This window comes from Phragmites australis, chromosome 6 (genome assembly GCF_958298935.1).
Source record: "Phragmites australis chromosome 6, lpPhrAust1.1, whole genome shotgun sequence".
In the NCBI taxonomy this organism is placed as follows: Eukaryota; Viridiplantae; Streptophyta; class Magnoliopsida; order Poales; family Poaceae; genus Phragmites; species Phragmites australis.
In genome coordinates, this window is record NC_084926.1 from 36,559,678 (window position 1) to 36,630,999 (window position 71,322).

A 71,322-nucleotide genomic window follows, 5' to 3' on the forward strand; every position below is an offset into this window, starting at 1 on the left:
ACCTGTGACTGTGAGCGACAGCATCATCTTCTTCCAGCAGTTTGCCAGTTTCCATTTAGTCGCAGTTTAAGGTGAAAATTCAGAATAGTTGAAGCAGTGCGAGGAAAGGGAGCAACCGAGCAACACATTATGAAATTATGAAATGCAGACGCTGCATCGATGGACCAATACTGCAGGCGCACACACTTGAGTGGAGTTTGTAGAGCACACTATGAAACGCTGACGCTGTCACTGATCAGAGTTGCTCGCAGCAACCGGAAGACGAAGCGTGCTCGCCAGGCATGGCGTTCCGTCCATCAAACTGCTCGCATGCAGAAGGTCGTCACGATGTGCTGAGCTGACAAGGCTCAAGCACAGTCAAGAACTCAGCTCAATGTTTCCATCCAACCCAATCAATTTCCATTTCGAGAATTCATCTGCCCTAATCGAGAAATTTCAGTATTTGCCACCCAATTCGCGTGCCTCTCTGGAATTGCCATCCAATTCGCGTGCCTTTCAGAATATAACACCGGGCACGCGAATTTTTTCAGAATATGACATCCGCGCCAACACCTTTGGCGCGGAGGTGCTCTCTTCACCGGGCCAGACCATTATGCCCATGTGTACTGTGTAATACCCGCGCCAATGACGTTGGCGCGGACCCTCCCGCGCCAAACTGCTTGGCACGGAACATTCTCTGTAGGAACAAGTTCTTCACAGCATTCTCGAACACATAGAGGTTCCGCGCCAAGCAGTTTGGCGCGGGAGGGTCCGCGCCAACGCCATTGGCGCGGGTATTACACAGTACACAGGGGCATAATGGTCTGGCCCGGTGGAGAGAGCACCTCCGCGCCAAAGGTGTTGGCGCGGATGTCATATTCTGAAAAAATTCGTGTACCCGGTGTTATATTCTGAAAGGCACGCGAATTGGATGGCAATTTCAGAGAGGCACGCGAATTGGGTGGCAAATACTGAAATTTCTCGCCCTAATCCTAACTATCTGTGGCAACAATTCATTGCGCCGAATCAACTAAACCAACAGGCAATCGCTTAATCGCGCGTTGCAGGAGGAAACGAAAAGGATTTTTTTTTTTTTTTTGGAAAGAACAAAGAATGCCGTGCCACCGCCGTTTGCTGCCTCAATCTCCCGGCGAAGAGCTCCACCCACCGGCCGCCGCTGTCTGAACTCCTTCCTGAGCGAGCACCTCCCCTGCCTCACCGCGACCGCAGCTGGAGCTCCAGCTCGCACGCCCCCCGGCACTTCCTGCGGCGGCAGTGCTGCGGGGTCCCCTACGGCCGAACAGGTGGCGGCATGTTCTCCTTGTCGCCGCAGCGGACGCAGCCGGCGCCAAGAACGGCCATCTAGGAGGGGACGGATCCCTACGGGCTACGGAGTTCGGCTGGAAGCGAGGACAAGAGGTGATCTGGCGGCGGAGAATTTGAGATGGGATGGAGGAGCAGGAGGTAGCTCTGGTATTTGTAAATGGATCAGGGGGAGGTGGGAGAGGCCATGGCTCTGAAATTTGGGGGCTTCGGAGGGAGGGAGGGAGGGAATGTGGAATCCATGGGTTTCGTTCAAGTTTCCGGGGATTTAGGAAGCGGAGGGTATGGCATCTGTTTGAGATTTGGGTCTTTTAGATAGTTTTTTTTTTTAAGTCAGAAGCTATATTTAGGTCATGTTTAGTTAGACTGTGATTTTAGAGTTTCTGATTGGTTAGAAAGTAGTCGTGCCTGTTAAATTTTATTCATTATTTTTATAATAATTTTTAGCTTCTCAGCATATCAAAAGTCATAAAAACTATTTTTAATCTGTGATTTTAGAGTTTCTGACTATTTGAGAAATTAGTTTTGACTATTGAATTTTATTTGTTGATTTTTATAATGAATTTTTAGCTTCTTAACATATAAAAATCAAAAAAACATTTCTCTCCTACTTAAAATATTTGCTAATTTCCTATTATCGTGTGTGGTCTGCCGTCCACCTGTCCCGCACGCTCGCGTCTTCCACGTGGGCCCACGTTCCGTGCCTTCACACACGGTCCCGCCCTGCAGCGTCCTGTGTCCTGCCATGTTTCTCGCCACGTGCAAAGCATAGGCAAAAAACTAGTCTTAACTTGATTTTTAGCTTATAATTCATTTCAGTCTACATATACTTACTCGGTCAATTAAAAACCACAAGAAGCTGAAGCTAAAGATGGCCAAATGGGCCATTCGGGCTAGCCCGGTACATGCCTAGCTCGACACAGCCCGAACAGCCCATCTACTGTAACGGGCTGTGCCGTGCCGGCTCGCGTGCCTCCCGCTCGGCCCACGGCACGGCCCGTCAATGACCGTGCTGTGCCGGATCGGCCCGGGCACGATTTCGATCAGACGGGCACGATCGGTCCGGTGGGCACAGTGCCACGGACGGCCCGTTGACACAGTCAGCTCGAAAACATAAAAAAAATAGCCACAAAATTAAAAAAATATATAAAAATAGATAAAAATATAAAAAATAGATAAAATAGCTACAAAATTAAAAAAAATAAAAAATAACCGGGCATATGCGTGCCGGGCCGTATCGGCCTGAGTTGGGCCATGCCTGTGCCGGCCCGCCGTGCCGCGCGCTCGGCCCAAGCACGACCCGTGGCCTCGTGCCGTGCTGGCTCGACCTGTCTCGACTCGAACCGTACCGTACCTGGGCCGTGTCTACAATGTTGTGCCTTGGGCCGGCCCAGTAGACACGATTCATTTAGACATCTTTAGCTGAAGCTAAAAGTCAGCCATTTGAATAGTTTTTGGTTTTGTATGAAAAAAAACTATTCAAAAGGGTTGACTTTTGATCTTGGTTTTTGATGGCTTTTGGTTGATCGAAGAAATGACTGTGATTAAAATAAATTAGAAGTTGAAAAGTAGGATATGAGAGATTTTGTTTTTCTAAAAAACTAAAAATTTACTAGGAGACCACACGCGGGTGGGAAGCTTCGAAACTTTCTGCTCGGTGTTGGAGACTTCCGAGTATTTGCGCCACGTGAGATGCCGATGCTGGTGCCCATCGGTGACAAAGACATGTACGGCAATTGGCAAAGCTCAAATCCAATCAGGCATCTCCAATGGATTAGATAGTTACTATATCTCAGCTAAGAGAATATATTTCTCAAATTTATATAGATACTTTCGTTTACAATTTTATATACCTTACAGAGACGAGAATTGTTAAGGTAATTTGCAAGTACGGATTCTTCATCTTTCCTCTTAAAAATTAGTATTTGCTTCCCTCTCTTCTCTGTAAGATATGATAAAACGTGCTAAACACAACATTGAGAAGTGTGCTTTGTTAGCAAAAAGATAGTAGCTATCTCCAACTATTAGAGATGCCCTCATCAGCTCTCTTCTGCAAGACACAAGACAGGAGTACTTCAGTGAAGCAGAGAGGTATGAACTAGGGATTAAATAATTTCTGTGAAAGCTTATGAAATTTATAAATTTCGGAGGGAAACAAAATATCAAATTTCATAATTTTATTTCATTGACATGTGTAACCCACAGAGCAGAGGATGAAAATGGACAAAATTTTGGCAAAATTTCGTGAATTTCGCTCTTTTCGCCGGTGAAAAAAATTATAAAACGAAATTGAAATCCCTAGTATAAACTTACTTTGACTAAAAATTTCTATAAAAACATCTTACTTAACAAATGAAGATTAATTATACATTATGAAAGTATTTTGCATGATGATTTAGTAACATCAGTCATGTGTTCTAAATCTTTTGTAACTTTTATATATTAATGGTGAACTACAAGGAAGTTTGAACAGCTTACATTTTGGATAAGAGTAAGTACTAGGTTCTTCTATTAGAATTACTTTCATAATAATATCACTTTATTAACATATTAGTTAAAGCTAGAAAAGTAACAGTCATGTGTACGACGAAAAGTCAATAACATCTAATAAAAACAAACAGGTGGAGTTTTTTTTTTCTACTATCAGAGTGGGGAATCTCCTCTTAGTGCCACGGATTAAAGGCATGTGAGCACTACTCTACTCATCCAAGGTTTCATATCATGCTCCCTATTTTTTTCACATGCGTAAAAGTGTATTCAGTATGGTGCACTTGTGAGTGTGTGAACGTGGCGCGTTTGTGCTATACCATGTGGATGCACATGTGTGTGCCTTTATGTAATAAGAAATTAAAAGGCTTCTAATAGAGTCAAAATTATAAGAGTGTCAATTATGGATCTACTGGTCTATGGTTGGTTCTCACCTTTTTCAGGTGGGATCAAACTGGCGATTGTGATATTATTAATGGCCACTAGGTAAGTTAAACGAGCCTGGAAAAGTGGAAAGCCACGGCAGCGGTGTACAAACATCCATGAGCACAAAGTGGAGAGAGATAAGCACCTGATTGGGCATTAGTCGTCAAAACACTGTCCCCAACAAAGGAAAGGAGATACTACTGTATTAGAGGAGGGAAACCTTTCTTAGTAATTACTTAGAATTAAAAAGATGGGCATCTGAATTCTGCTTTCTTGGTGTGGTAGATGTTGACTCCAGGGGCGATGCCAAGTGTAGCTACAGTGGTGCACATGTACCCGATTAAAACAATACTTTAGTAGTAATTAGTTTATAATGATCACTATATTACTTTATAATTGTATATATTATTAGATGTACTATGATGCGGTGCATCACCGTCAATTTGGTTCTAACTTCACCCTTGGTTGACTCTGTTTTACCACAAGGAATATAGAAGCAGGCCTGTATTGATGTGTAGCTCGATGGCTAAGAGAAACGAAACATGATAGGGGTAAGTAAACGCTGGAGTTAAATCAACACCTGACAAGCAGATAAATTACGTATCCATCACGGTTCATCCTTGCCGTGTGGATAAAGGTATTGAGCCATTGGATGCAATAATATTGTTACAACAAATAGATTTGTATTGCTTTAAAAAAGAAATATCAGAATAGCACTCCAAAACATGTTTTTCTTTTTTATTGTCGCCACTTGGAGTTGAAATCCTAACCCGGCCTCATTCGAAATGTTAATATGAATTTCTCCCACCTTAAGAAAGTCTATTTAGGTATTATTTTTCCTACTGTCGAAGCTTAAGTTTTAATATGAAGATTCAAGTTTCAGTTCGAGTGTACGCAAGCGAATGACTACTTCATATTTGAAGCTATAATATATAAATTAAACTTCAGGTCCATTGCCACCCCTAGTCCTGTGTTAAAAACTTAAAATCTTTGATCGAATAGCCGTAAGAAAAGAGCTATTGTTTCAAATAAAAAAACACTCGTGGAATTTTCTTCTCCAAAAATAATGGACTCAGTGCAAAACGTAGTCCAGCCAAAAAGTTTGTGGCGAAAGTCTGATTTGTCGATAATGATCAAGTATTCTATGACGTACGCTTGTTAAAACTAACATTTGATGTCGCTGTGCTAGTGCCGACGCCTATTTATATTAAAAGCAGAATACAATAGCCTGCGAAAATAAAAGAAAATAAAACACAAAACTCCGGTGAGGCGAGCAGATCGCTCGACAGCCAATGGTGTCGCAATGTCCCCTTCACCCGGGCATTGCATCAACCATCCACCTGCTTGTCCAGGATGCAATTAGCTTGCTAACTGCTTGGTTGATTCATAGTGGAGTGGTAATTGGACATTGGTACTCTTCAGATAAGGAAAAAAGGAACAGGGTTCCAGTACAAACTGATTTCAGAGAAGCTTTCACTGGCCACCAATGCACAATAGCAAGTGAATGTTACAAGTAGAATTTATACATGCCATGGCAGTAGCACAAACATTGCCAATCCCAGTCGAAGGAGATTAACACCAAAATTATGTACTCGGATGCTATCTATCTAATCATCCATTCACTCTCCCCAAGAACTGAAGAAGAAGACAGCGGACTGAGGACAAAACGCAAGAGCTACCTACCTTTGCAGTTTGCACACAGCAAAATCAGCGCGAGCGCGCGTGCTATACCTGGCTCTCCAGGTCGAGCTGACGGCCGGCCGGCCCGGCCGCCTTGGCGCCGGCCTTGGGCGCCTGCTGCGGCGGCGGCAGCGCGGGGCGCGCGCGGCAGACGGGGCAGGTGGCGCGCGCGCAGAGCCAGACGTCGACGCAGGCGACGTGGAACGCGTGGCCGCACCCGGGCAGCGCGCGCACCGCGTCCCCGTCCTGCATGGCGCCCAGGCACACCGCGCAGTCCGCCGCCTCGCCACCGTGCGCGTCCGCCTTGAACCTGAGCACCGGCATGGCCGCCAGTGCTGCCTTGTCGATGCCCCCGCCGCCGGGCCTCTTCCCGACCGGGAGCCCCGCGCCGGAGCCCGTCCGGTGCACGCCGTCGCGGCCGCTCCACCGCACGTACAGGTAGTTCATGTACAGGATCACCCCGTACAGCACCAGGCACACCGCCGTGAACGCGCCCACCAGCTCCAGCGTCGAGCCGGAGCTGCAGCACCCGCCGTGTCCCGCCGGCGGCGGAGGATTCCCGGACGCGTCCGCCGTGGACATGCCGCTCGTCAGCTCGGATGCCACACTCCAAGCAAAGCAAAGCGAAGTTGCGAAGAGCAGCCTAGTGGCGCGCGTTTCTTGGCTGAGCTCGTCTCGTCGCTGTGCTGGTGCGAGGAGAGAATAATAATGGGATTTGGGGCGTAATGGTGGGGCTTGGATTGGTGGTCTGGAATGCCCAGATCTTGATTATGTAAGTGATTAGAACGATAATTAAGTGGTTAACTAATTGTGATTTGGTGTGCTCACTGCTCATGGATGGCAAAAGGAGAGGGCGGGCTTTTGTTGCCACAAATGGTGCCGTTGGGTAGCGATGGGCACACAGATCTGGGCATCTTCTTCTGAAATAAAAGCACACAGATTTGGAGCTAAAGATTTGACCTGATCATGGATAGCTCGACAAAGTGATTTTGCAACATATGCCCCAGTTTTCGGCTCCAAATGTTTCGTAGAAGTAAAACCTGGCTGAGTTGAGATTGATTAGGTCCGCTTAGTGGAGTATCAACTTAAAACCAGCGGTTCCGAATACACTAAATTTTTATCTAAATTATCATCTTTAATAATGCAATTTTAACTTATACTTCATACCGGTTATTTTTCATAATTTTCACGAAAAAGAGTAGAAACATATGAATTTTTTTTGTCGGCATATACCTGTTATCGGTCGGTGGACAGTTATACCTGTATCGATACTAATTCCTTTTAGTTGGTCGGCCAAATCTAGACAAAACGATTGACAAGGCAGTGCAACTTCAATCTTTTTTGTGAAGTAGGGTCACTAAGGGATGATTAGAGCCTCATCATTTTTTTGAAACACTGAAGCATTGTTTGTAGTCACAAAGCTTGTGTATCTTTGCTTGCTATCCCTGCGGCGCCGCCTCCGGATTCTTCTTCTTCTTGTTGAAGTTGGCCTGAGGAGTTGTACTGATTTACCAAGGATAAGAGAAGAAATGAAGCAAAATTCTTTGGGTGGTGATTGAGACAAGGGAATTAGGCAGAACTGGGCCAGAGGCATCCAAAGCAAGTGGGCAATAACTTGATGCCTATCCACAAGGAGCATCCCATGAGCAGCCGCAGGCCAGGGTCTCTCATTGTCTGGAACTAGTGTCCGGTGGTAAAAGGTGAAGCTGAAAACTACTCTCCGATGTGGAAATATAATTCCGTAGTTCTACTCAGCGAAAAAATCCGCACGTGGATATATCAAGTGTGCAGCAAATGGTCATGAAAAATTCCGACACTATTACAGAACTAGTTAAAAGTAGTGGCATATCAGTGCCGGTTGTATAAGAATCAGAACTGAAGATGTATCAGTGTCAGTTCTCAAGTTTCCACACGCGAACAATAATCGAGGTGTTAAGAGCCGACACTAAAACAGACTATCAATGCCGGTTCGTATTACCAACCGACACTGATACATCAATATGTGTTTTTTGCAGTAGTGCGAATAGCAAGAACTACGATGAATCAGATGTAGATCACACCAGGTCAGCATCCTGCTGTGGCTAAGTTGTGGATTCAACTAAAGAACCCGAGGTCTTACTCTCTAGCATCAGCTTACTATGTATTTTTGGACCAATCAGATAAGAGAAGGCAAAAAACAAAGATGTAAAGATATTCATTTATTTAAGAATATATTGGAACATGATACATGATATATTGCACTATCCGGTTGGTGACTATAATTCAAAATTTTCATGCATCATCTTGTTGACTATAATAGTATAACGCGCATATGTGCATTGGCTAATGATGAGATGTCGTTAGAGATGTTGGTGCGGATTGAAAAGAGATATAATTTGCGCTGGACATCTACAACATGAAATGTATTTTACAGTGGTGATTGCACGCGCACCAATGGTATATATATCTCTATTTCAGTGAATATATCGTCTAATTCTGTCCTTGTATGTTAAAATAAATATGCATTTTGTATCTACTCAAGATCCAAGGCAGTAGTTCCTAAGAAGATAAATGGATCTATCAATTTTGGCTTTCATTCTCTGCATGTAAGATGTCACGTCCCAAGAGTTACTGTATATGACGAATACAAAACTAGTGGAGTGCATGTATACGTGGCAGTCGAAACTTACATAACACTGAACAAATAGATCAGGTTTGGATGGTGACCAAAAGCGCATTGTGTTGAAAAGAGATAGCGTCCATAAAATGTATTTTGCAGTGGCGATTGCGCGCACACCAATGGTATATATCTTTCTGTGAATATATACATTATCATCTAATCCTGTTCTTGTATGTTAAAGTAGATATGCTTTTTGCACTTGTTCCACTCTGGTATACAACAAATATCATGTTTAGAAACTTGATTTTGATCCGCAGACATACTTGCATTTGGACCTTGTAGGTACTTTTTCCCTATCAAATGACCATTATTGGTTGTGTTAATATTAAATAGATAAACATACAAAGGGGCAACTACTTCAAAAAGCAAAGTTGAATTGCCTTCTTGTCCCGTGCGCACGGAGGCAAGCAACTCAAGACTGAAGGGAGCAGTTCCTAAGAAGAAGATAAAATGGATCCATCAATTTTGGCTTCCATTCTCTGCACGTAAGATGTCGTGTCTCAAGAGTTGTTGTATATGATAGAGACAAAACCAGTGGCGTACATTGTATACGTGGAAGTAGAAACTTGCATAACATTGAGCAGATGGATGAGGATTGGATGGTGACCGAAAGCTCAGGGTGTGGAAAGGCAGGAGGCTAGCCACCGGTAGCATTTTGTCTCAATTCTCGACTAGGTGAGTTTCGGAGAGAAATCCAGGTGGATTCGTGGGGTTTCAGGTAAGCGCAAGATAATTTCAATCACGATTTCAACAGCCTCGAACATCAACATACATAATTCGGAGAGTTTCAGTCTTGCTAGTTCCGATCATATTTTAAAAGAAGGCAGATTTTAGGGTACTCCATGTTAATGTGAACCGTACATTGTGGCTTGATCTAATGGTTAATATTTCTAATGGTTGCAATACTTCGAATTTGGTACTAAATTTCAAAATCGACAATGAAGCAATCACATGAGCTTTTACTTAAGTTTATGACTGAAATATTTGAATTAATTAGGGTATTTGAATCATAGGAATATCAAGAAATTTTTTTTTGAGACTTCATATTACAAACGCTTTTTCTTCATGTACAAAACCTGTCAAGATGCAAAATTTTGTGATTTGATTTTTTTACATTGTACGCCAATGTTAATGGGTTGGTCGTTGCCTTTTTTTTGGCAGGTGACCCTCTGATATTCAAGAATGCATGCATAGCTAAGTTTAGAAAGAATTAATCATGTAATTAGTGGTTTGGGTTGGGGATTTTGGATGATGGTGAATGCATGGACACTTGTACAGAGAGAGAATAGTTAGGGAGGATGGTAGCATTGCTTAAAAAAGGGTCATCCCTGTAGAGATGAAAACGGACAGAAACAATCGGAAAAAACCCCTTACCTGTTTTCACTTTCATATTTTCTCTCGAAAATAGAATCAAAAACGAAAAAATCGGAAATGGGAATGAACTCAGGAATGCAAAATATCCAAAACGAACCAATCCAAACAGAAACATGCCGATATCGATCGGGAACTGATAATTCAATGCAACCTGTGCATTGCTTCTTCAGAGTTCATGATAGTATCTACTCTGAATTCATCATGCATCTAGATGTAGTACAGAAGTACATCTAGATGTTCATTTGGAAAAACTACTTGTCATATCGTGTCTACTATAATTTGTCCTGCATAGTATGACTATGTCATTAGGATTGCCATTTATGATGATAGAATTGATCAATGTGAAAGAAAAAGAAGGGCGAGTTCATTCTTCCAGTCATGGCGAGCAAACCTTGCTGCGCAGGGAAGACGAGGACGACAGCATGCAAGTAAAAACTACTAAAAAGGGTTCGTAAATATTGGGAAAGACAAATTGATAAACAGCATAAATAGAGTTCAATCAAATAATTATGTACAACTAAAATAATCAGATTAAGAGGCATCATGTACAATCTTTGCTTTTTTAGAGCATGTGTACATTTTAACCATCTTATTACTCAGATTCGTCAAGAGATGATCGAGCATCAACACCTGATGACCCCATGAATTTTGTTGTTGGTGCACTAGCAAGTGAAGCTGTTCTTGGTCGAATACAAGGTTGGTTACTTGGTTACTAAATTGAACATCATCCTTCGTACTTGAATGTTGGCCAGTCCAAGTTTGCAATGAGAAGCATTTAGAGTATTGCTCAGATCACTTTTGAATTTTGGTTTAAAACCATTCATCATTATTTTGAAGTTCGTTAGGGGAGTGGCACAAACTTCACAGGCTACTTATGAGATCAGTGCCTAGATATTTGGAGCATTATTTACTTGTTGCATACAAAAAGTCTAGCAGATAAAAAACAATGTATATTCTTCTATAAATAGAGCCAACCATCTCCCTCGGCTGCAGTAATCTCACTTCGCTTCCAATCTCCTGAAGCCACTCCCGAGGGGTAGTATCAGTCGAAGTAGAGCGGTGGTCACCGTCTCCACTGTGGCCACCTCTACCCCTTGTGCCCGGCTTCAACGCGTCCTCTGAGCCATAGCCACCTCACGACCACTCGAGCCACCTCATGGCCATCATCCGTTGAGCCCATAGTGTGCTCTCAATCTCAAGAAGCCGCTCCCAAGGTGTAGTGACGGTCGAAGTGACCCACTACTACAAAAAAAAATCCTTCACTGCCGGTTTTAGAGCAAGCAGTGTGCAATGGACAGTGATAGTCCTGGACTATAACTGCCGGCCTAGGGATCAACAGTGAAAGAGTTATCACTAACGGCTGAAGACTTTAGCCGCCAGTGATAGTTGGACCCTGATTCGACTTTTTTAGGCCGAAAAAAGCAATAAAAAAATAACGATCAGAGGCACCCAGCCAGTCATTGCTCACCTGGCCGCACCCAACCATTCACAAGTCACGTAATTTTCACTCGCATACGGCAACCAAGACTCGAACTCACGACCTCACAGCAGGTGCGCGCATGTGACCCCTCTAACCATCTCAGCTATCGTTCGTTCGTGAGTATAATAGCAAAATCAATCCTTTTGATATCTTCTGATCGAATATTTAAATAACTATTTGGACATCTAAATGATCTTAAATGTAAAAGTTATCAACTACAAAGTTGTACATTTCGTTGAGTTCTACGATGTTCATGTAAAGTTTTTCTTCATCCAACTCCATATGAAAAAATTTGTGTCCAATCTGTGCATTGTTCCGTAAAATAGCCATAACTTTTGTATACGGAGTCTGATTTATATTCGACATCTACTTTCAAAGTTAACGAGGAGGTGCATAAAAAAACACATATTTAGACCTGTACCTTTCTTGACCCAAAAAAGACTTGAAAACCTCTCGATAGGACCTCTAAATTTTTTGGTCGAAAATTGACCTTCTCCGATTTATCTGAAATTTTTTGGAGATATAGTACTACGTCTGAATGTTAGTCCTGCGCAGACATTTTATCAATTTGAGTTACCAAAATCATGATAATTTTTTTTAATTTACAGTTTTTAACTTTGTGGCTCTATGTGTGTCTTTTTCAATAATTCCTACTAGTGTTTTAGTGTTTTACACTAGATCTAGGCTAAAAGTTTGTGGTAAGGTATGTGACTCCCTTTGTACTAGTTTATACATTTATTTGTGCATCTATATGATTTCAAATAAAAAATGATCAACTACAAAGTTGTAGATCTTATCGAGGGCTATAAATTTTTTTAAGATGAGCTATCATCAACAACAAATAAAACTTTGTTAAGATTATTTTGGTATTTAAATAACTTTAAATTAAAAAGTTTTCAACTTTAAAGTTGTAGATCTCGTCGAGGGCTACAATTTTCATACAAAGTTTTTCTCTATCCAACTTCATGTGAAAAAGTTATGATTTTTTAAGATATGCTATCATCCAATATCGATGTCGGCTCGTCACATGAACTGACAGTGATACCCATTATTACTGCCAGTTCATAACACGAACCAGTAGTGTACTTGATAAACTATCACTGTCGGGTCATGGCTAGAACTGGCAGTGATAGTTCAGATATCACTGTCGGCTGGTGCCCTCACCGTCTCTACTGCAGCTACCTCTACCCCTTATGCTCAGCCTCTCCCTAGCCAACGCACGGCTGCGCGCCCTCCTCATCTCCTCTCCCCTTTTCAATTGCGCTTAAGAATGTAATGTGAAGATAATTGTGATAATAGGTAGATCTAAACCAATGTGAAGATAATTGTGACAATACGAGAATGAAAGGGTGTACTTCCTAGAACCGTAAGGTGCAAGAGGGGGCTTTTAGGGTGGAGGATGTACTTCACTTATGTACGGCGGTAAAACCTCAGCGGATTATCATGTGCTGAGAGAGGCGTTGGAAAACCTCAAGAATAATTGTGACAATACGAGAATGAAAGGGTGTACTTTCTGGAACCGTAAGGCGCAAGAGGGGGCTTTTAGGGTGGATGGTGTACTTCACTTATGTATGGCGGTGAAACCTCAGCGGATTGTCATATGCTGAGAGAAGCGTTGGAAAGACTTTGGAGTGGAATCCTGGCCGCACACCTTGGAAGTGTGTAAGTGTTTGATCAACATGGGCAAGACGGAGGACACGTCTTGTGGGTAAAGTATACGACCTCTACAGAGTGAAAACTGATATATTAGCCGTGCTCATGGTCATGAGCGGTATGGACTCTTCACATGTTTAGTCGGGTGGTTCTGGGTTAGTTTTGGGTTGGATTTGGTGGGAACTGTGATTCAAGTTAGCTTTGTTTAAAGGTGGTTGAAACCTCGATTGTAGAGCAAGGTGGTCGGAACTTTGGCTCATGTCTTAAAGAATCATTCACATAGAAAATAGATTGCTTTTATAACTGTTTTACTACTAAAATAGCATTTATACAAATAAACCCTTAAGTTAAGCCTATCTTGACTTTTGGCCCATATATCATATTTTTTCCACACTTGCTGAGTATTCCATATACTCACGTTTGCTCTCTCTACCATAATCTTGTTGCTTCTCAGAAGGCGAAGACTACGAGGACTTTCCAGAAGATGGAGCTAAATTCTAGGCAATCGACTTTTTGATCGATTGCCTGTGGAGTTAGGTGTCGTGCTAAGTTTATTTCCATTGCTTTGTAATCTTCTTTTAGACTCTTGGGTCATTGATGTAATAAAGTAACGTTATAATAATGAATATTGTGTCTGCTACTCACTTATGACGTCACTACGTGTATATAACTTGATCTTGTCATACATGTAGTTTACATTCGGTTTGATCTTAAAACCGGGTGTGACATGTTTTGACCATGCATTTAGATGTATTGTTGTCACCTGGATGCCGCAAGATACAAAACAGATATTTTACCATATAAAATACTCTACCTCGAATATTTCGACATGCGGGTCTCCGTATAAGTTTGAGATTTAGTGGATCCCTATGATGAAGAGTTTATGATAGAGTATTTTTATATATGTGAATAGATTATCACTGCTGATTTTAGCCTTAAACTGACAATGATAGTTAGATTATCACTGTCAGGTTTATGGCTAGAATCGGCAGCGATAGTTGAATTTTCACTGTCGGTTCAAGGCTAGAATCGGTAATGATATATACCATCATCACTGCCGGTTCAAAACTCTAACAACGATACCAATTGTGAACTAGCAATGATGATATTTTTTTAGTAGTGTAGTGATGGTTGATTCAGATGAAGGTGTATTGTCCCGTTTAGCGCATCACTCGATAACATTAGTGAACTAGCAGGAAATTGTCCCATCGCGGACATCTGTAATAAGTTTAGTTGCACGTGTTTTAGAACATCATCTATTTTTATTGGACACATCTAAAATCTATACGTGCATGCTTTAGATAGCATGTACATCTATTTTTAATAAATAAAATCTAAACATGAGCAATTTATTCTATTTTTAGATTTTTTATATCTATACTTGCAATATTTATTTGCGACCCATTTCAATGCGTGATAAAAATAGAGAAATTATTTGATAAAAAATCTATTTATTTGTCTGCCCCTTAAATGCATTTATGTAAGTAACTTTATAAAAATTCATAACCAAATTAGAATAGATCCGTAAGCAACTTAAGAAATAGATTAAAGCAATTCAGATCATGTGTTCAACAAAATTTATGAACAAATTAGAACCATTCAAAGTCAATAATAGATTTAGATGCTACATATTTTTAATAAAAAATTAGAACAATTTGTGAATAATTTTGCTGCAAGCAAATTTTAGAAAAAGAAATTGGTTCAAGCTCGCAAACAATTTTGTATACTTTTAGAATCTATATAGATGTGCTTGTAATAAAACTAAAGCATGCATATGTAGTTTCTAGGTTTTGCCATTTTCATTTAGCAATTTTGCTATTTTTTAAAGTTCTTACAACCAATTCATTTTTCAATTACTATCCTAGCCTATCGGATCGACATGGTTAGATTTGATTAGGATGGTGATTGAAAATTATGATGGTTTCGAACCCTTGAAAAATAATCTCACCTAGTTACAGATAGAGTACGGCTCGATTCCATGTATCTGCAATGCAACATAGACAAAGTCCCTGTGTATGAAAAAAAGTTGAAGCTACCGCATCTACCAAACCAACGCCATAGGGCGGCACGGTGGCCCAGAGCGCGGCGCCTCACCAACCAACAAGGCAACCAGCCGTCCATGTGGTCCTCCCCCTTCCAGGGTCCCAGCAGCATCGCCGCCACCGTCGCCGCACCCGCGGACGCGTCAGACGCCACTGCCAGCACAGGAAGCTGCAGGGTGTGCGAGCGCCAGGGTCAAAGCCTTGATGACCGGTAAAGAAAGGGACACGGTGGTGCTCGTCTGCCTTGCCTGCGCGTCGTGCCTCATCGTGGCCACGCGAGCCTTCGCAAATGGCTACGCGGCCGCGAGCAGCGCCGGGGCTGTTGCCAACGGCAGCGGCCGGCGTGGGCTGGCACCGTCCGCGCTCGCGGCGATCCCAAAGCTCACGTACCGGAGGGGCTGCGTCGCCGCCGCCGTCGTCGGGTGGGCACAGTGCGCGATCTGCCTCGCTGTGGTGCGGGATGGGGAGGTGGTGCGGCTGCTGTCGGCGTGCGGGTACCTGTTCCACGTCGAATGCATCGACCTGTGGCTGCGCTCGCACGCCACGTGCCCGCAGTGCCGGCGGGACGACGGCGAGGCGGCCACCGAGAAAGTTTAATTTGAGCTCGCCGCCGCCCGGACCAGGAAGAAACGCCGTCGCCACTCGCTTGCTCAACATGTTTCCCTCCGCCATGATATGCACTTCTCAAGAACTGTACATATCAGATACAGTTTTTTTAAAAAAAAAAAAATCTTACGATAGTAGCTATTCTTTAGTCATCGGATGAACCTCATCTGTTCATCATACACTTGGTTTTGTGATTTTGTTATATGCAAGATGTACATTTAAGTATTGAAAAAAGTTCAAAAAAAGTATTAAACATGTCGAGATCAGGGGACCTTGCAGGAACTCTGATAAGGATTGGCTCCATCTCGATAATGAAATGCGTGGCAGATTAGTCAATTTTGCAAGGATATTGTAAGAAAACTATATCTATCTGAAAGACTATTGTAAGAAAAACTAATTTAGTTTAGTTGGTCATCCTGATTTGACGGTAGCCAATGCGAAACAATATGTGAAATGGATATTCAGAATTTTGTTCATATTTAGTGAATTAAGTTCAAGCGGCTAACATTTTACTATCATCTCAATCCAACAATGCCATTTTTACTCAGTCAATGACGCAAATAAAAATCTTGAGAAAAACCTTGTGCTCTTGCTCTGTTTTTTCAGTTAAAAAAAAACAGTGTTCTTAGGTTGCCTATGTCAATGTGCGTGCGGATAGAAAGATCACATTTTCGTGGAGAACTAAATGGGCCACTGTGTCTAGACAAATATCTTGTGTCACTGTTAATATAGTCGTTGTTGCCATGGTATATGCAAATATCTTGTGTAATATGTTCTTCGAGTTTGATAGAGATTGCGCAGAATCTCGAGCTAGATGTGGACGCAGCCAACACCAGATGCACGAACTGGTGAGAACCCCATCCATCGTCAGGATGCCCCAACTGCCAAGTATTCCCTAGACAGCAACAAAAATATCTTACGGATATTTTGAAACAGGACGAGGCAGAAGCACGAATCTCAAAGGTAATATATGAAATATTTATGCATTTTGGGCTGTGAAAAAGAAACTCTTTCTAAGTTCACTCGCACCGTGCTCGAGCTAACTCGAAGAAGCTTGAGTCCAACTAAGAATATGCCCTTCAAAGTCACAAACTTTTGTCACTAACCCACCTACAAGCCCTTCATCAACAGCCATTTTTAGTTTAGTTAAGTATTTTCAGTAGTCTGGTGACTTTGCGAGCATCTTTATCTTTACAATCTTGATGCCGTCGCGTTTGAGCTCTGGAGCTATCCACGTCAGCTCTTAATTCTGAACCGTCGGATCTGAACACCAGCTGATGATATCCGTTCGACCTGAAGCTCGCTGGCTCGTTGCTTGGCTCCTTCCAGAATACGCCCCGTCGGAGCCTTCCAGAGACCTCTGTCTTCCTTCTCACGTTTCAAAAACTCCGTCCTGCCCAGCCTCTGCGCAACCCACCCGCACCTGCTCCCCCAAACCCCACCTTGCGTGAGAGGAGACGCAGCGGCAACCATGGCGACAGATCGAGAGAAGGAGCAAGAGCAGGAGGCGGAGCTGGAGAGCGCCATGTACGCCAACTGCCTCCTCCTCGGCCTCGACCCTGCGTCCTCACCCCCCCCCCCTCCTCCTCTCCCTCACTGAGCAGAGGTAGAAGTACTGGTATTCGGTTGGCGCGGAGTATGAAGTTCATTCGGACTTGGATCGTTTTTTCTAGTCGGTAAGGCACCCTAACTTGTTCGGATGGATTTGTATCAATGGATTTAGGTCTGCGAGATCTCTCAACAGCTAGGAGGAATCAAATCGATACTTTTGTAGGCATATGTAGTCTGCATGAGGACCATATATAGTCAACAAAAACCGGGGTCGATCGGGTGAAGGGTCAAGGTCGCGGGACGTGGGTCAAATGTTGGCTAAAACTGTGGGTTGAAGTGTCGATTTCTCTCATTATGTTTTTTATCTTCTCCCTATATTATGTTGATTGTGTTTTTGTTTCTATTTGCATACACGAGAGACACAAAATAAAAAAATCATAAGTTTATAGAGTTCTATGATGTAAGATCAGCCCCTTGATTAAAAATGAGATAGGTGGAAAACGAATCAAGTTGGAACGAAGGCGTCCTGGTGGAACACGTAGAAAGTACGATTATGATCTCTCACCTATGTGTCTGAATAATAATTATTTGATACCACAGTTAGGTTGATTTCTGTCTGTGACTATGCTTCTCTCTATGATAAAATAACTATCTTAGTTTGCTGTGGTTCTGGAGACCACATGCTCCTGATGGTACTTTGGAAGTTTAAAGTTATTTCTGATAATTTTGCAAGTTAGGAGTACAACACCAGTGTTTGTTGACTTCAGTTTATTTGAATAATTCTCTTGCAGTTCAAAATATCTGGTTTCTGTACGCATCCTCTTGAGTCATTTTTATCGTGTGGTTCACCAGATCCTGAACAATACAATATTTAAAGTGTAGATATGCCTGTCTTAGGTCCTCTCAAGATGCCCATTGAGTTTTGGGCAGAACTCTTTTGTACTTATTTGTCATACATGCGAAATGGTTTATTACTTTATCAATGGAATGTTTCTGATGTACTTCACTGATGTGATGAAACTTTAACATAAACAGCAATATGTGCTAGAGTAATGTCTGGCGTACCATATATTAGCAGGAGACCAACAGTCTAAAATTATAATATAAGATTACCAAGCTCATATGCATGTATAGTTATTCTCTGATAGTTTCTCTATTGATAATTCAGAATACAAAATGCATGATTGCATTGCATTTTTGCTTGACGAGTTCAGAATTGATAGGAGAGGATCAGGCAAGACCACCTTGCTGCTCGCGTTGGCCGGAAGGCTTGACAAAGATCTCAAGGTTATAAAATGGAATGTTATACTATACTTCTTGCAGTAACTACGCCTTCAAAAAACCAAACCGTGTATTCCCTCATGTGCATTCATCAGCATCTTAGTTTACTCTCAACTTCTGTACAAAACGGGCAGCCAAGAAACAGGACACCTTTTGTGGGCACTTGCTGAGACGGATTACTAACATTGAAACAATATGCGGATTAAAGACAAAGTGACCTACAATGGACACGAGATGACAGAGTTTGTGCCTGAGAGGATGGCCGTGTACATCAGCCAGCATGACCTCCACATAGGAGAGATGACTGAGGGAGACACTCGCGTTCTCCGCGTGCTGCTTGGGTGTTGGCTCCTGCTTTGGTACGATTCTGAACAATTAGTTACACAAGCACACGCATTCATTTGGGCGGCTTGCAGATTTATACGGGGTTAGCATGGTTTGATTGACATGCTTATCAGGCTTTCCTTCTTTCCTTTTATGTTGTCAGATACATGATTTATTTAGTGCTTTTTTTTGAACAAGTGATTATAACTAATTTTTAGTTAAGCAATTTGTAGTAGTAGGAGGAACCATGACCCCCTTTGGCGGTCAAGAAGCTCCGCCCCTGTGTCCAGGCAAGAGAAGGCAGCAAATATCAAGCCTGATGCTGATATCGATGCATTCATGAAGGCAAGTATTTACAAAAACTGACCAAATCCAGAATATTTTGCTGTCTTTTGTAAAACTATTCATGAACGCTTAACTAAGCAGAAGTGAAGACTTACTATGATCTTCTTAACTTAATTAGCACTACTACAGAACCTGTCATAGATAGCGGTCCATCACTTTCGGTTCACCAAAAATCGACACTGGTACAGTTATAACTGCCAGTTTGTAAAAAAGTATTATCATTGCCGATTCTTAATAAAAAACCGGCACTGATGCTTACGTATCATTGTCAGTTTGTAATAAAAACCGACAGTGATAGGCTATCACACTATTGGTTTTTATTACTAACCAGCAGTGATGAGCTGTCCGGACCTGAAATTGCAATCCAATCGGATTTTAACTCGACCTCCAGTCCGGCTCTCTCTCTCTTATCTCTTTGTGTCGGCTCTCTCACTCCCTTATCTCCTAGCCTCCGCTTCTCTTTCTCTCTGCCTTCGCCTCTCTCACTCCCTACCTTCTTCCCCCATCGTCGGCCTTGCTCCTCTCCACCCCATTGTACCCCATCCCAGCGACGATGGAGGCCAGCGGAGGCAGAGGCTAGCGGCGACGGAGCGCGCCAGATCCCCTTCTCCCCACCGACCTCCTCCCCTCGCGAGATCCATGGTGAGGTCCGGTGGGGATCCAGCCATGGATCTCGCTAGGGCGGCGGGCGTGAGGAGGTAGAGGCACCAGATCAGCAGCGACGATGAGCTCCATCATGTGGGGCTGGCAGTAGGCTTGACTCAATGCATCGAGCTGGTTCGTTTGCCTAGCCTTTTTTCTTTTTTCTTTTTTGTTTTTCTAAAAAGCTTCATCAATGCCGGTTCCAAAATTGGCACTGCTAGTCCTTTGACTATCAGTTCCGCTTGAGTAGTGTCGATTTTAAAACCGGTACTGATGAGGTTTTGGAATTGACACTGTTAACCTATTTTGGTGCATTGGAGGCGTCTGCAATGGGCGGGCAAGAGGCCAATGTGGTCACTGACTATATTCTGAAGGTACATGCAACTTTGCTACAGCCTAGAATATTTCAGATTGAATTACTCTAATCTGTGGTTACTATATACACATCACTTACTTTAGATATTAGAACTAGAGATATGAGCAGGCACGATGGTAGGGGTTGGGATGCTGAGGGGCATCTCTGGTGGACAACGAAAGCGTGTTACAACCGGTAAAAAAGGAAATCTTTTTTCAGTTAAAAAACATTGGCTTTATGTAAGAGCGTTGTGAATGATTTTCTTTGGATGTATCTTGTATGTGAGATATGCTGGTTGGGCCTGCCAGGGCGCTTTTAATGGACGAAATCTCAACTGGGCTTGACTGCTCCATTACATTCCAGATTCTGAACTCGCTCAGGCAGTCCATTACATTTGTACCATGTTCTAAATGCTGAAGAACAAAATTACCATTTTACTTACTGATTTTTCTTTATTTCCTTTTCTACCAGGTTACTAATCCTGAAGAACAAAGTACTGGTGGTCTATTGCTAACACAAGAAACTAAAGAGAAACCTTCTGTTGGAACAGTGAGTATTTCGGTCTGTAGTCTTGCTTTATTTAATCCAGGTTCTGATGCCAAATCTGCCTCCATGTCATATTGTGTGACCTAACAGTCCCAAATCCAAAATCAAGGTGCTTGAGGTACATTCTATAATACATATTGAAAATCTACCACTGCTCCATTCTAAGAGCACAGTTTGCCTTACAAATTTTTTCATTAATTTGGTTGGCTCATTTTTCTCAAAAACCAATTGATTGACTTCCTTTTCTCTTATCCTGTTTTCCTGTTGTTACATGTTTTCACATGCATTTGTTTGTCAATGCTACCATAACCAATCATTCGGTATAACCTATCTTTGCTTCTCAAAATATAACATGTCTATTCAGTTTATGCATCTTAACTAAGTGTGATTTCTTCTCTTAAGTTCTGATATGTTGACAACAATGAAGATAATGAAGAAGATTACATCAATCTATCAAGTGTAGCTATCTATTCTATGCTGATCATTGATTTAAAGCCAAATTTAACATAGCTAACACACACGCACACGCACGCGCGCGCACACACACACTATATATATATACACACTATAGGTATATTCTGCAGGTATACTCACTGTAGTTCATGTCTGCGCACACCTCACAAGTTGTGACTCACAATATTTCGGGTTGTAACTCACAGTGTTTCGGGTTGTAACTGAGGATGTGCGCAATATGAATAACAAGTTGTAACTCACAGTGTTTCGAGTTGTAACTGAGGGATGTGCGTAGTGCGAATAACAAGTTGTAACTCACAATGTTAGCTTCTCGTGTTGCAATTATGTATTTCTGGACGTGAAATTGTAACTGATCTACCTAACAAATTGTAACTCACAGTGTTTCGAGTTATAACTAGGGATGTGCGCAGTGCGAATAGCAACTGCACATATGCGCAGAATATATATATTACCAGGATTAAGAAGACGATGAAACCGAAGAAGATGATAACAGCATTTACTAGCAGGCAGGATAATCATGCGAAAATTTTGACAATCAAATCTGAATCACCATGATTAAATTTGTGTCTGATATGGAACTAGACTTTGTTGTTATTTGTATCAACTTAAGTACCTATGTCTATATGTAAATTATGTAGAACTATTTATACTCCCCTAATATAGTACTGAGATAAGGCATAACGAACTGTTTTAACTACCCTTCAACTAATATCCTTAGTACTACATACCAAGTATTATTCGATTAAACATGTTATTGTATAATCTGTTTTATGTGAAACCTCATGATATTTCTTCTTTACTTCAATTTACAATAGATTTCCATTATATTCATCGACGGGTCATATGGCGTGCCGTTACTATTTTATAGTTATATATTTATATTTTGGTAACTTTCCAAGTAAATTAAAAAAGATTCTCACAGAACTTGTTTGTTTTTAAAATTTACTCAAAGGCCCTTTATTGGGCTGTCCTGTACCGCAGAGCAGAGAATTGGGCTGATCAAGGCAACTGAAATGACTGACTGAGCCCAATTGGTCTTGGACTCTTTTAGTTTCGGGCTATCAATGTTCTTTTATTCTTTTAATTCTTTTGATGATGATGGTATCGAACATACTGAAACAAATTTTCTTATGGTTCTTGGAAAGTTACCAAGAAAACCCAAATTTAAAACATGAGTCTTGGTAACAGAGGTACTGAAATTTACATAAAGTACCAATTCTTAGTACATGCTATCATTTTGGTATCTCTCCAAGGATGGTAACAAAGCTCTACTAATTAACACATCCACATCAATCTATATCACTGGTTGAGAAGTTTAGCAAGATGCCATTTTAATAATCTGTTAACCACGGCACTGTCTAGCAGGTTAAAGAGCCATTGAACAACTGCCTTCGATTAAACAATGCAGCGCGCACGGAGAGCATGACATTATCTTAGATCCTCAAAGATTTCGCACATATATACTATATGTACACGTACATACATATGCCTATATCTGTTTGGAGATTCCAGTTTATGACTTGAGTTATCTATGACGCACGTACGAGCATGCGCAAGGGCAGAATACGTGCAGGAGACAGTGCATTTGACCTTCCCGTTGTGCACTCGTGGGAGCCTTTCCTTATGGCTCAATCAGATCAGATTTGTGACATGTCGCTGTGCTGCAAGTTACAGTGACCTAGGCACCCTTCTCGTATTTTTCTCAGCTCCTCTCTTAAAGTATTTGCGTCACAATATGCAGTAGTGCTGTTTGGCTCAGCTACTACATTAGTGCTATTACTTTTCCACAGCAGAAGCTAGGGTGATGCCAAGTGGTATGACTTTGCAGCAACTTATGAGTAACAAAAGGATGAGATGAACTGAGAAACAGAACTTGCCTCTTACCACTTTACCAGATGCTTTCATGAGTTAGATTCTGCAAAAGCAGAGGCTGTGCCAATGAGGGGGGCTATAATTTCTAATGCAGTCAAATATGTTCCCAGGTAAAAGTAGAACACGAGGGCTACACTTTCTAATGGATGTTTTTGACTTGCTAAATGAAGGGAAAATACACCCTCAAACTAATTAAACAACTAAGAATTCAACCCATCATAATTTATCGATTCTTTACCAGAACAAAAACAAAATATTTTATGATCTAGCCCATTTCATACCACATTCTAGTGGATCAGAAATTCTAAAGTCAACTCCAATACCATGGGCAACAAAACTCCTCCAAGCTGTGCCGCAGGGTATATGCTCAACTAATAAATGCGTTGTTAAACTTTCCTTATGCCTAATCCCTCTAACTAATCTGCTGTTATTCTTAATCACATCCATGCTTTTCAACGGATAAAATTAAAAACATTTCGCCCAACTTGCATGGCTTATATATAGCCAATCCCAAGCAATTAAGCTAAGGCTCCCCAAGAATCTAAGATCCCAGCACGATCCTCAGCTTGCAAACGAAATCAGCCGCCTGCACTGCGCGCGCACGGGTCGTGCCAGAAGCGAGCTACGGCCTGGTGAGCCATGTCGCTGTCGTCGAGCTCCAACTCTCTGCCCTACTCCACGGACAAGGGCGGCTACAGCACCAACGACACGCTCATCCTCCTCGGCATCGGCTTCGGCGCCACCGCCGTCTCCGTCCTCATCATCGTGCTCTGCGAGTGCCTGTGCTGCCGCCGCCGCCGCGCCGGGGGCACCGTCGTGTACGTGGCGGCCCGGCCGTTCTTCATGCACGGCGCCACTGACGGCGATGGTGGCGCCGGGCTGAGCCCCTCCGCCGTGGCCACGCTGCCGTCGTTCGTGTTCCGCAGGGGCGCGGCGGTGGGCGGCGGCAGCGGCAGCAGCAAGGGCGACGACCGCGGCGAGGGCAGTGGGCGCGGGTGGGCGCAGTGCGCGGTGTGCCTGAGCCTGGTGCAGGAGGGGGAGGTGGTGAGGCGGTTGCCGGCGTGCATGCACCTGTTCCACGTCGGCTGCATCGACATGTGGCTCCGCTCCCACTCCACGTGTCCTCTATGTCGGGCTACGGTGGAGCCTACCAAGGAGGCGTCTTCAAAAGAGCAGCCGCCTCCGGTGTAACGCAAGCGTCGGCCAGTACAATGAATGCGTAAAAAATAGGGTTCTTGGCAGTGGCGAATCAGAGAAAAAAAAAAAGAGCAAGGCTAGTCCTCTCCTTCTTCCTCCTTCCTTTTCTCCTTTTCTTCTTCCTCTTTCTCTTCTTCTTTCTCTTCCATATCTAAAAATTGAAGCTCGAAGTGAACCTAGGGTAGGACGGTTTGAGCCCCAACCCCACCGGTGGATCCGCCGTTGGTTCTGGGAATGTACAATGATGTACGATGTATGTGTTGTGTATACGACTAGCTATAAAAGTTTTGTATCGTGTTCTTCCTTCTCAGAGGCTGTTTGCAACGGAGGAGTTTTTCCCAATTAATGTGGGAATTGAAGTGACTCTTATGATTGCTAAAAATGCGTTAGATTCTCGACCAAGCCTGGAGAAACTTCTTGCTAATGTTTGAGCGCAGTATTTTACCGGATTATGCGCTTGAACTTTTCTCGTGCATACAATTGTCCATTTGTGGTCCCTATGTGGTCCCTATGTGTATGTTCAAATATTGTGAGATTGTTTTGCAAGTGATCTCCATGATGATGATAGAGTTTGGAAGCATGAAATGGGCAGCCCTCTCTGGTTGGCTGTTGAGATTGACCTGTTACAGAATAATGGAGAAATCATCCTCTAGTCAATGTACTTATTTCTTTTTATCTTATTGTGATTTAGCGAGGAGCATTTCAACATCCAAGATGATGAGTATCTATCCGATTATCTCATTGTTTCCCTTTGGCAGATCAGTTCAAATTGTCGTGCACTATATGAAATGACAGAGACGTAAGCAAATGTTTATAAATGTTCTGTTCGTCAGGCTCATTGCAATCAACTACGTCAGCTTCACAAGATTGTCTAGATCAATGTGGTAGTTAAACCGTTAAAGAAAACTAGGGTCTGTTTGAAAGAGTGCTATAAATTTTAAATGATTTTCATCTCATTTTCTAAACAAGCCCTTGAATGTCTCGTGCTTATCTTACTTACAAGCTTAGCTACTCAGCTTGAGGGTAAATTTTTTATGTCACCGAAAACTTCTCCAATTCCGAATATACCATTGAAAACTGCCTTATTCTTTTGGTGCCACTGTCCTTAAACCCTTTGCCCAAAAATGCCACTTTTGACCATATGCAAAAAGACCATTTTGCCCTTTGGCCAAGACAGCCGCTCCTCCTCTTTGCTATGCTCCTCCTCTTCCCTATTCATGACACTCCCAATACTCTTACTGGTGGGCTTTGGAGCTGGGATGGCAGGAGACAGAGCTACATCGTCGAAGGATAGAGTGGCGTCGCCTTTCGAAACCCGAGCTCCTCGGCGGAGGAACCAAGGCTAGCTAGAGAGACGAGGAGTGGGACCGGGCCCGCACTGACGGAGTCAAATTGACCATATGCAAAAAGACCATTTTGCCCTTTGGCCAAGACAGCCGCTCCTCCTCTTTGCTTTGCTCCTCCTCTTCCTTGTTCATGACACTCCCAATACTCTTGCTGGTGGACTTTGGAGCTGGGATGGCAGGAGACGGAGCTACATCGTCGGAGGATAGAGTGGCGTCGCCTTTCGAAACCCGAGCTCCTCGGCGAAGGATTGCCCAAAAATGCCACTTTTGACCATATGCAAAAAGACCATTTTGCCCTTTGGCCAAGACAGCCGCTCCTCCTCTTTGCTCTGCTCCTCCTCTTCCCTGTTCATGACACTCCCAATACTTTTGCTGGTGGGCTTTGGAGCTGGGATGGCAGGAGACGGAGCTACATCGTCGGAGGATAGAGTGGCGTCGCCTTTCGAAACCCGAGCTCCTTGGCGGAGGAACCAAGGCTAGCTAGAGAGACGAGGAGTGGGACCGGGCCCGCGCTGACGGAGTCAAAATCGACAATCACGGTCAACGGCGGACGGAGGAGGAAGACGACATCGCCGGCGACGATTCCGGTGGTGGTTTGAGGCGCGATTTGTTCCTACACCTTCCTCTAGACGAGATGGACCGATTGGTGTGACATGCAGGGCGCGGAGGTGGCTGGAGCTATGCCGGCGGCGACATGCAGCGGCGGCAGCCATGGATGGCCGCACAGGTAGTAATTGCACTGCTCTGACACCGTGGTACTATACACGCTTCTTGCTCGTGCTTGCAGTTGGAGCTGTAGCCTGTAGTTGCCACTAGTCACTGCATTCATCAAGATATATCAATGGGGCTGTCAAGATCCATCGGCAAGGCAGCACGCACCAGCGCTGGTCAGTGCACGGCTGCACGCGGCCTCGACGAACACGCCGCGACCGGGTCTAGTAGGAGGTGGAAGAGGTTCAGCTTGGAGCAGCACAAGCACGAGCAGCCGCACCTCCAATGCTCTGCCGGTCGCTCCTCCCGCCACTCCCGCCGCGCCTCCTCCCAGCCACTCCTCTCTCAGAACTGGCCACTCCAGCCTCATCCATGGCTTCTTCTTGTGCTTAGCTCTGTTCTTGGAACAGTTGGAAGCTCGGGGGCCATGGTGTTCTCAGAAGCTTGCCCATGGCAGAGGAGGAAGAAGGCAGAGATGGTTGAGAGGGAGAGCTGTGGTAGGAGCCTATGAGGGGGTGGGTGAGGGGGAAGGAGAGGGCTACAGTGCAGAGCGTGGGTTGGTGAGGACGGCGACATGGACGATGTAGCGAGTGAGTGGGCGTGGAGCGCGAGCAACGACGGAAGACGCACGGCCGAAGGCAGTTGGGGTAGGAGAAGAAGAACGAGGAAGGGTAGGATGGGTATTTTGAAGGTTAACTAACAGTCAAACGTAACCGAAGTGACGGCAATAGCATTAACGAGTATAAAGTTTAACAAGTATGGCATTCGGGGGATATGTTTTTTTTCCAATGGCATATTAGAGATATGGACAGTTTCCAATGGTATGTGAGAAATTGTTCCTACTTACAATGATGTTTACCGTTCTCTCTGCAGACGACTGCAAATGTTTTCGCTCAGCTGTTTTGAGATCTTATATAACTCACCCCTGGTGTACAACAATGAAAAACTAATTAGTTTCAATCGTAGAAAACCACACTGAAAACATAGAAAAGATTATTTCGAAAAGCGCTGTAGAAAATAAAACTGGAAAATTTCTTCAGTGATTATGATTGGGCCAGCCATGAAACCCATAGACGAACTATTGTGAATAGATACAACTATTGTGAATATCCATATAACTCTTGGCCCAATTCTGTCATGGATAGACTGGCCCACCCAAGACTAACGAACTGGCCCATCAAAGTTGTTACACTCTACAAAGTAAAATGCCATACATGGTGCGACGCTCCCAACAATTAAAGTAATTTTGATTATTCGGATAATCTGATGACCCATTCAACTTTTAACATATTCGACTCGTGGCAGACAAGGTTCTATTTACCGACCGGAGCTCGGTTACCGAGCTCCGGCGGTAACCGAAAATGCGCGATAACCGCGGTTACCGGTCAAAAATTCAAAAAAAATCGAAGAAAATTCATTCGGCAAATTTTAAATTTTTGCGAAAAAATCATGTTTTTGCCCTCTCGGTAACCGAGCGGTTTGGGTCGGTTACCGAGCGGTTTGGGTCGGTTATCGAGCGATTTTCTCGCATTTTTGATTCGGTCGGTTACCAAGCTGTTTGGGTCGGTAACCGCTCGATTTTCTCGATTTATCGAGCGGTTTTATCGAATTTCAGCGCAGTTGAACAAAAAACCTAAAAAAGGGTTCAATATTGTAAAATCAATAACTAATTCATCCGAGCTTCAAATCAAGTGAAACAAATTTTGTTGGCTTCCTTGTAACATGATCTACATGATAAAAGTATTTATACTCATAAAAAAGTTCAAAATTTTCTGTGAGAAATTTTATTTGTTAAACCAAGGTAAATGCATAGTTTACTCTTTGCTAATCCAAAAATCATGAAACTAATTTTGTTAGTCTTCTTACATGATCCTATATCTTTTAAAAATATATGAACTCATGAATTAGTTATTGTAACATGCATGATTGTGTAAATGTGTTGCGACTAGATTAATTCATAACTGACCCATCACACCTTAAAAATTAGTGAAACCACTTTTATTAGCTTATTTATATTATGATTTATGTATAAAAAATAATAGTAGACATGAAAAAATTAATTACAGTGATGTTTCTTAACATATTCACTTTATGCTTGTGAACTTTGTAAAAATCATAGAGAATTTAATAAAACTCTAAATAAAGTGAAATCAATTTTAAAGATTCTCTTAAAATACTTTTTATACAAGAAAAATATGTGTTTGCATGTTACACTTTTCCTTAACGTGAGTTAATAATTGAGCCGCGCGCTTCAATTTTTTTCATTTTTTTCAAACTTTCTCCCTATAGAATATGATGCAAACGACATTATTTTTGAAATTTTTTTTCATAGAAGTTCTTAGAATTATGTCTAGTTTTTTTTAAAGATTTGTTTTTGAATTTTTTATTTTTTCGAATTTTTTGAATTCAAATTTCGGTTACCGAGCGGTTTTTGAAACCGGACCGGACCGGGAAGGTCGGTAACCGCGATTTTTGAGCAGTTACCGACGGTTTTTTAACCCTGGTGGCAGATTCACTTTATCAGCCATCTGAATTATCAAACTATCACCATATAAATTAGATTTTATTCCTCTTTCTAAAAATACTTTCAATCTTCCGCCCACAAATAAAAGAGTTAATAATGATTGTGCTCTCTTTTTTTACAACCACATGCGCGTGTTTGGAAAGTCTGATATGCACATCTCTATTTTATTATGCTATATTTTTTTATTTATTCGAATTACTATATCCTAAATTAATTTTATATATGTGAAATATACGTGCAATTACTAGTTGAGATATATGCATGACTCACAAAGTTAGAGCATCTCTAGCTATGTGGCCTTCCGGCTCGCCATGGCCAAATATGGTCGTCTTTTGGCAAAAATGAGCTCCAGCAGAGTAACTAACCGAGTAGCTATCACTGTAGATACACCATCCACTGAGAAAGAGTGACCAAATTTTTTTGCCTCATACAGCTCGCCATCCTTGTCTGTCTCTGTTCCCACGCACCTCCGCACATAGTCTTTCTTGCGCTTTTCCGTTCTCAGCTCCCATGCACCTTCTCTTGCCATTGATTATGTAATAACTGCTCTTACAACGTGTATGTTTATACAGTAACTGCTCTTACAACGCGTGTGCTTGTGTGATAACTGCTCTTACAACGCGTGTGCTTGTGTGGTAACTGCTCTTACAGAGCGTGTGCTTGTGTGGTAACTGGTTTTATAACGCGTGTGCTTGTGTGGTAACTGCTCCTACAAATTCTTACAACGTGTGTGTTTGTGTGGTAACTGTTCTTATAAATTTTTACAATGTTTGTGCTTGCGTGGTAACTATTCTTACAAATTCTTACAACGCGTGTGCTTATGTAGTAACTGCTCTTACAATGATCTGGATACATTGCTAGAATTACAACCGGATGACTGCCCATATATAGAGCGTAGATATAGCTGCTAGAAAGCCGTTTGAAAAAAGCCGTTAGAATATAGCCGTTGAATAAAATAGTCGTTGGAATAAAGCCGTTGTAAAAAACAACCGTTACAAATAAAATATAATATATGAGATATAGAGAGTGAGATTTTACTACTCCGCTAAAGTGTAAAAAATATGGAGGAAAAATCTTTTAAAATAAATAATTAAATAGAAATACGATCAATTAAATTTGACTAATATGTTAAAGTTGTTCTTATAGGCGACTATATAGAAGTGTCCGAGCAGAGTACTCTAAACAAGTTAAAAGATGTAATCCACGAGTCATGAAGTACGAATATCTAAATAAAGTGTACGAAATTCCACTATCCACGTAATAGAAACAACAAGTACATCATACTTTTGATAAAGTGTACCATTTCGTGTGGTGTAAGAGGAAAATGTGTTGTATATTGAAATGTCACAGCCTCACACGTATGTTACTGCAAAAGAACACACCTAACACGTAACTAAAGCGAAACTTTATAAGAGCGAGGACAAATAGCCTACGAGGAACAAACTCTCAAATGAATGGATAGACATCGTTTGAACAACTTCCTTTGTATTTCTCGAAGAGCAAATGATGTGCCAATGCAAGTAATGATCTTGTGCAAATAGTTTATCTCCTAGAGGCTTCTTTGGATCACAGAGCATGCATCATACGCAGTCCATTGTATATATATCCAAAGGACTCAGACGTCAACAGACTTTGTCACTACATTATATCCAAAGTCACTTTTATTGGCTATAAAAGCCACATTCTATGCCCGGGAAATCACATCGATCAATGTTCCATAAGCTTATCGAAACAGCTATGGTGACCAGGGTTAAAAAACCGATAGAACCGCTCAAAAATCGTGATAACCGACCTTCTCGATCCGGTTCGGTTTCAGAAACCGAACGGTAACCGAATTTGAATTAAAAAAATTCGAAAAAATAAAAAAATTCAAAGCAAAATCTTAAAAAAAAAACTAGACACAATTCTAAGACCTTCTGTGAATTTTTTTTTTCAAAAATAATGTCGTTTGCATCATATTCTATAGGGAGGAAGTTTGAAAAAAATGAAAAAAAATTGAAGCGTGCGGCTCAGTTATTAACTCATGTTAAGAAAAAGTTTAACATGCAAACACATATTTTTCTTGTGTAAAAAGTATTTTAAGAGGATCTTTAAAATTGATTTCACTTTATTTAGAGTTTTATTAATTTCTCTATGATTTTTACAAAGTTCACAAGCATAAAGTGAATATGTTAAGAAACATAACTATAATTAACTTTTTCATGTCTACTATTATTTTCCTACGTAAATCATAGTATAAATAAGCTAATGAAAGTGGTTTCACTAATTTTTGAGGTGTGATGGGTCAGTTATGAATTAATATAGTGGCAACACATTTATACAATTATGCATATTACAATAACTAATTCATGAGTTCATGTCTTTTTAAAAGACATAGGATCATATAAGAAGACTAACAAAATTAGTTTCATAATTTTTGGATTAGCAAAGAGTAAACTATACATTTAACTTGGTTTAACAAATACAATTTCTCACAGAAAATTTGGAACTTTTTTTATGAGTATAAATACTTTTATCATGTAGATCATGTTACAAGGAAACCAACAAAATTTATTTCACTTGATTTGAAGCTCAGATAAATTAGTTATTGATTTTACAAGATTGAGATAATTTTTGGGTTTTTTGTTGAACTTCACTGAAAATAGAGAAAACCGCTCGATAAATCGAGAAAACCGAGCGGTTACCGAGAAAACCGAGCGGTTACCGACAATACGGAAAATTCGAAAAAACCGCTCGATAAATCGTAAAAACCGCTCGGTAACCGGTCCAAACCGACCGGTTACCGAACGACTAAAATCGCGATTTTTTTTCCAAATTTCAAATTTTGCTAAATGAATTTTGTCCAATTTTTTTTTGAATTTTTGACCGGTTACCACGGTAACCGTGAATTTTTGGTTACCGAGCTCCGGTCGGTAATATAAACCATGATGGTGACTACTGCCTTCTCTCGATTTTCTTTCTATTTTTGCGTTCTTCTCCTGTGCCATGATCTACGGCCCAGCTGTTAAGCCAGGGCATGAACCCATGGCAAAGCCCTCGGCAAGGAGGTTTTAGGGGCTGTAGATTTGACAGGTTACAAGCATTTGAGCCACTTAGGAAAGTGGGTTCAGAAGCTGGGGTCACTGAGTACTTTGAAGAGACAAATGAACAATTTCAGTGCGCCGGTGTATCTCTATTCTCTCATCCGACGCGTTATGTTTCAAATCAAGCAAACACATAAATTTGTTTTATGATGCAAACTTTTACATTCTTATTTGTAGGGAGAGGTTACGTGGGATTGACTTCACCCGGTTGCCCGGAGACCCACCAGCAACAGTTCCATCAATACGATCAAAGTCAACACCAACAATATAGAGATGAGCAGTAAAAGGTTCACCAATTCAGGCAAGGGGATGTTGTTGCACTTTCCAGCTGGTGTTGCACACTGGTTCTACAATCAGGGTGACGCGCCTGTCGTCGTTGACTATGTTTTCGACATACACAACAATGCTAATCAGCTTGAACCGAGGCAGAACCGCAGAAGGCAAACTCCCTTTTTATCCAGTAGCTCGTACATGTCTTCAAACTAAACTTCATTTGGTTTCACATTATTCTTTTTTGTTCCAAATGTGTTTAGGAATTAGGAATTACTATCAGCAGGCAACAGCAAGATGGAGCAACAAGGATTTGAACAATCGTCGCAGCAACACTCTGGGCAAACTATTTTTTGTGGATTCAATATCGAGCTCCTTAGCGAGGCCTTGGGCATCAGCCTAGAGGCCGCTAGGAGGCTTCAGAGTCAGAATGACCAGAGTGGGGAAACCATTCGTGTGCAGCATGTACTTCAGATTCTGAAACCTTCTATGACCCAACAACAAGAACAGCAGGAGAGATACCAGCAAGTCCAGTATCCAAGAGGACCATACAATGGACTGGAAGAGAACCTTTGAGCGATAAAGGCAAGAATAACCATTGAGAATCCTGATTGTGCTGACACATACAACCCATGCGCCGGAAGGATCACACGCATCAACAGCCAGAAGTTCCCTATTCTTAACCTAATACAAATGAGTGCTACAAGGGTAAAAGGCAGTGCTCACAAAAACTTCATACCTTGTTTTAGTGCAAGTTTCATGATTTGTGATATAGTTACACCAATATAACTTTGCTCTTTCATTCTTATTGCAGAATGCCATTCTTTCACCATTCTGGAACATCAACGCTCACAGCGTGGTGTATATGATCCAAGGACAAGCTCGAGTGCAAGTTGTCAATAACCAAGGAAGAACAATGTTTAGTGGTCAGCTGTCAGGGGAAACTACTAATCATATCACAAAACTACACTGTTATTAAGAAAGCAGAACGCCAAGGAAGACAAACCCGAACTCCATGGTGAGCTACATCGCCGGGAAGAACTCCATCCTGCGTGCCATGCCGGTGGACGTCATCGCCAACGTGTACCGCATCTCGAGGGAGGCAGCCCGGAGCCTCAAGAACAACAGGGGAGAAGAGATCGGCGCATTTGCTCCCTGGTTTCCTCAGAAGAGTTATGGGAGCGAAGGACTCACTAGCAAGAGGCACGGGTACGATCTTGCTGGTTCGGGATTCGACCCCCAGACGTGCACCCTATTTTTACCTTCATGTAGGTCCTAAGAAGGAGACCCTGCTGTAAAAAAAAAAGAGTTATGGGAGGGACTATCAGTTCCTGGCCCAAGAAGGCCTCTCCTTAGCCGGCCTGTGAGACTTAGTTGTAGCGAGTTCCAATAATAATATATAGGCTAGCAAATAAAACACTAGAAGTGTGTTGCTTTGCGGTGGTTCTATATATATATGTATCTTGAGAGAATATAAATAAAGGTGTTAGGATCGAAATCTCAGACAAGGTGGACCTTCGCTTACGGAAATGCCGAAGGGTCCTCGAGGTGACACGTGCTTGGGATAGAACTATTTTTGATTTTTTTTACCTCTCGGGTACAGTATGGCCCTATTTATAACCCGTACTCGACCACTCCAGGCGTGGTTTACAGTTCCTACCTCCTTATCTGCTACATTTTTGGAATATTCGGGAGTATTATGGTACAATTAAGCATATTTACATAATCACAACTCTTCCCCGGGCGACTAAAGCGGGTCCCGCTATCCAATCGTGGTCTTCGGCTCCGGAAATCCGCCGAAGTCTTCTCCATTCCGTCGCCCCGAGTTGGCCTTCGGCTCCAGAGCGAAGGGCGACTGCTACCTTCGCCACTGCAGTCAATCAGAACCGCTGGCATGGACTTCGGCTTTCGGCCGAAGGATCGCCATCGACTTCGCCGACACGGGAAGCCGGGACTGCGGGCACGCCTACATCCTTCGACCTCTGGTGCTTCGTGATCTTCGCAACCTTCACCTGCAGTCCCTGAAATGAACATGTAGTGACAAGCAGGTGGGCCTTCCAGCAGACTTTGAGCTATCCTCCGAAGAGGGGGGGGGGGGGGGAGATCATCCCCAACAACAGCCCCCTACGGGTAAGGTTTATCTTCGATGAGCCGAACCTGTAGTCTTTAAGATGCATCTCAACGCCGTCCCCTTCGGCCTGTCGAAGTCTATTGGGACGGATGCACTTCGGTCAAATTGCCTATATATATTTTTTACAGTATGACCATGTGGCCCCTGGGTAACTGTATCGTTGACATGCATTTAATGCCTTCGATGTATACCGAAGCATCATTTTCCTCGTCGATTCAAGTTCCGACGCGCCTCGTTTTAACCGTTGGCCCCTTTTCTATAAATACCGCCCCACGGTCACTTGTTTTTACCACGCGTCTCTGCTCAAGCTTTCGCTCTTGTACAAAGCCTCTTACAGCCCTCTGATTCCTTCTCGGACGAAGCCCCTTACAGCTCTCTGAGTCCTTCCCTGTTCAAGGCTTCTCTGTTCATCCCAATGGCACCGAAGGCCAGGTCTTCTAGCCCAAAGACATACTGGATTGGGCAGTCTAAGGTGGACAACGAAGTGCTGGCCAGCCTCGTGAAGGAGGGATTGATCAACGATGTATCCAAAGTTTGGTTCCCCGGTAATCAGGAGACATCGGAGACTTCTGACGATGAAGCACTTGTATTCGTTCATTATTTTTGAGCGGGTCTTCGCTTGCCATGCGATGACATGGTTGTTAAAGTGCTGAAATTGTTCAAAATTTATCTTCACCAGCTCACGCCCAATGCCATAGTGAGGATGGGGCTTTTTGCTTGGGCCGCTCGGTCAAAGGGAGCGAAGGCATCAGCGAGGGCCTTCGCTGCTGCTCATCGCCTTCATCACCAGCCAAAACCAGTCTTCGCCTGGGGTGTCCAGAGTGAGGCGCATTATGGGTGTTTGAACTTTGCGTATCGCGCTAGGTTATCCACACCCGTCGTCGTATACAAGAACAAATGGCCTAGCGACTGGACGCAGTGGTGGTTCTACCACAAAGTAGATCCCAAAGAGTTTCTTGTTTCGAAGTGTGAGGAAGTAAAGGGAAACCGCGCTCCAGACGTGCGCTTGAAAGCATCTCAACAAACAGCTCTCAAAGCCTTCGCCAGGTGTGCGAAGTATCTATCCACCCGCGACCTGGTAGAGGAATTTGTAGCTGCTGGGGTGTGGCCCCTTAGCCAGGATTGGAGTATCCCGGAGTTTGGGGAGCAAGGGCCTGAGGGGCTTTGCCGTCCTCATCCTTCTGTGCACGGCTTCACGGGTATATATTTTGCTGCTATTAATTAATTTTATTTTATTTTTTTAACTTCGTTGGCACTTGCTTACCCGTCTTGATCTTTTCCAGATTCGTCGGTGTCCGAAGTCGAGGCCAAAGCTACAATGCTTGTTGGGAAATTTACACCGGGCGAAGCTCAGTTATGCGCCGAACAAGGCATTGTTCGAAGACTCAATCGAGTCTTAGAATATAGGGGCCTTTCATACCGGGAGAGGCCGAAGGCTAGCGCATTGCTGCAGGGTCCCGGAGAGGGCTCCCCGGTAGAAGACGCCGGCGAAGAGGTTCCCACGGGCACCCTGAAGAAAAGAAAACAGCCCGAGCGATCGCTGTGGGGAGGCCGGAAAAAGAAGGCCCTTGCCCTTCGGAAAAGGCCGCGCGAAGTTCCCGCCGATGTTGTCCGCGAAGATGCGTCTCCGGAGAGTTCGGCCGCGCCACGCGACGTGCCAAGGTGAGAGACTCCAGAAGGCACCCAAGATCCCCGCCCTCCGAAGTTGGGGTTTTGCTCTCGCGAGGACCTTCCCACGCTAATTTTAAGCGACGACGAGGAGGAGTTAGCGGAGACGGGAACCATCATTGAGGCTACCGCCTGGGAAACCGAGGTCGAAGGAGCCGAAAATATTGAAGTGGTAGCCTACTCTTCGCCCTCGTTGCCTTCGAGCTCCTCCTCCGGGACTGAGGCATCAACTCCAAGCACGCCCCACCGTGGCGGGAAAGGTTGATGGGCCACGGCGGGCTACTTGACGCAAAGGCCATCGTGCCCGAGGTGTTCAAGGTTTTCTCCTTTGAACCAAGCACCGGGGAGGTCAACGACGCGAAGAAGATTTTTAGTACCTTTGTCCTCCCCGAGCTTGAAATTTCGCTCGCCTGGAAGCCCGTCGGTGAACTTTTCGACGCTTCTGATGTGGCAATTGCGAAGGTATACCAGTATGTTCCATTATTATTATTATCATTTTGTCCTTATAATAATCGCTCATATCCTGCGACGTCTCAGGCTTTGCTTATATCGCGTGCCCAGCGCAAACAGGCAGAGAATTCTGAAGCCCGCGCCCAGAGTGCCGATGCGCAAATTGATATGCTGCAGTAGCGTGTTGAAAAAGCCAAAGGCCAGAAGCACAAATTTTTGCGCCGAGCAAGGGAAGCCGAGTCGCGCTTGGAGCAACTTGAGAAGGAACTCAGCGCCCTTCGCTCGGGGAAAAAAGTGGCCGAAGAGGATGTCAAATGCTTGCGCCAGAACTTGCAATCCTCTGAAGCGCAAGTGTGTGACCTGCAAGTGCTTTGCGCCATAGAGAGCGCTAAGACACAACGACTGCAAGAAGAGCTGAGCGAGGTGAAGGCTCTTTCTGAAGATGCTTTAAACGCGCTTGGGGAGCTAGAGCCGAAGGCTGTCGCTGCATGCGAAGCTATCAACAATACCTTCGAAGGTATTGGTACCTTGGCCACGCCCCCAACACTCAACATTGTCGGGCTGGGCGGTCTGATAAGTTGGATTAATGAAACCAACGGGAGCCTTCTCCCAGCCGCTCAGCTATATGGCGACTTCTGCGCGATGGTTGCCGCCCGGAGCCTTGTCCAGTCGATTGAAATGATGGGCTGCGACCATCATACCACGCTTCAAAAGTCCACCTTCCGGTACCCGACGGACATGTCCACTTCGGCCGTTACGAGGGCGTCAAAGACCACTACCCGATCGTTTACCACCAATTATTGGTGCAGACACGGTCGCGAGCTCGCTCTCTGAGAGGCGGAGATCAACCGCCAGCGAGTACGTTGCTTCATATCAATGTTTTTGTTGTGTTCTTGGTCATGCACTCTTAAGAAATATTTCTTTTGCAGGTGAAGGCGAGGGATGATCCCTCGTCTAAAGCTACAACCGCGGCGGCCGAAGATACTGGGAAGGTGGGATGACTCAGCGCGAAGCGTCATTTTGTTTATTGAGTTTTCCTTATATGATGGTGCGATGTATTATATATTGACGATGTAATATGTAATATTATATTTGTTACGAAATGTTCTCGACTTGTTGCGCTCCCTGCGCAGGTCCTCCCTTCGGACACTGCGCAGGTAGCCGAAGAGGCTGTCCCCGTTACCATGATGAGAGACAATTTTTTTGTGTCTTGGTCTTGCTGGGAATCATTTCGCCGCCGTCATCCGGATGTTAAGTTCGAGCGGTACTGGCATGCAAAGTGTAAGGCATACGATGCCATGAATACTAGGACTAAAGCATTTTGGAAATCTTTTAGCCCTTCGATATTAGTTAACCGCCGAGCTGAGCGCAACTTGTGCCGTACCGCGCGCGGAGACGTTGAGCGTAGGCCTATGCTCATTGAGCCGAAGATTGAGCTCGAAGACGACGGCGGGCTCCCACTTCGCCAGCCGTAGCTTTGCTACCGTCGTGGGCCCTCTTCGCAACTAGTTGAACACACCGGAGGCGAAGATGCCCTTCGTGCATCTCCATTGGCTTCGACTCATGTTGGGTCCCCTTTGGACCCAACCATGCATTTTAATGCAAGTCAAGGCATAGCCTTTCAATTTGCTTTTAGTCAATGGTATAAGGATTTTATTGGTCCTGACGTTGACTGCTTTGCAGAATAAAGGTTGCTTTTACAATTATTATTACTTTGCTTTTTTGGGCATTTACTTCGGCTGCCATGCCTGCTCCTGTAGCTCCCCACGCCCCATCGCAATATGCGATCCAGACTGGTTCGACGGTTCTTCTTCTGGGGCTTCGGTTAGCGGAGTCCATTCTGCTATGAAGTCCGCTAACGCTTGAGATTTCAACGATATTCTTGCCACAAAAACAACCATGAATGGGGTGACTTCCGCTACCCATTTCGCCATTCTTCTTATAGCTTCTCTGTTCTCAAACATGTCGTGAAGGGGCAGGGAGGTTGGTACTGTAATCTTGTGAGCTGTGAAGTAATGGTGAAGCTTGCGAGATGCCATGACGAGTGCATATGCTACTTTTTCCAGTTCCGTATAGAGCCTCTTCGGGCCTGCGAGAGCTTCTGACACATAGTATATTGGGAACTGTCGTAATTTGTTGTCTTCGTGTCTTTTCTGCACGAGTACAACGCTCACTGCCGAAGGGGATGCCGCTATGTATAACAACAAATCTGCGCCTGGATCGGGGCTGGAAAGTGCTGTGAGCTTCGTCAGATAGTTTTTCAATTCATCGAAGGCTTCTTGTTGCTCCGCGCCCCATCTGAATGGGTCGGAGCTTTTCAACATTTTGAAGAAAGGTAGACTTCGCTTTGCAGATTTTGCAATGAACCTGTTTAGTGCCGCCAACCTCCCTGCCAAGCGTTGTGCTTGCTTTCTGTTTTGTGGAGGTTTCATATCTATTATCGCCTGTATCTTTTGGGGTTCCACTTCGATGCCTCTCTTCGACACCAAGAACCCTAATAGCCTTCCGGATTGTACTCTGAAGGCGCACTTTTCTGGATTCAATCTTAGTCCCGCCCTTCGCAAGCTTCCGAATGTTTCACGCAGGTCTTCGAGATGTTGGCTTCTTTTGGCACTTTTGACCACTATGTTGGCTTCTTCTAGCACTGTTTGCACCAACCTGGTGAAGGTTACGCCAGCATTTTGGAGTCCGAAGGGCATCCTCACAAAGCAGTATATGCCGAAGGAGGTCCTGAAACTCGTCTTCTCCTCATCTTCCTTTGCCATCCAGACCTGGTGGTACCCCGAGTATGCATCTAGGAAACTTAACATCTCACAACCAGTCGCGGAATCCACCAGCTGATCAATTCTAGGTAATGGGAAATCATCCTTCGAACAAGCCCTGTTCAAGTCTGTGAAGTAGACGCACATTCTCCACTTTCTGTTGCTTTTCTTGACTAACACTGGGTTAGCTAGCCACTCTGAGTGCAACACTTCACGTATCACTCCGGCATCGAGCAGCTTTTTTACCTCAGCCTTTGCTGCTTCTTTCCTTTCACTCGAAGCTTTTCTAAGCTTTTGCTTCCTTGGCTTCGCACCAGGATCTACATTTAAGCTATGCTGAATGATTTCCCTACTTACTCCTTGTAGGTCCTTCGGAGACCAAGCGAAGGCATCCTCATTGCTGCGGAGAAACATTATGAGTTGTTGCTGATCCTCCTCTGGGGCCTCCGCTCCTATGGTGACTTTTTTTATCTGGTTTTTCTTGATGTAACGGTACTATTTTAGTTGCTCCCTCCGTTACAGCCTTCGCTGCTTTGTTCATCTTTGGCTGGATATCGCTCTCCTCTTGATTTGCCGAAGGTTCCATCACCATGTGGACATTTCACCGTCCTGGAGTGATTCCCACTTCGATTCGTCGGGCCACTCGCTGGTCTCCAAGCACCGTTATGACGCCTTCAGGACCAGGCATCTTCATGCACAAATACACGTGGTGCGGTATTGCTCCGAATGTGTTCAAGACTCCCCTACCAAATATCGCATTATATGGGTAATTAATGTCAACCACATTGAAGGTAATATCTTCCGTCCGGAAATTTGTCCTTTCGCCAAACGACATTGGGATTGTTATCTTTCCCAGAGCATTGATTGCATTCCCGCCGAAGCCTAGCAATGGTGATCCAGCTTGATACAGGTCGCTTCGACGTTGACCCATTTTGTCGAAGGCATCCACGAAGATGATATCCGCTGAGCTTCCTCCATCTATCAAGATTCTATGCACTTCGTTTCTCGAGATGTTTGCTGTGATAACGAAGGCATCTGTGTGTGGGTAATCTAAGACCCTCATGTCCTCTTGTGAGAATGTAATAGGAACGGTTGACCACCTTGAATGAATGTACGTTGGCTCCACCCCGACGTGGTTGACCCTTCGCATGTATTCTTTCCGCTGTCTCTTAGATTCTGTCTGTTGGTTAGATCCCCCTGAGATAGCCAACACCACATTGTATCCACGATTTACCGTGTTCACGGACTTACTGCTCTCTGGTGGTGCTTCTATCGTAGGCCTTGGTGGTGGCGGAGGTAGCTCCCCTTGGAGGGTCAGTTGCCTCGTTTGATCCAGTTGAGCCGAGGCTGCATGTGCATATTGTGGTGCCAGCATCGGTCACCACTGGTTGGCAAACGTCATGCTCGGATTGGGGTTTTCCCACGCTTTGCTTCTCCTGAAACTTGTTGCGTGGTGTATGGTTCTTGCTTCATCGAAAGATTGCTTCGCCAAGCTGTCTTTCATGGCCACGACCTGCGGACACTGCTTGGTCCTGTGGCCGGCTCCTTCACCATGCAGCTCGCAGTAAAACATGGCCGGGTCCTGCGGGACTCGTCCACCTCGGCCCCCACGGCCCCTTCCTCTACTGGTTCGGCCTCCTCGAATAGCCGCACTCTGAGCTTCGCCTGCCACTTGGGCCAGAGTCTATCTGGTTGACTTCTTTTTGCCTTGTATAGTCAGATGCTTCGCATTTCTTCGCATGCCGCAATCTGTCTCTAGGGTTGCTAGTGCCTGCCTCTCTGGCCAATGTATTTGTTTTTACTACTTTGGAGGCTACCATTTTATTTTTCCTTCGAAGATGATCGAGCTCAGATCTCGCGTATTCTTCCATCTTATTGAGCAGCTCTTGTACACTCCCGGGTCTTTTTCTTGTAAGCTTTCCTGCTAATAATCCCTCTCTAATGCCCTGTATTGCCGCATCGATGATTGTGTCTTCGCTCAGCCCCTTCTCTTGGCAACGTATGTGCACGAAGCGGCGCATGTAGCTCTGCAATGTTTCTGTTGGCTGCTGCTTCAATGCGAAGAGGTCACTCGCGGTGATCTTGTCTGCCCGATTTCCCTGAAAGTTGCTGTACAGGGCATTACGCAATTGCTCCCATGAGTATATGGATCCCGGGGGCAACACGGAGTACCAATATCTTGCTATCCCTTTTATAGCCAATACGAAGGCCTTCGGCAATGTTGCGCCGTCTCCTCCGGCAGACTCGACAGCCGCTTCGAAGCTCATCATAAATTCCCTTGGGTCTGACTCCCCGTCAAACATTACTACTCTGGGCATCTTGAAGCCCGGTGGCCATGGCTGGTTCTGCAGCTCCATGGCTAGCGGAGATTCTGGGTCTCCCGCGGACGACCGCCGTCGAAGGTCCTGCGAAGTTCGTGCCATGTCACCGTGCAGCGTCACTTGGCGAGACATTCCTTCCGCTCGATGTATCATTCAATTTCCTCTTGCATTTTTCCAATGTTTTCCTATCTTCCTCTGCCCGTCTGCGATATTCTGCAGCTTTTCGGCTTGCTGCTAGACTATCTAACATGCGCTTCTTCTGCGCAATCTGCCTTTCCAGCTCTTCGGCCTCTAGCCTGGCTGTCCTTTCCTCCTGTGTTTCATCTTCGTTTTCATATTCTGCGAAGTCATCAAGGTCTTCCCACTCTTCGTCTCGCACCTTCCCCCCTTCTTTTGTCGAAGGCTCGAAGTGTGCGCGATCGCTTGTTTTCGTGACCTGCACCGGCTCTGTATTTATATGGATGGCTTCTTCGTGTCTGTCATCATTGCCTCCTGGTGGCGCTACTTCAACGCCGTAGCATTGCTCGTGTCCGCCCGAAGCTCCGCCGGCCGAAGCATTGCTTGACCGTGGCAGCGCCGAAGGGGGTCTTTCGACCGAAGCCCCGGCCCCAGCTGAAGGTTCCAGCAACGCCTCCACTGTACCAGTTGGCTTCGTCTTCTTCTTAGGTGGCATGGCTTCGATGGGTTCGATCCCCGCGGACGGCGCCAACTGTTGGGACCGAAATCCCAGACAAGGTGGATCTTCGCTTACAGAAATACCGAAGGGTCCTCGGGGTGACACGTGCTTGGGATAGAACTATTTTTGATTTTTTTTACCTCTCGGGTACAGTATGACCCTATTTATAGCCCGTACTCGACCACTTCAGGCGTGGTTTACAGTTCCTACCCCCTTACCTGCTACATTCTTGGAATATTCGGGGGCATTATGGTACAATTAAGCATATTTACATAATCATAACTCTACCCTGGGCGGCTAAAGCGGGCCCCGCTATCCAGTCATGGTCTTCGGCTTCGGAAATCCGCCGAAGTCTTCTCCATTCCGTTGCCCTGAGTTGGCCTTTGGCTCCAGAGCGAAGGCCGACCGCTACCTTCGCCCACTGCAGTCAATCAGAATCACTGACATGGACTTCGGCTTTCGGCCGAAGGATCGCCATCGACTTCGCTGACACGGGAAGTCGGGACTGCAGGCACGCCTACATCCTTCGACCTATGGTGCTTCGCGATCTTCGCAACCTTCACCTGCAGTCCTTGAAAGTGACAAGCAGGTGGGTCTTCGAGCTATCCTCCGAAGAGGGGGGGGGGGGGGAGATCATCCCCAACAAAAGGCTTACGATAATTTTGCGTTCCTTACATTTGCAATTACTTGGTGCAGAAATAAATTGCTCACTTAGGTGACATCCATTCCGATAAGTTTTATGTACCATCCCATCCAATTAACAGAAATGCTTTCGCTCTTTGTCGTTAGAAAAGAAAAACTTTCACTATCTTCCCTGTTGTTGTCATTCACCTCGATCGGATTCTGCAGATCAAGGACGCAACATGTTCTAGAAACATGGTGTTCAGACGCTATCTTCCCTGCTGCTGTCAGCTTGGACGTGCTGTAGCCGGCGTTCAGAAGCTACACGGTGATAAACATGGCAAGGAAACATGGTTACTATCATCTCGCCGTAGTCTAAACATGATCCGCACCTCAAACACAAACTTAAAAAGTACTTACTGAGCCACTAAACTGCGGCCGCTCGACGCGCTCTCCGAAAGGGAACACCGACTACTTATTATTGCCGCGCGCGAAAACGTTGGCCGTGTAAAAACTCAGAGGTGCAGAAGTTTGGGTGAACGCCGTGCATCTTCCTGGCCGGCGGCTGCATGTTAAATAGGCAAAGAAAATCCCTTTGCATGGATTACAGATATACAAGGAATAGATATGGCTGGTTAAAATTTACAACAAGAAAATCTATCATTCCTTATATAACAACTACCTATACCAGCCATATCTTATACCATGTATATAAGAGAGATTACAAAAATCTGATTCTATCTAACAGCCCCTCTCAATCATAACCGAGCTAGGTTAAGATTGTGTTTGAAATTTTCTAACTGTCGCACAGTCAATGCCTTGGTGAAGCCATCTGCAACTTGATCTGCTGAAGGAACAAAATCAATCTCCAGTAATTTTCTTGTTACTCGTTCCCTAACAAAATGATAATCCACTTCAATGTGTTTCGTTCGAGCATGAAAAACAGGGTTAGCAGAAAGATATTTTGCCCCAATATTATCACACCATAGTCTAGCTGCAGACGGACATTGTATATCAATTTCTACCAACAAAGTTTGAATCCACATTATCTCGGCAGTAGCATTTGCAAGAGCCTTGTATTCTGCCTCAGTGCTAGACCTTGAAACTGTTGCTTGTTTGCGTGCACTCCACGAGACCAAGTTAGATCCAAGAAAGATAGCAAAACCTCCAGTAGACCTTCTGTCATCTATAGATCCTGCCCAATCTGCATCTGAAAATCCACTAACAAGCAATGACTTAGACTTGCTAATCTTTAGTCCAATCTTAGTGGACTGCTTTAAATACCTCAATATCCTCTTTACGGCAGCCCAGTGTATCACTGTAGGAGCATGTAAATATTGACACACTTTGTTTACAGAAAAGGCAATGTCAGGTCTTGTAAGGGTTAAATACTGCACCAACTATACTCCTATACTGTGTTGCATCTTTATCACCTAGCGGCTCACCCTCAAAAACAGACAATTTCTCACTAGTAGATAGAGGAGTGCTAACTGGTTTGCAATCAATCATACCAATTCTTTTCAACAAATCCGAAGCATACTTGTCTTGTGTCAAGATAATTCCATCACGTACCTGGTTTACCTCTATACCCAAGAAGTAATGTAGTTCTCCCAAATCTTTCAGTGCAAACTCCTTGTTTAGACTGCGTAGGAGTCCTGAGGTGGCTTCTTGAGTTGAACTTGCAACTATTATATCATCCACATAAATCAACACAAAAACCGTCACATTATCTTTACTGAAATAAAACAATGATGTGTCTGCCTTTGAGGAACTGAAACCAAGATCATATAACTTAGCACTCAGCCTCGCATACCATGCACGAGGTGCCTGTTTTAACCCATATAAAGTTTTATCTAACTTGCACACATAATTTGGCATAGTTTTATCTTCATATCCTGGAGGTTGTCTCATATACACTTCTTCTTCTAAGATACCGTGAAGAAAAGCATTTTGAACATCAAGTTACCTCAAACTCCAACCATTTGAGACTGCAATGGATAGGACAACTCTGATAGTCGCAGCTTTGACTACTGGACTAAAAGTATCCTCATAATCTATGCCATATCTTTGTTTAAACCCTTTTGCAACTAGGCGAGCTTTATATCTGTCTAAACTTCCATCAGCTTTACATTTAACCTTGTAAACCCATTTGCAATCTATAATGTTTCTCCCCTTTGTTGGTGGAACTAGATGCCAAGTTCTATTCTTAATAAGAGCATCATATTCTATATCCATAGCCTTTTTCCAATTTTTATCTCTCAAAGCTTCACTAATATCATGTGGTTCACCAGATGAAGTAAAACATCCATAGCGTATAGTACCGTCAGTATATATACGAGGCTTACGAATACCAGCTTGGAGCCGTGTTCTTGGACCTGGCGCTGAAGACGGCAGAGGTACCGGCAGATGTGCATGAGACCCCTCCGACGTAGCGGGTGTAGGCGTAGAAGATCCGGTGCTAGGGGACATTGAATCCACTGAATCTGGTGCTGATGTTGCCTCCCCTGTCTCCGCGCGCCGCATGTCACGCTCGGGCTGGCGCAGCGGGGATTCACCGGCAGAGTCCTGTGCGGGAACGCCTGTGCTGCCGTCAGGAACCAATCCCGAGGGTGATTCAGTCAGAGAATCAGCCCTGGTTTCAGTTCCGTCGTCATTATGTCCAGTACCTGTTGTATAACCTGTAATTCTTCAACAGAACCATTATTATCAGAAGCATTAGGCACATGACCATCTACATATTCATCCCCAAGACTTGGATTTTTCAAAGTTGGAGGAAGAAGAAGAATTTCAGATTGCAACCGAACACCGGCGTTGGGATGAAGTTTTGAGAAGGGAAAAACATTTTCATCAAAGACGACGTCTCTTGAAATATAGACACGTCCAGTGGTAGCATCAAGACACTTGAATCCTTTATGCAAATTGCTGTACCCAAGAAAAACACACTGCTTGGAGCGGAATTGAAGCTTGCGATTATTAAAAGGATGAAGATTAGGCCAACAAGCACACCCAAACACTCTCAAGGATGAGTATTCAGGTTTGATTTGAAACAACCGTTCAAGAGGAGTAGAATAGTTGATCACCTTGCTAGGAGTACAATTGATTAAATAGGTAGCAGCAAGAAAAGCTTCATCCCAAAACTTTAGAGGCATATGCGCATGTGCCAAAAGAGATAGACCCACTTCAACAATGTGCCTATGTTTGCGCTCAGCTGCCCCATTCTGTTGATGCGCATGAGGACAAGAAATAAGATGTGATATACCAATTGTGCTGAAAAACGAATTGAGTTTTTCATATTCACCACCCCAATCTGTTTGCATGGCAATGATTTTTCTATCAAAGAGCCGTTCAACAAGATTTTGAAAATCATGAAATTTCTGGAAAACCTCAGATTTAAACTTTAAAAGATATATCCAAGTGAACTTGCTAAAATCATCAATAAAACTGACATAATATTTGTATTTTCCAACAGAATCAGGTGCTGGACCCCAAACATCAGAGAACACAAGCTGTAAAGGATGAATGGATACACTGGTAGATTTGGGATACGGCAACTGATGACTCTTTGCTTGTTGGCAAGCATCACAAACTGAGGTTTTATTGGACTCAGCTAAACAAGGAAGATTAAAATTCCTAACGACTCTTTGAGTGATAGGTGCAGCAGGATGACCTAGGCGGCTATGCCATCTATCAAAGGATGGTTTATTGACTCCATGAGCTTGCTTTGCATGCAACATATGTGGAAGCGGGTACAGCCCCTGTCGGCAAGTACCTCTAAGCAGAGTGCTCCTCGTGTCCCGGTCCTTTATCAAAAAGAAATTAGGATGAAACTCTAAAAAGACATTGTTATCTGTAGCAAGACGATGTACAGAAACGAGATTTTTCGTAGCTTTAGGAACATGAAGAACATTATTAAGATGAAGATTGCAATTAGGGGTATGAATAGTAGATTGGCCAATATGACTAATACTCATACCTGCTCCACTAGCAGTGTGGATCTGATCTGTGCCATTGTACTTGTCACGAACTGAAAGCTTCTCTAGCTCGCTAGTGATGTGGTCGGTAGCCCCCGTGTCAGTGTACCAGTTGGTGTCCACATTATAGGAATTGGTAGCCGCCGCCACGTTCTTCTGATCTGGAACATAAGTTTCATCATACCTGTGCCAGCATCTGTCAGCAGTGTGTCCAACCTTGCGGCACACTTGACATACTGGTCCTGATTGTGTGTTGTTGATGTTGTCCCTCCGGTTGGTGTTGGTGTTGCTACGCGCGCCATTGTTGAAGCCTTGGTGCGAGTTGTTGTAGCTGTCTCCACCGCGGCCGCGTCCAGCGCCATGGCCACGCCCGGCGCCACGCCCACGGCCGCTACTGCGACCACGTCCTCCTCGGTTCGCCGCATTGACCGAGGAGCCGGAGGAGTTCCCACCACCGACGAGCTGCATGCGAGTCTCGAAGGCGAGAAGTTGAGCGTACACCTCGCTCACAGAAGCAGGCTCCGTCCTTGCAACAAGGGCAGAGACTATCGGATTGAAGTCGAAGTCGAGGCCCGTGAGTATATACTCAACAAGTTCTTCATCATCGAGAGGTCTTCCGGCAGCAGCCATCTCATCGCCGAGGGTCTTCATCTTGCCAACATACTCTGCAACAGATTGGTTCCCTTTCTGGGTTGTTGACAGAGAAATACGCGTGTTCACGGCACGCGCACGAGTTTGCGACGAGAACATAGTCTCAATCGCACTCCATGCCTGCGCTGCAGTCTCCTTCGCAGCAACTTGGGCGAAAACCTCCCTTGAAAGAGAGGCGAAGATGTACCCCAGGATCTGTTGATACGTGGCATACCACTCCTCATATGCCGGGTTGGAAACTTTGGTGGCCTTGTCGGCCACCTTGCTATCGATCTCAGCAGGAGGTGCTGAAGATGCACCGGTGAGATGCCCCATTAGACGCGCACCCCGGACGGCAGCGAGGACTTGCGCCTTCCACATAGCATGGTTGTTCTTCGACAGCTTCTCAGAGATGGGGATGCCGAAGAGGGGGTTCATGGCATTGGAGGAGGTAGCCATTGTAGATGGGATCTAATTGTTTGTGGCTCTTGGTACCATGTAAAAACTCAGAGGTGCAGAAGTTTGGGTGAACGCCGTGCATCTTCCTGGCCGGCGGCTGCATGTTAAATAGGCAAAGAAAATCCCTTTGCATGGATTACAGATATACAAGGAATAGATATGGCTGGTTAAAATTCACAACAAGAAAATCTATCATTCCTTATATAACAACTACCTATACCAGCCATATCTTATACCATGTATATAAGAGAGATTACAAAAATCTGATTCTATCTAACAGGCCGCAACTGTCAAGTAGCATAGCACACTCTAACGATCATGTCAAGCTTGTACACGAGCCTCTCGGCGATCTCCGGCGGGGGCGGTGACGACGACGACTATGGCCTCTTCAGCGGCGCCGTCGCCGACGCCTGCGCGTTGATCGTCGTGTCCTGCGTGCTCGCCGCGTCTGTCATCATCTGGGAGGTGTGCGCCTTCGCCGCCATATGCATGGCCGCGGCGCTTGTTGGCGCCGCGTGGTGCCTCGCGCCCAGGAGCATCGTGTGTGGGAGCGGGAGGCGCGCGGGCACGGCTGGCGAGTTCGGGCCCACCGGTGCGGCCATTGATGTCGCGCTGCCGGCATTCCCTTACGAGCGCCGCGACGACCTCGCCGGCGGCGAGACGTGCTCGGTGTGCCTGGAGGACGTGCGCGGCGGGGAGATGGTGCGCAGCCTACCCGAGTGCCGGCACCTGTTCCACGTAGGGTGCATCGACGTGTGGCTGCACTCGCACGCAACGTGTCCTCTGTGCCGGTCTGACCTCTCGCCGCGGCGACGGGTTACGATGGCTGCAGCGGCCGGGTTGCCGGCATTGCCGCAATTGTAGTGCGCAGCTAGCTATTGTTTTCTTCTTTCTTTCAAGTACAAGTGGGACGCACATACGTACCATGTGCGGATTCAAACAGTTAGAATTTCCTTCAAAGAGATGTTTAAACATCTACACGTTCTAATCATTATCCCCCAAAATCAGATAAAAACTCAGCCTGAACCACTACTGGCATTTATCGGAGTACTTCGTATGAAGTTTGGTCATGCCAATAACTGGCGTGGTACTCGATCATGGAAACGACCCAAATCTATCCAAGTATTTGCTAATTGCTGCTTTCTCCAGGGATATCAAATAAAATGGCTTAGATGGTATGATCCCTTCCACGCCCTCGTGACTCGGTTATGTCGATGTGTTCATTGGCGACTCTCCAGCAAATAAAGAGGATTTACTTTTTTGGGCTATTAGACCGGATGGGTGGTGCGTGGAGCCAATGGTAAGTACGATTGGTATAACCTAGATAAATCGGTGAACTGATCTAGTCCAGTAAGCGAACTCTAGTTTGTCTGGCGAACAAAAATTTTATGCAAAGAAAGATTTGGTAGCAAAAGTATTTGCTGCATATCAGGTCATCTGCTTCAGTTATTCGGAGCTAGCATGAGTTATCTTTCCTTCGCATCTGCATGGTTTTTTCATAGAATTACAAATGCTCAATGTGTGGAACACGTATATCCATAATGAGGTTCTCAAGCAGTCGCAACATTAGACGCAAACGAAATTTAGCCCTCCTTTGGTATACCCTTCATGGTTCGATCGGAAATAGTTAGCGAAACTAATGAGCATGTTGGATTTTTCTAGACTCGAACCCAACTAGTTGGTGCATCTTAAAACACCAGTAGGCATGATCAATTGGTCCATTCATAGCATGGTCCAATCTACGTGACAAAGTAATCGAGAAAGAATTCGTTATGTTATACCAGTTGTCCAATTATGACTCAGACTTACAACTTGCCTGACCACATCTAGAAGAGGTCAACTAAGATCTGGGTATTGTACCATATAATTAAACTTCAGATTGGTTCAATGTCCTTTGGTTTTGTGTCTCCTCCTTCATTCAACTGTGTTGTTCTTTGTTGTTTCCATGTCGTCTGTCATGTTTCGTCAGGCATCTGTGTTGTTTTGGAGACCTCCTGTGTTTTTTATGTTTGTCAGCCATGCAACCATGTTGCGAAGACTTCTGTCGTCAGTTCTGTTTGTCCTAATGAACTTTGCAAATCGTTGCAGACTAAAGCTAGCGGGCTGTGCTTTTATTTCCCAGACCAGCACCTCCGGTACTTCTGTCTTGGAACGTGCGTGGTCTGAATTCAACAGCTCGGTGTAACGCGGTTTGTGAGATGATTGCTACGGCCAATTTCCATATACTGTGCCTTCAAGAAACTAAGCTGTGCAGTCTCCAGCCGGCAGTCAGGCCTGCTATAGCGCCGGGCAGGTAGAATTGTTTCGCTCATAGACCGGCTACTAGAGTCAGAAGAGCCAGGGCGGAATACTAGTCCTGTGGGATGATAGCTTTATAGACGTCCAGAGCATCACAACGGGAGACTACCACATCAGCGCAAATGTGAAAAATTAAAGAATGCACAACCTCCTTCGTCCTAACATCGGTGTACGGCCCCACAAATGAATCCAGAAAACCAACCTTCTTCCAGGAGCTCTATAGCATCAAACCCCCTTCAGGGCATAAATGGCTACTATTTGGCGACTTCAACCAAATCTTGAAAAAGCTGATGACAAAAGTGACTCCAACATCAACCATCGGCATATGAGCCGCTTTCGTAGAACCCTTAACAACTGCAGTCTTCAGAATAGGAAATATACTTGGAGCAACGAAAGGCGCGCTCCAACCATGGTTAGGCTTCATAGGGCCTTTTGCAATGCTGAGTGGTTTTCAGCATTTGACTGCCACACCTTACACACCCTGTCCACCTCCCACTCAGATCATTGCCCGCTGCTGTTATCTAACCAGAGTGGCTCAAGGCAGTCCAAATCCTTCAAGTTTGATAACTTCTGGACACGCTTTCTGGGGATCCCAGATTTTGTCAAGCGAGCTTGGAACAAACAAGTGGCCCACCGAGATCCGTTTCATGTACTAAATCAAAAGCTCCGAGACACGGCTCATGAGCTGAAAATGTGGAGCAAAAAGATAATGCCCGCCACAAAGATGGAGCTCCTTATGGCAGTTGATGTCATCGCTCGACTAGACGCCACGCAAGAGGATAGGTGTCTTACTACAAGGGAAAGGCACTTTCACGCAATGCTGAAAAGGCGGATTTTGGGGCTCGCGGTCATTGAAAGAGTGCGGAAAAGACAAGCCTCTAGAATAACCTTCCCGAGAGAGGGGGACACAAACACAATTTTTCCATATGAGGGTTAGTCTAAGGCGCCGGAAAAATCACATTCTTAGGCTTCAAATGACCATGGGATGGGAGACCATGCAAGATGAGAAAGTGGCACAAGCTCAACTTCACTTCGTCTCCGCCTCCGAGTCGGCTCACTGACTTAAACTAGGACCTCATTAATCTGCACTCACATGATCTCATGGATTTAGCGGAACCTTTCACAGAGCAAGAGATTAGCACGCCATCGATTGCATGCTAGCCGACAAAGCTTAGGTACCAGATGGCTTCACCGGGTTATTCTTCAAATCATGTTGGGACATCATCAAAGTGGACTTAGTATCGGCTCTCCAGGCATTTTATGAGCTTCAAACCTCAACCATCAGCTTCCTAAACTCAGCCAACATCATACTTCTGCCCAAAAAGGAAGGAGCCAAGAGAATTGAGGATTTCAGGACGATCTCCCTAATTCATTCATTGACCAATATTCTCTAAAAAATCCTAGCTCTGCACCTCGCGCCACATATGAATGAGCTGGTATCGTCATGCTAGAGCGCCTTCATCAAACACTGCAGTATCCAGATAACTATTTGGCAGTTCGAAGCATGACTCAGAAGTTGCAAAAAAGCAAAATTCCTGCCTTGCTAATCAAGTTGGACATCACCAAAGCCTTCGACTCAGTGCGATGGAAGTATCTTCTCTCCCTTCTCTAGCACCTGGGCTTCCCAGTGCGTTGGAGCAATTGGATCTCCACCTTCCTTGCCACCTCCTATTCGAGAATCCTTGTAAATGGCATGCCCAACCCTGCTAATTAAGCATGGCCGAGGCCTAAGATAGGGAAACCTACTCTCACCGCTTCTTTTCATCCTCACAAATGACCCTTTGCAGTGCATCTTTGACCTTGCGGTTCAGGAGGGCCTGATCAGTTGGCTAAAAGGCTGCTCTGGACATCTTCGCATATCAATGTACGATAATGATGCGGTGCCTCTTCGTCGCCCCAATCAATGATCAGGTCTTGGCTTTAGCAAAAATCCTAGACCTGTTCGGGGATGCAACAGGCTTGCGCACAAATCTCAACAAGTCAACGGTGGCTCCAATCAGATGTGCTCATCTTAACTTAGATGACATTCTCGCAGATATGCCAGCCAAGCATATAAGCTTTTTGATTAAGTACCTTGGGCTCTCGCACTCCACACATCGGTTGTAGAGGACAGACTTCCAACCTATCATAGACAAAGCGACATCCAAGCTTGCACCTGGAAAGGAATTCTCATCGCCCCAAGCAGGCGCCTCACCCTAATCAAAGCGGTCGCCTCACACAAAGTGCGTGCTCAAGTTATCGGACAACAAACACAGACAATTTCTTTGGGCCGGTTCTAAGGCTCTAACTGGAGGAAAATGTAAAGTTAGCTGGAATAGAGTATGCCACCCTACAAGCAGTGGGGGGCTAGGCATGCTTGATGTCGACAAATTCTCTAGAACTCTGAAGCTTCATTGGTTGCGGCAGGAATGGACTACATGTCAGAAACCTTGGGTGGGTGCGGAAGTGCCCTGTGATGAGACTCATATAGGTCATTGTTTGTGGCTTCAACAATCACCACAATTGGGAATGGGGAAAAGATTTTATTCTGGTGTTCGGCTTGGTACCAAGGGCAGTGGCCGCAAGACTTAGCTCCTCGCTTATTTGAAGCATCAACGACGAAGCACCTATCCTTAAAAGAGGCTATCACACATGATGCATTGTTTCATAACACTTGGTTCCAAAACCCGAATGAAATTACAAGTCAGCATCTTACTGAGCTCGTGAGCTTGTGGATTGCAACACAATGGATTGAGCTAAAGGACAACGCCCATGATAATGTACCTTGGAAACTATCGTACCACGATGAGTACACTGCGTGCTTGGCTTACAAGGCACGATTCTTGTGTTCTTCGAAAACCAATTTTCATCTCCTCTTTTGGAAAGTGTGGCCTCCACCGAAGTGCACATTCTTCGCCTGGTTGGCTAATTAAAATAGGCTCTGGACCTCGGATAGATTGGCACGCAGGGGATGGCCTCACAATCCATGTGTGTGTCTTATGCAGGCATGCTCTGGAGACTAGGCACAACCATTTCGCGGAGTGTAGATTCACTAAGCGCATTTGGAAAGACCTAGCGCATTGGGTTGGGCTTCCGGAGATTACAGCAACGTGTTGGCTGACAATATCTGTCGGTGAATCAGGAACCGGGGGTCCCCGAATCCCGAGGCCAGACCAGCAATCCGCCACGTGGTGCCATCCCGTGGAGTCTCCTCCGCGAGGTAAAAAAGATTGAGTCCCGGGAGAGGGCGCTCGGGGCCACAGTCAGTGGTCCCCTAGTACCCAAGTTTTTCAATGATCTGCGAAGTCTAAGTACCGGGAAGAAAGTGCTCGGGGAGGTATACGGTGGCCCCCGAGCACCCAAGTCCCCCGACGATCAGGAAAGCTAAGTACTGGGAGAAATGTGCCCAGGACCGCGAGCGGAGGCCCCCTGGGCACCCAAGTATCCCGAGGACCCTCTGAAGGAAGTTCCGGGAGAGAGTGCTCAGGGCTGCGTGCAGCAGCCCCCGAGCACTCGGTCCCCCGAGGATCCGTATAAGTGTGCCCGGAAGAGAGTGCTCGGGGAGGTGAATAGTACCCCTGAGCACTCGGTTCCCCGAGGATCAAGAAAGGGCATGCTCGGGAGAGAGTGCTCGGGGAGGTGAACAGTGACCCCCGAGCACTCGGTTCCCCGACGACTCAGAGAGCCCCCTGACAGTGGCCCCCGAGGGGCCCACTGATGAGGTGTCAGCCAGTCAAAGGCCCAATGCCGCATTTAAAGAGCGCGCGTGGCCTGTCACCCCCAACTGCTCCCGCCACGCTCGGTGTCAGTTCCTGCCACATTCTGGCAGAAGGGCGTGGGGTTATTAAATACACGGGTCCCATCCCGTGCTATCCGGCCCATCTCGGGATAACGTCGTAAGGGCCGAGGCGTTCCGTCTGCCGCGCTGCTGTGGCAGGAGAACAAGACAGGGCGGGCACGCCGGGCCGCTCTGTGGCTGCCCGGTGGGCCCTCTCCACGGCATCCGTTGCCAGTGCATTTATGGTGACGGATGACCGGGCGTGGGGCGCATTTTTCACTCCCGGTCACTTCGCACAGAGGCTATGATGACTCCCTTTCCATTTATGGTATCTTGGAACTCGTGCCCCCCACCCGTTCGGGGCACGCTACTGCCGGCGGGTATTTAAAGCCGCCGGCAGCACGGACAAAAGGAGAGTTTTTCAGAGACTCTGAAGTGAATCAATCACCCACAAGTAAAAGAAGTTCTTGAAGCTTTGAAATCTCTGAGCAAGCTAAGTAGCGAAGAGAAGAGAAGATCGAGAGCACCCAGAGCTAGCAGACACATGCAGACCGAAGAACAAGGAGCCTCAGGCTCTAAGATAGACAAACATTCTTATAACTAGCAACATCCTTGATGGACATTCTCAAGGCATTTATAGTATCCATACAGGAGTAAGGTGTTACGCCTCCGTGCGGCCCAAACCTGTTTAAACACCAGCGCATTTACTCCGTTCCGCACTAGATCATTTCACCCCACCGGCCATCGCATTCATACCCATTTATTTCTCCGGCGAACATATTCAGGATCATCCCCTCGACCGAATCTCTAAAAAGAGGTCCCTCAGGATCCCTGCGACAGGAGTTAACCCTCCGACAATATCCTTAGTCCACCAATAGTAGTCAACAATGGCTTATAGTGCAAACACCCCTAAAAGAGGCCTCAAATCTCTTATCATTTTGGTTTGCTGGAAGATATGGAAAGAGCGCAACGCTAGGACGTTTCGAAAAGCCAAGCTAACAGTTGGAGGTATCTCTCAGAAGATCAGGGATGATGCTGCTTTTTGGGTCTTTGCTGGTGCGTGGCATCCCATCAAATAAAAACCCTAAATTTTGAATAATTTACCCACTTTTACCAACTACGCACACTCGTCCTTCAGCCTCTCTGCCATGGCTATGAATATAGAATCCGTTTTACTAATGAAAATAAATAAAAAAATTACGAAAAAAATTAGCGTATGATCTCCTCCTCCTTTTTCAGATTCTATTAGAAATCAAACTACATCATCGCTCCTGACGTATTCATTCGGTGATGCACCCATGGCACATATACATCTCCATAACTTGAGTTTATGATTGATGTTACTGTGTCTAATATTTATGTTTCGTTGCAACACACTTGCACTTAGCTATAAGAGATAGGCACAAGTAAGGCATAAAGCTATGGTTCACTGCGCAACATTATCAGAATGAAATATTCTAGAATAGCTAAATGAGTGGAATAGATTAGTCGTGAAGTAAATAAACTAGAAAATGAGTATTAAGGTGTGATAGATTATTCATGACATAAATATTCTCAAAAAAGTATTAAGTGACGCCAACCACATAGCATAAATACAAATATTTACATCCATCTACATTATATTACTCTATGTGGTGTAAAGTTAGATTATGATGCACCAAACTTACAAAGTTGTTATTGTAAAGGACAACCTAACTTATCCAGTACAGAAGCTTTATGAGAGAAAGATGTAATGCCACGTAACAAATACCTCTAAAGTAACTTTATGAGGGCAAGAACAAATAAACCCCTGCGAGGTAGAGACCTCTAAAGTGTATGGATATATATACATTCCTCACCAAGCACCACTGGTATTTCTCCAAAAGTAAATGCATGTAATGCTTGATTCTTGATATGCATGGTTTTACCTTGTGAGGCTAACTTATCTCTACGTACAAACTTCTTTGGACCCCAAAGCACGCATCATAGGTGTCATTTGTCTAGATATGAACAAAATGCGTCATGGCTCATATCCCAAGCAGCTTTTCTTCACTATAAAGGCCATCTTGTATGTCTTGAAAATCCCATCAATCGAGTTTCCATTAGCCTGTTCAAGTAGCTATGGCGACTACAACTTTCTCTCGGTTTTCCTTCTATTTTTGTCTCCTCTTGTGCCATGGCTCTATGGCACAATTGTTCAGTTCAGGTCTCAATCCATGGCAAACTCCTCGTCAGGGAGGTTTTAGTGAGTGCAGGTTTGATAGGCTACAAGCACTTGAGCCACTTAGGAAAGTAAGGTCGGAAGCTGGGGTTACAGAGTACTTTGATGAGAACAATGAACAGTTCCAGTGTACAGGTGTCTACGTCATTCGACGCGTTATTGAGCTTCAGGGCCTTTTGGTACCAAGATACACCAATGCTCCTGGCCTAGTCTACATCATTCAAGGTTGGTAGAAAGATCATCATAGCAGATAGCTATATTTGTGCATCTGATAATTGAGATCTTCCATGTGCCAACCAAACTTGCGCATCTTTGAGTTCATATTTTCATCCTCAATTGCAGGCAGAGGTCTTTTGGGATTGGCCCTTCCTGGTTGCCCAGCGACTTACCAGCAACAATTCCAACCGTATGTTGCTGAAGGTCAATCACAGACCCAAGCATTTAGAGACGAGCACCAAAAAGTCGACCAATTCAGGCAAGGAGATGTTGTGGTGCTCCCAGCTGGGGTTGCGCATTGGTTCTACAACAACGGAGATTCCCCGGTTGTTGCAGTATATGTTTTCGATGTAAACAACAATGCTAATCAGCTTGCACCAAGACAAAAGGTAACTATATTTTTTTTAACTAGTACCCAATACACAGTATATTGATATAAATTTATTGCTTGTACTTGAATTATTATTTTTTCCTGTGATGATTAGGAGTTCTTGTTGGCTGGAAACAATCAAAGAGGGCAACAGATGTTAGGAAGTTCGATCGAACAACAGCACTCTGGGCAAAACATATTCAGTGGCTTCAACATTGAGCTACTAAGTGATGCCTTAAGCATCAGCTCAGAGACAGCTAGGAGGCTACAAGGTCAAAATGACCAAAGGGGGGAGATCATTCGCGTGCAGCATGGCCTTCGGTTTCTGAAACCCACTATGACACAAGTACGCGGACAAGCGCAAGCGCAATACCAACAAGTTGAAGACCATGAAGAACAGCAACCGAGAATGGGTCAGTTCAACGGGTTGGAGGAGGACTTCTGCGCAATTCAGGCACGGATAAATATTGGAAACCCTGATCGTGCTGATACCTACAACCCGCGAGCCGGGAGGATAACACATCTCAATAGCTTGAAGTACAACCAGCTCAGCCTCGTTCAAATGAGCGCGACAAGAGTCAACCTATACCAGGTAACTATTCTGATATGTTTTTTTTTTAACAATTTTCTCATGCTTCCTTTGAACAAATTCTCTCATACATGAGAAAATTCTCTGCTCTTTACTTCTTACTGCAGAATGCTCTTCTATCACCATTCTGGAACATTAACGCTCACAGCGTGGTGTACATGATCCAAGGGCGTGCTCAAATTCAAGTTGTCAGTAACCATGGAAAGACGGTGTTCAATGGTGTTCTTCGTCCAGGGCAGCTACTAATCGTACCGCAGCACTTCGCCGTTCTGAAGAAAGCAAGGCACGAGGGATGTCAGTACATTGCTTTCAAGACCAACCCAAATCCCATGGTGAGCCGCATCGCAGGAAAGAACTCCTTCCTACGCGCCATGCCGGTGGATGTGATCGCCAACGCGTATCGCATCTCAAGGGAGGCAGCCTGGAGTCTTAAGAATAACAGGGGAGACGAGCTTGGTGCGTTTGCTCCTAGGTACCAGCAACAGGGTTACAGAGTTACCCGGGAGGACAGTAACCCTTTAATCAATGAGGTTCCGGAGTGACGAGTCACCTTGAGAACTAGCTAGTAGAGTAAAATAAAATAAAATCCTCCAAGCATGTTGTTTTGTGGTGCTTCTGTATTCGTTCTATCTTTTAAGAATGTCAATACAAGTTCTATCTTTTAAGAATGTCAATACAAGTTTTCAGAATGCTCTTCAAATACATCTTTTTCTTTCCCTGTTTCATTCCCTCCTAATCACTCCATTTGAGGAAAACTGTGCATGGGAAAGTCTAGCTTCACTTAAATTCGTCGTCGTTCGTGATTTACTGGACTCACGGTAAGGACAAGTATATTTGTAGCGTTTTATAGGCCACTTTATAATTTGATACGTGATCTTTAAACGATTTAACAAACAATTCTTATAATGAGATGTCTATTCAGCTGTCTTACAGTAACTCTATAATTTCTTAATTTATGTATGAAACAAATAAATATTATAAATTGCATGACAATAACAACTCATATAATAGTGTGTGAGTAGTCTTATAGTTCTAAATTTTAGCTTATAATAACATTGCTTCGTGAAAACCTCCTTCTTTCACATCCCTTTTTGATAAGGACATCACTCCTTCGAATACGAGCAACACTGCTAATAATCCTCAAATCATATAAGGACCAATTACAAGAGCAGGTGTGTGATAATTAAACCACTAGATGAACTTGTTTCTTATTGTTCATGCTTTTTTTTTATAGATTACTACAAAATTCTTGTGATATTTTAATGTTTAGAAATATGAGAAAAACATCACAAGCTCATCTGGACGTCATCACTCTAAGGACATCTTCGCTTGAAGGCCAAGTCGAGCTCAAGTCAGATTCCAAATTCGGTTCGGAATCTCAGAACACCATGCTAGTAAAACGGACATAACTCTCGCATATATAGTCCAATTAAGTCGATCTTGAACTCGCTGGAAAGCTTACTACGAGCTCTTTCTAATGGATTTGGTGTCAACTAAATATTCCTTATAACTTAATCAGAGTCGAAGAAATAAGATGTTGCGTCACTCGTTTTGGGCCTTATCGAGTCTGGTAATCGTGTCGGGTTCGAAGTCTAGATTGTGTATGTTTCTATCCACTGCTGTATAACTCTAGGTTTACCTCTTTACGTCTCCCTATAAATGTAGTAGACATCGTAGTTTAAGTTTGGATTTTGCTTAAATTATTCTATTTTAAATAATTTAACCGTTTGTTCGGTTTGTGGAACCTTAACTCGAATACTTTATTGGTAATCAATAATATTCGGATTACATCTACCTGTTCTTGCTTGTGTTCTCGATTCGTTTAAAGGAAAAACCTTCTTGACGAGATCAATTATATCTTGGCACAATTGATAATCATAAAGTAGTGGTGTAGTGATCACGAGGGTCCTTAATCTGCTTTGATCAGAACTTTTGGATCATCAATATCGAAACTCTATCAAATTAACTTATCATATTACCTTTTAAAAGATCAAACACCTATTCTGATCACTTTCTCTTCCCTATATCACTAAAATCCTACGTGGCATACGCTTATGCAACATCAATAGGGTATATTTTCAGTAGATACCTCCATGTTTTGTTTAAGGGACAAATCTACGTCGATTCGATGCTTCCTAGGACACACGGTATTAGAGAATGGATACGAAATTGCTCGTCAGTTACGTACCTCTTAAGTCGTGCAAACAAAGGGCCGTGCAGTTCCAGTAGCCGGCGTCCGGACGCCACGGAGTGAACACGTCAGGGCAACGCCGTAGCTCTCAGTTCCGCCGTGTGGTAGGAATAATTAAGCACATACTTAGTCCACTAATTATTCATTCCGATAAAGTATCACACGTGTAACAAGAACATGATCAATACCTGAATGTTTGTTGGTTGGATTTGCTCTTAAAAAATTGACCAAACTGCAGCAGCTGACACGCTAGAGAACCTTGTGCCAAACCCCTGAAGGCGAACACTATAAATTGCCGCGGAAATGTTCGACATTCCACACAGATTCAAGCTAGCTAGCACCAAGTAAGCAGTAAGCACAAGAATCAGCTTCGTACGACTCCTGTCTACGGTCACCGATCACCATGCTCAACTTGTACCCGAGGCTCCGGGCGAGCTCCGTCGAGGGCTATGACGAAAACGTCGAGACCGACGGCTACAACGCCTTCTACGGCATCGCAGTCGCCTGTGTGTCCATATTCCTCTTCTGCGTGCTCGCCGCCTCCGTCAGTGTCTGGAAGGCGCTCGCCTTCGCCGCCCTCGCCGCCATGCTGCTCAGCGTGGCCGGCTGCTTCGCGCCCAAGAGGTGGTTCCGTCGGAGCGGGCGGCCCGCGAGCGCAGAGCTGGTCGTTACGGTCACCGCGGCTGGCGCCGCGAGGCCAGGTTGCGCATTCGCGCCAGAGAACGCTCCGCCGGCGTTCGTGTACGAGTGCCCACTGGAACGCGACCGCGGCGAGCCGGCGACCGCGAGCTGCGTGCTGTGCTCGGTGTGCCTGGAGGACGTGTGCGGCGGCGAGATGGTGCGGCAGGTGCCGGCGTGCAAGCACATCTTCCACGTGGAGTGCATTGACATGTGGCTGCACTCGCACCGGACGTGCCCGATGTGCCGGTGCGTGATCTCGCCACTGCCGAAGGTGACGCCGAAAGCTGCGACGGAGGAGGCGCCCGAGTCATCGACTGATGAGTTGCCGCCGGTGTAACTAGCTCAGTAGAAGTGTACATTGAAACATCAATGCCGTAGCATATGATTAGTATAATGCAGGATCAAATGTGGGTAAAATACCCAATCAAAGAAGTGAGTAATTGTGGAAACCAAATTCAAAAATTAACTCACACAAATTTAAATTCGATTTATACTTGGTATTTCACTTGAAACAGATTGTACAAACTCTAATAAAAACGATGTAGAGAAAGATCTGCTGATCGGATTGCTCTCAATTTTGGTCAGTAGAAACTAGATTCAAATATGAAACTAACCCAATAAGAATAGAGTAAATCGGATATGTGGATCAAGAATTATTACTAGTCAAAGAATACTGTGTCAATCAAAATCGAGTAGATCAAAATCTAGTCGAGTTGACAAAAAGCTACTCAAGATCAATCAAATCTACTCGAAATTTTCTCAAATCAAACATTAGATATTCTATCAAGGTTTTGGATGGATTAAACTAAGATAAAACTTCATAGAAATATAAAATTAATTGAAGATCAAGACCAAGTATACAGAATATAGAACAGAGAGAAAATTCTGAATCAGTAACTCATCAACTTATGAAACTTGATTTTCATTGCATAGATGAGTTTACAAGATGCCTCTCCAAAGCATCCAATAAAGATTTTCATAAAATTCCAAAACAGCTCTCTCTCTCTAGTTTCTCTATCCCTCTACTGCGTTGTGCTGCCCTGTTTTGTGCTCTGTTGCCCAATATAACATACCTCTCTATTTATAGGGTAGCCACACGCACAAACGTGACCGAATCGAACTACAACTCTCTGTCGTATTTAATTTGGTCTCTATCCTCCTTTAATCACAGAAGGACAAACAACTTCCGCTAATTAAGCTAATTAGCTAATAACTCTTATGTAATCATACATGCACATCTCCCATGCATACATGCATATACGTAAACAACTCAAGGTCCATCTCCGACACTAACTCTTATCTCAAGTTCAGCCACCACACGACTTCCTCGTGCATGCTCCGACTTGAACACGAATTAGTCTTCACGTCATCTCACGATCAGATCGCCACCTGTGTCCATCGCGAAGCCTTGTCTCCATATGCATTGTTTTCTCAGCTCGAACGTCCCGCATGACATCCTCGTACGACCTCAGTTCCTTCTGAACCTAGTCGCCGAACCTCAGTTCCTCCCTGAACTTAGTTCGTCGATCCGTCATCAACCACGTTCGCCTTCGAGCAACACTTGCACATGAATCAAACAATAATAGAGTTCGAGCAAAAGTCCTTCCCGACTTGAGTCAATATCAGTTCACGCAACACCACGCAAACTCCAAGCAAAACCAACACCGACCATCTCTCTGCCGCGCTCTGCTTCTGCACACCGCACCGCCCGGGTCCGGTTTTCCTCCTGTGCCGCCGCAGTGCAAGGCCACCACGCCGCGCCTCCATCCTCCCGCCGCCCGGTCTCTAGCTGAGCCACCGCCGTCACGCCACACTGCATTGTCTCAGACTCCGCTGGCTGCGCCGCCGCTTGTGTTGTCCCGGTCGCACCACTGGCCAGTGCCACACCGTTCTACGTGTGTCGCTGCTCGCTAGCCGCCACGCCACGCTGTCGCACCATGTGTCGCTCTGGCCTCCCCCAACGGCACGCTACTGAGCCTGCCCGGCTCCAAGCCATCAGCGAGCCCCACCACAACCTTGGCCCGACCGGATCTAGCTGTCCCTCCATCGAGACCCCACTGGCGAGCCACACCGGTGAGCTGCTCGGACCGGTCCTCCTCCCCACCGCTGAGCTCGCCTTCCCTGTCAGCTCTGCACCTTTGTTCCGCCGGCAAGCTCCACGTGCGCGCAAGCCGCCAGTGAGTCCCCATCTCCGCTGGCTCCCTTCCATTTGGCCAGCCTCTCTCTCCCTCCGGTCTTCCCCCTCTCCTCTGCTCCTTCTCTCTAAGCCTCACGCACGGGCGAAAGCCCGACCATCCTTATCTTCCCCCTCTCTCTCTCTAACACACACTGACGGGTGAGCCCCACCAACCGTTCGGCCTGTGTCCATTGACCTGGTCCACCGTGGACTGCCCTCCGCCACTGACCTCGGTCCACAAAAGCCGCAGACTAAGTTCACCACCCTGGTCCACCGCGGACCACCCTCCGCCACCGACCCCGGTCCACAAAAGTTGCAAACCAAGTCCACTAGCCTAGTCCACCTCGGACTCCACTCACCAACCCCCTCCGGTTCACAAACTCTATGGAGCGAGTCCATGAAATAGTGCCTCCTTTCTTTTTCCATGAATTTCTATTTTTGACAAAACTTATGAGAGCCATATCTTTTCCGTTTCAACTCTGATTTTAGCAGTTCTTTCATTGATATTTCTCTAAAATCATAATCTATCTCTCTACCAAATCTTATGATTTTTGGAGTTTATTTAATTTTCTTGTCCGGTAATTATTTTGTCGTAGCGTTTAACCTAGGAATATATTTTGTCTTTAATACATAATGTTGAGAGTTAATAATTCACTATTTAAATTTAGATATAAATTCATAGTTTAATCATCTAAGTGGCTATAATCTTATATTTAAATTCCTAGCTTAATTGTAGGATTAACTTCTTAATTAATTAATAATAGTTTCTAGAATACTACAGAATTAATCTTTTACTTAATGCTTATGATAGATTGTTAATTCATGCCTTAAGCTATAATATTAATGTAGTATAAGTAATATAATAAATTAATAAGTATAGCTACTAGATAAATAAATACCAATAATTAGAATATAATAGAATAATTTAACATTAGTAATTAAATATTGATTACCCTTTTAATAAATAATTAATTAGATTAATAAAGTAATTTAACCTAGTTAATTAGTTATATGTATGCTTTTGCCGTAACAAGTTTATAGCTTAATTAGAGTGGCAATTAAGTAACACTTGATACTTAAGATTAATTACTAGATAACCATCGTTTAGTGCTATAAATAAGAATGTTAATCCGACACTTATATACATATAATCACCTAGAGTTATACTTACGTATGTATGTATACATGCTCACATACATATAGACGTAAATATCACACATACAATTATGTCTGTACACATGTACTCAGCTACACAGAGAAACTCTAACTATCGCTTTTTGATAATTAAGCTAATAGACGCTCACCTAGTTGTCAATGACTTGATTAGGCTTCCTCTGAAAGTTAATGCAATAACTGGATTAACAACTTGACCCAGCTTCACTAAATGACCCCGCTAGACTCTATGTGTTAGTTTCGCACAGCTAAGACTTGCCGATCATCTCTCTGCTAGGTTAGCTTTCGTTGTTTTCCCAGTTATTCTTCTTTCGCTTTGATGTTTCCCTTGATTTTGTTCTGGTGTTCCTTTGCTTAGTCGTTGTGCACTTTTCATTGCTAATCTGCGTAGGCTCAAAGCCATGAATCTAAGCAAGAACGCAAGAAAGGAACTGAAGGCGAGGCCCAATAATGAAAAACTCAGGAGACTCGAATGACAAGATCAATCAAGAATTGACCTTCATCAAGGCAAGTCATATCTCCTTGATCATTTTGAACCCATATTTTTCATAATCTAAATTGATCAACTAAAAACATGACATATTATCACATGTGCTATGCATACGCTATTTCCAAACTACTTGTAGTAGTTAAATCTTACCAAACAATTGTCATGCCTTAAATGTCGTATCCACAACACATATTATCCTAGGATTTACATGTCATTATCTATATTAACGTCGGATGACGCTATAATATTTAGCATGCTTAGAAAGGAATACATCTCCTCGGGGATGTCACTAGTGGAATACATCTCTTTGAAGATGTTGCTTCACTGTTTAATCCTTTCTACTCATATGCCACAAATCTTTGGTGAATGTGAAATCCTTGATATAGTGCGGGATATGACGAGTAGTGTGTAAATTGTTTAGGCAGGAGCAGATAGAGTAATCCTCTGGTGAGGATGCTCTTGGGGACTTGAGTTACCTAGTGGTATTCATTGGCAATTGAAGATGCCTGCCTCGGCCATATAAGCATTGAATCTTGGTTCGTCATGCTAAGCCATCCCAGTGCAACCATGCGTTCTGAATGGGCAGAACTTGACTTTTCTTTCTCTTGACCAAGATGGGCATCCTACTAGGAGAGTCGGGTGTCCAACGAGAACACAAGCATCCATTAGATACTCGTGAAGGAGTTTCCACCCCAGCCACGCCGATGGTCATCGGGGGACTGCACTCAATACAAGACCTAGAGCACTTGGGATATCTCGTAGAAAAGCCCGGCAAAGAAATGTGAATGAAGTGTCTCTTTATGATTTGCTCCTCCGCTTACAATAGTTAGAGGTTGAGCATATCACGTGGGTTTGTTAGAGGTTGAGCATATCACATGGGTACAATGTACAACCTCTGCAGAAATGTGAATGAAGTGTCTCTTTATGATTTGCTCCTCTGCTTGCAACGGTTAGAGGTTGAGCATATCACGTGGGTACAATGTACAACCTCTACAGAGTGTAAATCTATTCAAATAGCCGCGTCTATGGTCATGGACATGCAAAGAATTGACCTCACTTTGTTAGACTTAGGGGTGTGTGTATCTTTGATGAGTGAGTGTATGGACTAGATGTCCGTGTGATGAGGTTGCTGGCTCAATCTGTCAGAAGCTGTATAGTACTAGAGGTACACCAGACACAATAATAGAGATTACGAAGCGAGGTGTAGCCCCTCCTAGGATCGAACCCTCAGATATACCTTGTTACCTTGTTTAGACTGTTTTCAAAGTTACAGTAGAGAATATAACTAGATACCTGCATAAGTTGCTTTACACTTAAAACTAAACCTGTAAAGCCTTATCCTTGAGTCATCCCTTATGCATCTATCAACATCTTAAAGTAGTATATGACTTATTGAGTACTTTTCGTATTCAGTGTTGCTGCTTTCAGATTGTTGAGATGGAGATCAACCTCAAATCAGATGAATTTAAAGAGAAGAACTCTAAGCTCGCGTCCGCACCCGAGTTGCATGTGGCATTAGGTTGTTCCGCTATGTTTCGTTTCTTCTACTGTAGGCTCTTCTGCCTGGCTAGTCTGTCGTGAATCCTTATCCACAAAACATCTTTTCCTCTTTTCAGGTAAGTATTTTATTCAAAGTATGTATTTGATATCGTTATATTGAATTCTATGCATATCAGCTACGTGATCCAGGGATGTGACCTTCACTACTACAAAAAGATAGATCAGTACCGGTTGAAAATGACTTCACTGTCGGTTTTTCAAGCGACACTCTTTACTCAGCACTGATAGTCAATAACTATCAGTGCCGGGTCTAGAACCGGCATAGAAAGTTCTTTTCAGTGCTGGTTCGTGACCTATCGGCAATAAAAAGGTTTCCCGAGCCAAAAAAAATAAACGAGCTGGCTCGGCTGCAGCTCCTGCCATCGCCACTCCCGTCGTGCTCCTATCGCCGCCACCACCACCGCATGCACAAATCGAATTATCTCATTATACAAATACATCTCACAATCAAATCGATCATAAAAATACATCTCACAATCAAATCGATCAAAAAAACACATCTCACAATCAAATCGATCATACAAACACATCTCACAATCAACACCGATCATACAAACACATCTCATAATATATCATACATGTTACGATGCCATCAATGCCAATAGCTCAGATCTACGAGGAGAGGGGGCAGTAGGGCAACATGCTGGAACCTTGCATGGGCCTCGTCGGAGCGGGTCTCCTGCTCACTCAGTGCCCTCCTCAATGACTGCAAATAAGAATCAAGATTTAGCAGTATGAGATGTGATGGCTAAATGAGGAAATATGTGAGTTTAAACGTGGGACAGCTTGCTTTATGGCAGGGCCGACCTCAGCTGCTGAGTGCGGACCCTTCCGCGACGCTCGATAGCGGGCTTCAACGTGAAAGCCGCCAGCGAGACCTCGAGCTCCCGAACCCACATGGCCAGGTGACCGCATTTGTGCCTATAGAGTAGGCCTGTGAGAGGAGAGAGACTGGATGAGAGAGAGATGGCAAGTTGGGGAGGGGGGATGGCCGGTGGGGAGGGGCAATGGCCAATGGGGAGGGGCGGTGGGGAGGAGGCCGGCGCCTAGGTTGGACTAGCAGTGGGGAGGAGGCAATGGAAGAGATAAGGTTGGACTGATGTGGGGGAATAGATAAGGCCAAGCAGAGCCGGAGTGCTAGACTTGAGCCTGAGCCAAAATTAGATCGATGAAAAGAATCGAGTTCGGTCGCCTTCACTGCCGGTTGGTTTTGGAACTAGCACTGAAAAGCAACTATCAGTGCCGGTTCTAGCCACGAACCAACACTGATAGTCGGTTTCAGTGCCGGTTCTAGCAGTATAATCATTATTCGCGCACAAGAGATTAAGAATCGACACTGATAAGACGCTACTTATTGCATGTTTTGTAGTTGTGCTTAGACTTCAACATGGACTAGGGGTGGATGACGATCTATCAATACCATGTGAATAAATCATCGTGCTGAGTGTTTGCATTCTCTCTACCCTTTATATTCCGCACTTAGTTTTTGCATTTACTATTCCGCATTTACCTTTCATAGAATTGCCATATGTAGTTGGTAGGATTGGTTCATAGCGTGCAAAAATTTATTTTGGTACAGTAGAAACATTAGATAAATTTAGAGTACATTTAGATAGAAAATTGAAATAGATTTATCTTGTGATTTTGAGTTTTTTTTAAATGATCCTAATTCACCTTCTCTTAGAGAAGTACCGATGTTTACCATATATATATATGTCATATATGACTGCAAATGTGCTAGGTTCTACACTTGTAAGGTACATTATTTGGTTCACACAATGAAAGTTGTGTTAATGTATGTTCCAAATTTTTTCTAGTTGATCAAAGGACTGTCTGGAACAGAGGGACCGATAGGCCTGAAGGGTGGTCCCGGAGGGGATAATTGGTTGTTAGTTTCAGTTCAGTCGCTAAAATTTGATCCAATCAATGTATTTGTATGTCATTTAGAGAAACTCGACATTCACTGGACCAACTCCTAAAGGTGGTGATGAGATAGCTTCTATTGCACTACTATAAAAATTATTGTTTAGGAAATTCAGGGTGTTTTGTAACATGTGGGTTATAGATGAATCGTCTAAACAGTTGGTGGGGACATATAAATTTCTACAGGCGGTTACTTACAACAGCCGTTTGTGATAAATGATATGATTTTTAGAAATGGTTCATTCTGTGAATTATTTCTAAAAATATGATGATTATCATAAGCGGTTCCTTATATGAATTAACTATGTAAAATGTTATTTCTATAGTCGGTTCCTTATGTGAGCCGACTTAGAAATAGGATGATTACCACAGATGATTCCTTATGTGAACCGTCTATGTAAAATGATATTTTCAAAGGTGATTTTTTATATGAGTCATCTCTAAAAATAAGATAATTACCACAAGCGGTTTCTTACGTGAACCGTATCTGGTAATAGATGTCAGTTTATTTAAAAAAATCATAACTTTTTTATAAGAAGTCGGATGAGGACAAAATTTATATGAAAATTATAGCTGTCGATGAGGTCTACAACTTTGTAGTTGAAAACCTTTTCATTTAAAGTAATTTAGATATCTAAATAATCTTTTGAAGTTTTAGATAGAAGATATCAAAATAATTGTACTATTAATATCACTATTACCACATACGGTTTATTAAGTGAAACATCTCTAATAATCTATTTTAATAGACAATTTATTTTATATCTATGAAAATCATTTATTTTCATAGACCTTCAATCATAGATGAGTGAAAACATCTCTGTAAATAGATTACCATCCGTATTTAAAAATTATTTCTATAGTAGTGTTGCTTATGTTCAGTTTTTCAATTTTAATGCTTCGGCTTCTTTTGATTGATTTTGTCGACTTTGCGTATATTACAGTTTTATTAGGTGAAAGTACAAATTTGAATGATTAGATACTGGGGAGTGACAATGACCAAGTGATAACATATCTAGTTTAGTGTGCCAGCAGGATAACAAATGCCTTAGATCACTAGATCTCTCCTACGTAACAAAACAGGGCCGGCCCTGAAGGAGGTAAGCTGGGCGGCCACCCCGGGCCTTAAAATCCAGTAGGCCCTTCTATATAGGTATATATATATATATATATTATTTATGATCTAACAAAGCATATCAGTCTAAATTTTAGTCGACTGGTGATCGCAGTTACATGACCGTGTATGAGTTTTGATCTCTGGTTGACCTAAAAGAAACAGCTTTGCTGTTTGGTTCCTTTGCAGTAGCTTATCAACAACCCAAATAAGCAATCCTTTCATATGCAGAGAAGTCGATGAGATCACTTCCTCTCGTGCAATATTGCTCACTTCGTTCGACGGTGATCGGATTGGAGATATCAATTCTTGCCAGTTTTACATGATAATTGGTAAGGTTTTTTTAAAGTTGATTTAGTACTTTTATAGCTTCGCACTAGTTTTCAACTGTTAATGTATTTTTTTTTAATTTTCAGCACCGTTCTTGATGTCATGTCTATTAGAAAAGCATGTATCTGATAGCGAAAAAAGAAAATTAAACAAGTAGATGAGTTGATATAATCACATAAGAGAGTTATTGACAAATTTTTTAAGAGTAATATGAGCAGTTCAAGTAACCCAAATAAGTTGACGATAGTTGTTGAGGAGGAAAACAAACTAATGAAAATTCAGAAGACTAAGACCTTGTAGAAGACAATATTGACATCAATGAGAATGATAAGAATGTAAGTGGTTATGAGAACATATTTAATGTATTTAATATTATCTTTACAATTTATATATTAATTTATTTTTTAATGTTTCAATTTAATGAATCCTGTTTTTAGTTTCATTCGAGCCACTAAAATCTGGTGTACACCCAGCTCCTTAGAGTTTGATTCCCATTCCTGCTCTGGTGTCTTCCCATTTTAGGAGTGCATGCACGTGTGAGAGTTCAGTAGGAAAACAAGGTCCTGTCTCCCGATAAATTTCTAACGTGTGGGTAGTGGATGGAGATCTCCTGACATTAAAATCATGGTAACGTTATCATTGACATGTGAATCTAGCTCCACGTATTAGTGACGGTATATGACGGTAGGAGATTCTAGTCCGTGGGTAGTATATGAGTGCAATAATGTGTATTGAGTACGTAGGTCTACTTTGTACTCTTGAGAAACCAAAATGTTTGATGCTTCTAGATGTCCCCCTAAGAGGCAGCATACAGATGTTGCACAGAGGAGTAATGCCTTTGCTAGCCATTCCAAATTGAAACGTGACATTCTGGTGGTAACAGAATTCTCTTTTCTTTTGCTCTGAACAATATCCAACAGTCCTTGATCTCAAAAAAGAAAGGAAAAACAGTCCTTCTGGTTGCCTTTTACAGTGAAAAATAGATAAAAAAGACATGACACGAAATTAGTAACAATTTACCGTGATTTGTCATTAAAGGACTCATTAGTGACGAGTCCCACCGCAACCTATCACTAATGTGCCATCTGATTAGGACTCGATATAGACCCATTACTAATGAGTAGTTATTAGTGATAGGTCGTAATATGACCTGTTACTGATGATATGACGGTATTCATAAATACTTGGCTTAGTTTCGGTTACATAATGGTATTGTTGTTTAATGCCTGAATCTGAGTTTTAGTTAGTATTTGGTATATGAGATTGTTGTTTGATGTACATGCAATCCATAATGTTGTGCACTGTAGTGTCCAAATGTTTTAAATATCTATGTTTTTTTGCAGATTATGTTTATGAGTTCTGTTTTCTATATTATTTATAAACTGTAGTACAGTGATATATGAAACAAATCAATAGCATGCCAAAAGTGATGCTTGATGTGTTTAGGTGAGCAGCCGTGCTCTTGAGAGGTGTGAGGCTACGTGGTGTTTAATTTAAGTAAATATGTGTATAACATGATGCTATATATATTTTTATTTATTTTCTCATCTCAACAACACTAGAATATGAACTATTGTATATTTATGCTCAAGTTTGATGTAAGAGGTGTCGGCTATGGATACAAATACACGTTTTGAAAACAGTGTAGAAACTTTAGGAGGGAGAACTCAATCTTTTAGGCCGAATTTGGTCTTGAAAAATTTACCAAACCTAATGAAGTAGAGAAAAATGGATGTAACTTTTTCTATAGATGTTCGTAGAGTATATAAATATTAAAATCGGAGTATGTATGTAAAAGTTATTTCTGTTTTACCGAAAGGCACTCTGGGCCACAACACAAAATGCGATCGTTTACACGAGATATTTAGAAATACAAATTTGGATGAAGAAAAATTTTATATGTAAATTATAACCCTCGATAAAATTTAGCAAAATAAGTCATTAATGACGGATCGGAACCGTGACCTGTCACTAATGACCTTCAGGAAAGAAGGTTAAAAAGATAAAATATCTAATTTTTATCATAACTACGTGATAGGTGTGGTGGTAAGATGATTCGTGCGCGAGGGGAGGTTCTGAGTTCGATTCCTAAAAACGCGCTGAAAAATAGCGTTGCTTGTGGGGTTTATATGATGGGTCTGCGTTGGGATGGCTCGAGTGAAAAATATTTTTTTAATTTTTTATTAAAAATATAAAAAATATTCATTAGTCATTAGTGATGGATCAAGATTACAACTCATTACTAATGTTTAGTTATTAATGATAGATAACAATTACGATGTATTATTAATAACTGTATAGTAATATATCACTGTTACATCCATTATTAATGACT

At 43.8% G+C, this 71,322-nt stretch overlaps 6 protein-coding genes, 1 non-coding gene and 1 pseudogene across 7 annotated transcripts; 6 read left to right on the forward strand and 2 right to left on the reverse strand.

The window, feature by feature from the left end:
- Positions 1–5,605: 5,605 nt before the first annotated feature.
- On the reverse strand, positions 5,606–6,850 carry LOC133920618 (E3 ubiquitin-protein ligase EL5-like). Its single transcript, XM_062365223.1, has one exon. The coding sequence runs from the start codon at positions 6,475–6,477 to the stop codon at positions 5,941–5,943; it is 537 nt and encodes a 178-aa protein (XP_062221207.1). The 5' UTR covers positions 6,478–6,850; the 3' UTR covers positions 5,606–5,940.
- Positions 6,851–15,125: 8,275 nt separating this feature from the next.
- Positions 15,126–15,838, forward strand: LOC133920619 (RING-H2 finger protein ATL74-like). Its single transcript, XM_062365224.1, has one exon. The coding sequence runs from the start codon at positions 15,308–15,310 to the stop codon at positions 15,698–15,700; it is 393 nt and encodes a 130-aa protein (XP_062221208.1). The 5' UTR covers positions 15,126–15,307; the 3' UTR covers positions 15,701–15,838.
- Positions 15,839–22,132: 6,294 nt separating this feature from the next.
- Positions 22,133–24,699, forward strand: LOC133920620 (E3 ubiquitin-protein ligase EL5-like). Its single transcript, XM_062365225.1, has one exon. It carries the CDS (start codon positions 23,739–23,741, stop codon positions 24,288–24,290), a length of 552 nt encoding a protein of 183 aa, XP_062221209.1. The 5' UTR covers positions 22,133–23,738; the 3' UTR covers positions 24,291–24,699.
- Positions 24,700–31,804: 7,105 nt separating this feature from the next.
- LOC133923181 (glutelin type-B 5-like) lies at positions 31,805–36,027 on the forward strand (annotated as a pseudogene).
- Positions 36,028–47,303: 11,276 nt separating this feature from the next.
- LOC133923328 (small nucleolar RNA Z247) lies at positions 47,304–47,442 on the reverse strand. Its single transcript, XR_009910586.1, has one exon. It is a non-coding gene; the product is annotated as a small nucleolar RNA Z247 (small nucleolar RNA).
- A 795-nt stretch (positions 47,443–48,237) lies between these two features.
- LOC133923182 (NEP1-interacting protein 1-like) lies at positions 48,238–48,783 on the forward strand. Its single transcript, XM_062368611.1, has one exon. The coding sequence runs from the start codon at positions 48,238–48,240 to the stop codon at positions 48,781–48,783; it is 546 nt and encodes a 181-aa protein (XP_062224595.1).
- Positions 48,784–56,074: 7,291 nt separating this feature from the next.
- Positions 56,075–57,891, forward strand: LOC133923183 (glutelin type-B 5-like). The gene is made up of 5 exons (XM_062368612.1): positions 56,075–56,399; positions 56,517–56,779; positions 56,876–57,106; positions 57,161–57,352; positions 57,457–57,891. Exons 1-5 carry the CDS (start codon positions 56,075–56,077, stop codon positions 57,889–57,891), a joined length of 1,446 nt encoding a protein of 481 aa, XP_062224596.1.
- Positions 57,892–59,943: 2,052 nt separating this feature from the next.
- On the forward strand, positions 59,944–60,558 carry LOC133920823 (RING-H2 finger protein ATL80-like). The gene has a single exon (XM_062365385.1). The coding sequence runs from the start codon at positions 59,944–59,946 to the stop codon at positions 60,556–60,558; it is 615 nt and encodes a 204-aa protein (XP_062221369.1).
- The last annotated feature ends 10,764 nt before the right edge of the window (positions 60,559–71,322 follow it).

Excerpts from the sequence above, each read along its gene's own strand:
- LOC133920618 (XM_062365223.1), bottom strand. The coding sequence starts at position 6,477 with ATGTCCACGGCGGACGCGTCCGGGAATCCTCCGCCGCCGGCGGGACAC.
- LOC133920619 (XM_062365224.1), top strand. The coding sequence starts at position 15,308 with ATGACCGGTAAAGAAAGGGACACGGTGGTGCTCGTCTGCCTTGCCTGC.
- LOC133920620 (XM_062365225.1), top strand. The coding sequence starts at position 23,739 with ATGTCGCTGTCGTCGAGCTCCAACTCTCTGCCCTACTCCACGGACAAG.
- LOC133923182 (XM_062368611.1), top strand. The coding sequence starts at position 48,238 with ATGTCAAGCTTGTACACGAGCCTCTCGGCGATCTCCGGCGGGGGCGGT.
- LOC133923183 (XM_062368612.1), top strand. The coding sequence starts at position 56,075 with ATGGCGACTACAACTTTCTCTCGGTTTTCCTTCTATTTTTGTCTCCTC. Across the intron at positions 56,400-56,516 it reads CCTAGTCTACATCATTCAAG|GCAGAGGTCTTTTGGGATTG; the intron begins GTTGGTAGAAAG and ends CCTCAATTGCAG. Across the intron at positions 56,780-56,875 it reads AGCTTGCACCAAGACAAAAG|GAGTTCTTGTTGGCTGGAAA; the intron begins GTAACTATATTT and ends TGTGATGATTAG.
- LOC133920823 (XM_062365385.1), top strand. The coding sequence starts at position 59,944 with ATGCTCAACTTGTACCCGAGGCTCCGGGCGAGCTCCGTCGAGGGCTAT.